Raw genomic sequence first — 72,089 nt, forward strand, 5'->3', positions numbered from 1 at the left:
GGCTACTTTCTCGTCAAGAGCGGAGCGATACGAAGTACTATTTTCAAAACCTACTAGTTTAGTAAGCTGGAAGCACACTGCTTCTCCCGGGTTGCTAACACTTCACGAGAGAGGGACCCGGCTTGTTCAGGCGCATTCCAAACCTTGATTTCTCTCCCTCGCCTCCCATAAGGGGTCAGGGTTTGAGGGCCCTGGCCCGTATTCTTCTGCTGTCTTAGTCTTAGAGATGTGGTAGGGCGTCCCTTATTATTGACTTGGAAGGTTCAGCTTGAAACTGGTGTCACGCTTCTTAACCATTGGCACTACATTCATTGGACATCCATTCACAGTACGTGGTTGTACATAGAAATCCGGCCTTTAGTAGCCGTTCCATTTCTTCCTTTACCTTCAAGATCACTTCAGTAGACATTGTTCGAGGAGGTTGTTTGAACGGTTAGGCTTAATGGAGGTACGCCTTTGTTTGGTTCAAAAGTTCAATCTTGGGTTCTCATATACTAGTAATAAGAAGAAAGAATGTTCTAATAGGAAGAGTGGAGTATCTCTGTAGGAAGTAGATGGAAGGTAAATGGCTTAGAAATAAGAGTATGAAGAAGCAAAGCAAGCAAGTGAACAACTCCAGTCGATTGTCAGAATAATTTCTTTGAATTTCATGTGATTCTCGCATTTCTTAACCCCTGGTAATGAGGCAGTTGGAGATACTTGAATAGAGTGCTACGCTATACTCCTAATTTCGCATAGAAGATGTCAACAATGGATAGACTTGCCTTCTTTAAAAGGATTCCAATTGACCAGATGTTCTAAGAAATAGAACTCAATCGTTCACAAGAAACGAAAGGAAGACCTTTCTTTGTATGAGATTAATAGCGGTGTGCGTCAATCTTTCCATAATATAGGCAATTCGGGGTTTCCGTAAGGTGCTCACAATCAAGGGTCTTATTTGAAGCCTCTTTCTTTAAACGAATAGCAGTCAGTCGTTCCACCAAAAGTGAAGCCAGCCGAAGGGGAGATGCGCAAAAAGACTCCTTTGGTCACACACATCCTGCCTTTCGCATCAAAATACGCTTTTGACCCAACAAAACTTGTCCAAGGCTTTTTTGTTAGATTTGTTAGAAAGGTAACCCCTTAGGAGAAGGAGTCGTTACCCTTCTTAGTATAAGGTTCAGGACTAGAAAACAAGACAGGCATCAAACTATTCACCGCTCAGTAAAGAAAGATCAACCTACGGAACTAGCTAGCGTGTTGCTTCGCTTCTTGTTCATCATCCTGTTCTAGCAATGTTGTGAGGGTTTTACCCATCTTTTGTGTGACTTCCATTCCTGACTGGCTGGATATATTCATAGGGAGGGTGGTACAGCACAAGTTAAGACAGGGATGTTGTGGCTCAGGGGTAGACCTTGCTTTCCCGCATTCCCTGAATTCTATTCCTCTATCCTGTGATAGGAGCTAAGTGTTTTCTTTCTGCAACATGGAATTCATAAATCAAATTCTGACTGGACCCTACCATTACCTTTTAGTAAGCCAGCTGTCTCGCACACGTCCGCAGAACCAAAAGAGGACATGGATGTCCCATCCTGAATCCCTGCACCTTCTCCGACCGCTAACCAGCCCCGGCTGTTAAGCAGCTTCTGACTTCTATGGGCTGATGACGGAATCTTCCTTAGCTTCGTTCAGCTCACTCGTGCCATTGACTATGGTGAGGATCCCATTCCGTTACAGATCCATTATTGCGATCTCAACTAGCCTAAAGCTAGGAACCGGAACCTCCATCGACCCGGGAGTTGATCCGCTTCAAAGGAAATGGAAATTTCAAAGAAATCCTTTGGCCAAGAAAGAAAGATTGGATTTCAATTTCATCACTGACAACAGCCGATCAAGTGGAAGACACTCTTTAGAAGTTCCACTTTCTAAGAAATCTAAGACCAGCTGCTCAATACAAGCCGATTTAGTAGAAAATATTACAATTTTAGTAGGATTAGTGATGAAAACGGACGAATCCACCCTAGGAACTGCGGCTGCATAAGTAAGACACGTCTCTCGAGCCCCACCTTATCTCGGCATCAATCGTCTTTGTTTTGAAGCCTTTCAAAGGCCACTCAATTAGTTCGTTGTGAGGGTCAGTCAAGAAAGAGTACTTCCATATCAAGTGATGTGGAAACTGAGCTGATTGAAGTGATTTGGATTGGGTTAAGGCAAAGAATGAATAGATTTCTCTTCTACGCGAAATAAGAGAAAAACCGTTTGCGTCCCATGATATAGATAGGATCAAGTCCATTACTCACCAACTCTGTCAATTGTTGAAGATCTTTTTTCAACAAAAGAAACGACAAGAAGGTAGGCTAACTGAGTCTTTTTCAGGCTCTTTCATGAATGAATGAGAATGAGATCCGTATAAAGACTTTAAGTAAAGGAGGTTCGAAGTTGGATATCTAAGATGCCTATCTTGGACCATACATCATCAAGCATGGTCTTGCCGATTCCTTTTGTAATAATGTTAGTGACAAATGAAGTGCAAATCTGACTGGAGCTCTATATTCTTTTCCCCAATGAAGTATTCTTTTCCCCAATGAAGTACCGATCAACCTCTATATTCTTAATCCTGTCATGTTGAATGAGGTTTGCTGCAAAGCTAATGGCAAACTTCTTGTCACAATAAAGTGAGAATGGAAGTGACACTGGAAGACACAAGTCTGTCATCAACGTTTTTAGCTATAGACTCATGCACTCCAAGAGCCATATCCTATACTCTGCCTTTGCACTAAATCGAGAGACAACACTTGAACATTGTTGTTGAAAATAAAAAATTATGCTTTTGGAACTATGATTGAAGGACGACCATCAAAAAACTTCTCCTAATTGATGACAAGATTGTTATAGACAAAGTGAATATATTGAGTTAGAAGAGGCTAAAGCAGGAAGCAAAGAATTACATATTATTTATGCTGCAGTGACTGGAATGTGAGGATCAGCTGCTGGTGATGAATCTAACATGCCTTCGAAGGTTATTAAGTTGTTTTCCAAGTGCTTCAACATAGTACCAAGAGAGATGTCTAATGGGCTTCCTTCAATGCATAGTGGCCAACACGTATGATGAAATCCAAGTCTCAATTGTGTAAATCTCATGATATAGGATTTCTGATTAGAATGGGAAACACCACCTACTTTTGGTATTTTACAATAGAAGGTTGAAGTTGAGTTAGAAGATAATGAAATGAAAGAAAGGGTAAAAGAAAGGGCCACAATTCGTCCTACAATAGGTACTCGAAACTGTAGGAATGCTAATTTGGACAGGGTTGTTGAACACATTCAGCTGAACTTCACTCGAACTTAATCCAAATTTCTAGTGATTCAAGCTTCATCATCGCAATCTGCCCACTTGGATGGAAACAGAAAACAGCTCGTTACTTGTCTTAGCTCAACTTGCTTGCAGCCTTAATTTTATCTTATAAAATCCATGGTTTTGGGAAACTGAATCTTGGTTGTCTTAGTTACTGATTTGAACAAAGAAAATGGTAAATAAATAATTATATAAATAATAGAGGTAAAGTGGTATCTTTCTTCTCTCTATACCGGTCTTGAAACCTTGACCTAGGACAAAGGTACACTAGAAGGTAAAAGTGGTATCTTCCTCTGTGCATGAAGGTCTTTTCTCTTATCTCACATCCACCATCTCTTCCCTTTTATTTTAGTTTATTTAGAAGGATTTTGGCTTTTTACATGTTTCCTAATTGTTGTTGATTACCACAACTTTTGTTTAGGTTTTTTCAAAGAAAAGGCGCTGTAAATGTGTATTTATAGGAGTTAATAAAAGCTCTTACGATTGGGATGTGTTGATGTGTTACTTTGTTGATATTTCAATTGTTATCACATTTATTCTTTCAGTAGGATTCCGGCTATGTTACCAGGGTACAAGCTGTATAAAATTTCTACAAATTTTGCTTCGACAGAAAGATCGTGGTGTTTACTGCCATTGCAACCTGTAGGAGCTTCAACGGAAAGATCATGCTGTTTACTGCCATTGCAACCTGTAGGACCTGCTGGCTGAGAATCATTTGCTAGAGCTGGTAGGTTAATGACACATATACAGTGGTAACTAGTCTCCCTCTATGGTGTAACCCTGTAGTTACCACGTCAGTAGTTGAAAATAGATCCCCTCTTCTTTAGTTCATTTTCTTAGTATTCTGTTAGTTGGGTTGATTGGTTCAATATAGTTAGTAAAAATGGTGATTCATGGGTTTTCGGCCTGGTTGTATGCATCACTTGTAAGTAATTTTTTTTTTTTTTTTTTTTTGGTAACCTGTTACAATTTACTTGCAAACCTTTTGGATGAATATCGATGACAAGAACATAGTTGGTGAAAATCCATACTGAGTTTCTTATTGCAGCACATCGAATTTTTCCATTGCGTGTATTCTATGATACATGGTACAAGGGATGGTGCACCCTGCAGCAGAGGTTTAGTCTTGGAACACCATTTACAACACTATTCAAAATCATTGATAGAGTAAGGTTGTCCTTCTGGAGTGCTTTTGAGTAAGACAACTATTTGAGAACACCAACTCTTGTAAGTAATGAAAAAGTCCTAAAAATTAATTAAGAATATTGTTTTAATTAAACACGAAAAATCGTGTTATATTTTTTAATTACAAAATTTAAATAATTGTTTTAAGATGCATATAAATATTATAAATACTACACACTTTTATAGGGGTTATATTACACGCGCGCGGAGGGGAGTAATGATATAAATGATGCAGAATAATAATATAAAAAACTGAAATATGTAAAAGAGCCCCCAAAATGAGTGTCGAGGTTTGGGGGAGGAAACCAGAGGAAAACGTGCTACAAGTTCTTTTAATCAATTTTAGCTCAGCTTTTGAATGAGGATGATTTGGTAGCGAAAGGTGACAAAGGCGGTGGCAACAATGATGGCAACGACGGCGGTGGAAGGCGTGTCAACGATGGAGTCGGCAAAAAGGTTGTGGTGGCGGTGGTAATGGCCAACAATTTCATTCCACAGAATGAATTTTCATTCCACTGGTTTAGAAGTAGAATAGATTTTTATTCCGTTGAAATGGATTTAATTTCTAAGAGAATGATCATTCTCACTTTAAATGTCATACCAAGTAAGAGAATGGTTGGAATGGAATGCCCATTCCATACCATTCATGCGTACCAAACTCTAGGCCTTATAATTTCTACTTTATTACACAAGTAGTAACATAATTAGGGGTGCAACTTGGGTTTGGCAATCCAAACCCAACCCGAGTGATTTTTGGTGAACTTGGCCAAATATTTTTTAAATTAGGATTGAACTTGGGTTGAAAAATCTCAACCCGAACTTAATTAAAGATGGATTTGGGTTGAAAAATCTCAACCCAAATTTAATTAAGGTTGGGCTTGAGTTTAGGTGTGTGCAACCCGAACCAACCTAAACCAACCCAAATTCAAATATTATCTTCATATATACAATATTCACATTATGCCCGCACCGGTTAGCTCCAATGGTTCAAGAATGATCTCTACACATAAGAGGGCCTCTCTCTGAGACAGCAAGTCCAAACTTCATCGATAAGTGTAACTTGCGAGCAATTGCACATATTTAGGGGTTTACATGTCAGCCACAAGTCCAAAGCCCCGTGGTTGTGAGGATTTTTTTTAAAAAAAAAATACTATAAAATATAAATTAAGAGGAGGTGCATTTCCATATACCAAAAAAATCCAACTGATACTTGAGAGAGAGATTGATAATCAGAGCATAAACCATCCACTACAATGTAATCAAATGGGTGCAACTATGTCACAGAAAAACCACACCCAAATGACTTCTCAATCAAGTTCAAGCATAAACACCATCATTGACAGATTGATTACTTTTAAGACCAAATTTAGAAGTTAAAGTCTAACCTAGCAAATAACTGAACTAAATGCAACAACAATAATTCATAAATGAAAGAAACAAATACAATATTCCTCAAGAACACCATCCGTGCTGCTACCCAAATAAAAAACAACCATAAATCAATCCAACTGAACTACTGACAACATCAATGGCACATAAATGCTGCTACCCAAAGAAAAAATAACCGTTGACTGACAAACATTGATTCATGAAGCCATCCACAAGCAGTTGGGATAGAAAGATTTAATGAACTGGTGTACATATCTGATGCATTGAGCACAATAAATAACAAGTACCAAATGCAAACAACATAAAAGGAACTATTTGTATATGTTAAATAAAAGGTATTGCTATATATATATATACACACATACATATATATGTATATGTATATGAATATTTTTTTCCCAGTATCGTATAGCAAGAGTAAATTTTTTTTTTGGATCAAAATGGCTTGCATTTTCTTCTCAATATAAGATACAGCAATGATGCTGCATTGATCTCTTCAAATTGCTATTACCCTAATCCCTTTAAATTCCTGAAAGTTATAGGTGTTTACAGGTAAAGGTTACTGAGATTGTGGGGATCCACTGTATACGCTATCTAAGAAGCTACAACTTATTAAAATTCAGATTAAGGAATGGAATTCTAAAGTTTTCAGGCATATTAATGTTCAACTTGCTGAGTCCAGAAGTAAGTCGGACACAATTCAAATGGCTTTGATGCAAAGACCCTGAAAATGTTGATCTTACAGAAAAGCAGAAAACTTGGCCAGAATGAAGCTGGGTACTGTTTTGAATAATGAGGAGACAATTGCTGCTCAGGAAGCTAGAGTGAGTTGGTTAAGAGGTAATTACATGAGAACGGAGTTTTTCTACCAAAAGAATAGCTCAGCACAGAGCTATTAATGCAATCTCTACACTTTGGAAGGGGAATGGGGATGGACTACTGATATGAAGACAATCAGTAAGTGGTTTGTTCAATATTTTCAAAATTTGTTTAGGATAATAATCAGGGTCAGACTTCTCAACCCTTGAATGCTTCTCAAAGTCCCAGAAAGTGATCGTCTCAAGATGATCTCCACTACTTGGAAGAATCGGTCACAGCTGAAGAAATTAAAGCTTCCTAATTTCATCTTGGTCCAGCAGGACTTTCATCGAAGGCAAAAAAATCCAAGATAAAGTGATCCTTATCAATGAACTAGTGAGGGGTTTTAGTTCTAAAAGAAATTGGCCAACTATGTTAATCAAAATTGACTAAAAAAAGGCATACGACACTGTCTCTTGGCCTTGTTTGTTTGCTGTTATGCAGTCTTTTGGATTCAGCAGTAGATGGATTGGTTGGGTTTAAGGAATATCTCATTACATCCTGGCATTCTGTTTTGATTAAAGGATCTCCAGCTGGTTCACTTTTCAACCAAAGAAGGGCAAGCAAGGATGTCCTCTTTCTCCTCTGTTATTCCCTCTCACAATGGAATTCTTTTCTGCTATGATGCATAAAGAAGTTAGCAATGGCAGATTTGATTGTTTTCAAGCTGTGTTGAAAGCAGAACTTCAATTTTCCACCCGTTTTTTATGCTGATGATTTGTTTTTCATAGCCAAAGCTAATCTTAGATATGCAAGAGTTATCTCCAACATTCTAACCCAATTCCAGTGGTTCTCTGGCCTAGCTGTTAATCTGGAGTCTGGAACAGGGTCAAATATTCTTTTCCTAACCTGCTAGAAGACACAGAAGTATTGCAGATATGCTGGGAATGAAGAATGGTAAGCTTCCTATCACTTATTTGGGCCCTTCATACAGTGGACAAAGGGTTGAAGCAAGTTGACTGTAAATCTCTCATATTTATAAAATCACTACTAAAATTATTGGTTGGGTGTCTTTAAATCTTTCCCTAGCTGGCAGGACTGAATTAGTCAAACTGTGTTGCAATCTTACCTTTACTACTGGTGCTCAGTGTTCAAACTTCCTAAATCCACTACTAATGCCACTGATGTTCAAAAAATTTATTTGGGGCAGCAGGAATGGAACAAAAAAATTACATTTGCTTAGATGGAATCAGATCGCCAGAACTAAGGCTGAAGGGGATTTTGCATTAGAAGTTTTGTGGACATTGATAGGGCTGCTAAATGCTCTTGGCTGTGGGATGTAATTCAGAGAAATGATAGAAGTTGGATTATTTGGTGTGTGGCTACTTATGACATCCAACCCTCTATCTGGAGCTGTAAAGCAAAATCTACATCATCTTAGGTTTGGAAAAATCTTCTAGACATTAGAGAAATATTGGATGCAAATGGAGTTCCGAAGTTGGTGATGGGAGAACTTTGAAATTATTCCTGGATCCATGGTGCAGTAGGGATACTTTGATTCTAAACAATTGTTAGACAGTTAGACTTGAGGAAAACATCGACTATTGGTTAATTGATAGAAAATGGAACATGGAAAAGACCTAACTTCATCAAAGAGGAGGCAAATGAAGTGTGGAACTAAATCTCTTCAATTAACATTCATGGAGGTTCTGATTCTATTTTCTGGAAACATGGTGCTGCTCCTTCAAAGCCTTCTGGAATGCTTGCGGAGTACACTATCCTAAGAAGAACTGGATTGAGGTTGGATTGCTAGACCTGCTACTTGTTATACCACTTGTTTAGCCATCCAGACAAGCTCCCATCTCTACCCAACATTCAAAAAACAGGTTTGACTGTAGTTTCTATCAGTCAAAATTGTTTGAAAGGTGCTGATTCTATGGAGGACTTATTCTTTCAGTGTGACTTTGGCAGAAATATCTGGTTTTGGTTTGCTGATTTGTTCAGATGGAGTTTGGGCAGTATAATATATTTTCAACATCTAGTTGAGTGGTTTGGTCTCCATTTCTCCAAGAAATCTAGGAGGAATAAAATATGTCAGCGGGTGTTTGTGCTGACTATTTGGAGGTTGTGGCTGAACAGAAATCAAGTTTTGCATGATTGAAGTTCTCTTCATAACTATCAAATTGCTATTTCTATTTTGTGGGAAATGTCTGACTCTATGGGACTGCCCCAGCAGGACTTTCTTGAGCAGATAGGGATTAGTATTTGAGTTTGAGCAGTTTGATCCTCATTATGGCATGGCATAGTTGAGGATATTGAGATTTGGTGGTATGATTTGTATTGTTAGGTATTTGTTTCTTTGTATTCTGTTTTTGTTTTTGAGAACTGGATTCTGGAAGTGGTTTTTATTCTTTCTTTTGTTTGTATTGTTGTTCATAGAGCTTGCCCTCTTTGTTGTAATTTTGTTATGTTTGTTGGTATAAATTTTATACCAAGTATAAAATTGACTTTACTAAGGGGAAAAAACAAGATGCTACACCGAGGATCCTCAAAAGGTTATTACCCTACAAAATTATAACAAGTAAAACCATTTCTCAATGCATATACGAAAATACAACCAACAACAATAAATAAATAAACAAATATATATATATATAAGCCAAAATCATGTAAAGGAACAAGTAGTGAGTTATGGTGCACAATAAAAAGTGACATTGCAAAAAATGGCCATCTCACAGTGCACTCATACATCAAATAGAACTAAGAAGTAAATTGATACTCAAATTCAACAAGCTAAACACATACAAGATGCAAGCATGAAAAATTCACCACAATGTGAATGGGTAAAGGGGCCATCTTGCCAATGGTAATACTCCAATAGTAAGAATAACAGACGGAGAAAGTTAGTCGAGGTGGAACATACAGAAATTCATTCTCCGATTGAAAAATTGCAGATAAACATAAAATCAAGATTACCTTAATTTTTATGAATAACCTCAGGTTGTTGATCTGTTCCTTTATCCATATATTGTTTTTATTTCTACATCTCAGGAAGTCACACTAGACCGAAGTAGAAAAAAAGGTAATGAGAAATAAGATACTGGTTGTGGAACCATGAAAAGCGTACCGTTGCTCTTATGAAAAGTGTAAATGACATAATCAAGAAGAACCAACCATCCCAATTGATTGGTTTCTTTTGGATAGAGGTTCAAGTGATAGATATCACCGCCACATCAAGTCACCTAGAGAAGTAGCTTTTCTGGAAGTAGTGAAAGTGAAATTGCAAGCATTTCAAAATGCGAAATGAAGTTGTAAATAAAGCATGTTAATTCAACTTAATATAAAGCCTCCCTGTCAACTTGTTATTCAAGAAAAAATCACAAATAAAAAAGCTTTTCATGAGTGCAAAACATAAACATAACCATAAGAAAAAAATAAAGAATCATTTCGGAAGTAGCTGCTCATAGAACCCAGACACAGTTCTTTTTCCAAATTCCCTGAAGCAGCATAGACCAGAAGAAAAATAAAAAAGAGAGAGAGAGATGCGAAACAACACTAGGTTCAAAAAAAAAAAATTTGATGTGTATAACCAAAAATGTGAATAGGCTAAAGGGCCAGCTTGCCAATGGTAGTACTCCAATAGTAAAAAATAAATAGATCAAGAAAGTTAGTCATGGTGGAACATACAGAAATTCATTCTGTGATTGAAAAATTGCAGATAAGCATTAAAATAAAAATTACCTTAAGTTTTATGAATATCCTTAGGTTGTTGATCTGTGCTTTTTTCCATATATTGTTTTTATTTCTACATCGCAGGGAGTCACATTAGACTGAAGTCTGGGATAAGAAAACTATGGAGTGCAAGGAGAAGGAAGACGCTGGTTATGAAAGGTGTAATCACACAATCAAGAAGAACCAATCATCGCAATTGATTGGTTTCTTTTGGATAGAGGTTCAAGTGATAGATATCACCGCCACATCAAGTCACCAAGAGAAGTAGCTTTTCTGGAAGTAGTGAAAGTGAAATTGCGAGCATTTCAAAATGCAAAATGAAGTTGTAACGGTACACTTAACTGTATAAAATAAAGCATGGTAATTCAACTTAACATAAAGCCTCCCTGTCAACTTGTCATTCAAGAAAAAATCACTAATACAAAAGCTTTTCATGAGTGCAAAACATAAACATAACCATAAGAAAAAAATAAAGAATAATTTCGGAAGTACCTGCTCAAAGAACCCAGACACCAGTTTTTTTTCCAAATTCCCTGAAGCAGCATAGACCAGAAAAAAAATAAATAAATAAAATAAATAAATAAATAAAAATAAGAAGAAGAAAAGAAGAGAGATGCAAAACAACACTAGGTTCAAAAAAAAAGAGATGATGTGTATTATAATCTTAGTTCAAAACAACCTCCATCCCTGAAATATCATTCAGATTACATGTGTTACCAGAGAAAAGGTCTGATCTAAGATCATTAACCTTCAATCATGACACAGAGTAAGCTACATATCCAAAAGTCAAATATATAAACTTAATATTCAAGTTAACTTATCAAAAAATATATATATTCAAGTAAAAAGGTCCATAATGCCAGCAGAAAAGCAAACAGACAACAAGAGGGAGAAAGTGACAGATACAAGACCAGCAACATCTACACTGTGAAGAAATCTAAAATTGAGCCCAAATCCGCATTGATTCCCTGGACTTTGCAGGGCCTTGATTGATTGATAGGCCAACAGATATCTCCGCTGCAAGTTCGTTCTTTGACAATTTGAAACACTACAAAGTAAACTTCAGAAGCCTCGTGAGGGTCCTCATCATCTTGTTCAGTATACTTGATTTCTGGAGTCTCCCGAAAAACTGAACAGAAGTTATCATTTCCTAAATAAAAGAAACCAGCCTGCGGCACAAATAAGCCTGATAAAGAATCCCTTTTCAATAGGTATGAATCTGTCAATTTGAGTGAAGCACGAGATATAAATGCATCTCCAAGGCTATCAGGGATATGATATGCACAAAAGGTACAGACCCCCTTTTTACTTGGTGAAAAGCCATATAAGGTATCATTGAGAACGAGGCCACATCCAGTCAGGGGATTATCCACCAACGAACATGCAAAGGCATCGTCACAAGTCTGTGCCTGTGTCTTTGCAATGGTTTTGGCATCGAAGAACTTCCATTTATGAGTTTTCAAATCAAAAGTAGAAATGATGTCACCCCAGTTGAAGAAGATCTTGTCATGGATGACGGCATGCCCAGAACAATAAGCGGGAAGAATATGATTTGGAGAAGAATATGAAGTGGGCAGAGGAAGTATGGTCCATTCATCCATCATGGGATCATAGACTTCGAATGCACAACTTTCCCATTCATGACCATAAAAAGAAATCAAAGTCCAGTCAGTGACATTAAAATCAGGAGGGGAACCCAAAGTTCTGGTATTTAAATCCCCACTAATGATGCCAGATAAGACATAATTTACCATTCGCAGTCATAACAACCGGATTACACTTACCCCCATTCATATTGGGGCATTCTGATAATTCATCACAATGGATTAGACTACCACTACTACTAGTAGTAGAGGTCAGTTTATTTCTAAAGGTGTTGAAATCCAAGTAATAAACCTTCTTAGAGGCATAATATCCATCCTCCAACCGGCGGCACTGACCTCCAACAAAGTAAATTCGAGAACCCAATTCAACGCAGGCCATCCCGATAGGGAATTTTTCATGACGGGGCATCTCTAGTATTGTCGCGGCAGGAGAAGGTGGTGGTGGATTAGGAACATTGATAAAATCGCTTGCCGCAATAACATAGGCATACAAAGAATAAAGAAGAGGACCATCCTTGAATTTAAAAAACACGCAAAGAAACTTTTTTCTCTCCACTGACTTCAATACTGACAACTCTGATAGTCCCTCTAACGTCCCTGTCTCAACCTTCTTCAACCTCTTCACCTCTATTCTTCCCATGTTTAACAACAAATCCTACACCTTCCGCTTCTTCTCCTCTCTTATTTCCAATTCCGATTCCAATTCCAATTTCCGGGGTGATTCGGTTAATAAATTATCACTAGTTCAACAGAAATATATACATAAAGAAAAAAGCAACAACAGTATTATTTATATAAAATTTACTCACAAGTTGAAGAAATAAGGGACAAAATTCAGGTTAGCAAACCAAAACGAAACAATGAAATTAGGGTTTCTTTTTTTGTTAGACAAACCTTTTCTCCGAATTGCTCTTCATCATTCGTCCTCCTCTATCCGCCCACCAAAAATTAGCTACTCCGGAAAATCACAGACGCGAGTGATCGACCGAGCGAGCGATCCAGAAAGAAAATCGATGAATTCTACGACTTGACTTGCAGACACACGCACATATATATACCCGCCTATATATAAACTCAACACCCCTCTGTAAAGTTCCCTTTAGCGTGGATATGCAACTTAGAAGGGCCGTTGGATGATATCCAATGGTTGATAATAATCTAAGGAAACAAGTATGCGAGAATCAGAACTGAAATTGGCTTCTGTTTTTCAGATTTTAAATCTGCTTAATTAAGAAAATTTATATTATATTTTTAAAGTAAAAATTCATAAAACAGCTTACTTGCATTTATTAAAAATAATTTTTTAAACTAAGAAAATAAATAAAAATATTATTGTACCTCACTTTTTTATTTCTTTAATTTTTTATATTAACTATTAATGTAATTTTTATATTTTTTCTAAATAAGTGTTGGAAGTGAATTCATTGTTGTTAGTATTCTTAACTTAATAAAAGTTGCACAAATACAATATATCAAGTTTAATTAAAATTTGACTAAATTTAAATATAATAAAAGAGTTACATGAATTACTTCAAGTGTCATATGCACTTTTAGTTGTATATAAACATTAAGTTTAATGATACATAACCAAAATAAAATATTAGAGAATCACAAAAATAGTTAATCAAGACAAAATAAAAGTAATTTCATCTAGCATTGCCTTCGAATAATGTCCACATTTGATTCGTCAAATGAGTTCTAAAGGCTCCCATTTGTGCTGCACCATCATCAAATAAATTAAATACATTCAATAATGCTGCACCACTAGCATTACTATTGCTACCATTCCCACCATCAATTACATTAACATCTTCTTCCCCATACTCCATAAAAAAGCGATCATTTAATATATTTTTATGAATGAAATTGTGAATCGTGCAACAAGTATTTATTATGAGTCATTGTCGATCTAACCAACTTATAACATGGCATAGTGTCACGGGCTTAGAGTTTCAGCACCACTCTAGCTACTCCCGTGCGGCACTAAGACGTTACTTTTACTCCTACAAGTACTTGGTCAGCCTAACTCTCGTACCCACCTTAGCCAACACATTCCCCTCGTGCGCTTACTAGTGTTGTAGTGGCCTTCGTCTTCTCCTCACTTGGCTTGCACATTCACACACACTAAGGCACTTAAGTTGACAAGAAAAGAACACTTCTATTACTTCAAAGAATGCTTTGTACAAGGCTAACTCTTAAACTCTCTACAAGGCTCTCAAGACTTACTCTATGACTTGTTGCCTACAAAATGAAGTCATACTCCTATTTATAGGCATCCCCATCCTTAATGGATGGCTAGGATGCATTCTAACCGATGGTGGAGATTGATTCTCTAGAATTTTCTCCCACCTTTTTCACACTTCTATACTTATCCACAAGTATCTACAACATTCTAGAACTCTCCATACTATTCTACACAATTTTGGAGAACTCTAGAACCTTCCACACACTTATACAATATTCTACACATATCTACACACATCTAGAATATTTCGTACAACTCTAGATTACTCCGGAAGACTCTAGAAACTCCATTCGCCATGCAGTTACCATGTAGCGTCCTCCTCAGCATATGCGTGTCGCTTGCGTGGCACAACCTCCATAGGCGGGGCGTGACATTCTCCCCCACCCATTTCCGTGACGCCCTCGTCACGGTTTCTTCAGTTGACCCAGCCTCTTGCAGGTCATTAGCACTTGCGCATATGTCCTTGACCCAAACGTACGAGCGCCCTTCAGGAGATGTGAGGTCCTCATAAGCTCCATCGTGTTGACTGCCACCTCTGGACTCTCTTTCCTGCCTACGAGTGGCACCATGCAAGCAGCCTTGCCTTCCTCGCCTCCAAGTATCATCAACGCACCAAGGCATGGTAGTAGGGCGGCGTTGTTCCTGTCCATGAACTCCAGCCCCAACACCATGTCATGGTCGTCCATCTCCGCAACATGGAAGTCGGCCTTGCCATTCTACCCTTGCATGCATAGCTCCACCTCCTTGCACACTCTACTTACGCGTGCCTCCTCGGAGTTGACGGCCTTAATCCAGCCCTCTGTTTTGCACATCTCCAAGCCAAGTCGTTGCGCCTCCTCCGGGGTAATGAAGTTATATGTGGCGCCCATGTCCACCAATGCTTGCACGACTTTGCCACCAACCTGCGCATCCACATAGCGCACCCCAGCTACCTTTTTTGCCTTGCCCTTCCTTTTGGTGTCATGTGCTATGCTACTCAGCATCTGCATAGCCCCCATGCACCTGTCTTCATTGCTGTCCGCATCGTCCACCTTGCCCTTACCCTTATCCTTCACAAGGGCGCTCATGGTCTTCTTATTGGGGTAGTGTCGTAATATGTGCGGCCCATCGCACAAGTAAAACTTCAGCTCCCCCTTGCCCTTGTCACGGCGTTCCCCTTTGCCACTGGCCTTGGACCTCTCTCCATAGTCCTTGCCCTTGTCATGGCGTGGGCGTCTCTCCTCATCGTTGTGCTCATCATCACTGGACTTGGGTGAGCTCCCTTTCTTGAAGCGCCGGTCTCCCCCACCTTTGCCGTGGTCTCTCCTGGGAGCGTGGCCCTCTTGTCATCTCGCCTAAAGTCTTCAAGGCACTCCGCTATAGCCATTGCGGATGCCAAGTCTCTAGGCTCCCTCCTCCTCAGCTTCGTGGCCACCCAAGACTGCAGCCCATCTATGAACAAGCATACGTGTTGCCGCTCCCGCATCTCTAGGATCTCTAGCATCAAGTTGGAGTACTCCTTTACATACTCCCTTATGCTGCCCTTCTGCTTCAGGCACCTTCGGTTGATCATGGCGAGGTCCTCGACACACTCAAGGTAGAACTGCCTCTTGAGCTGCCTCTTGAACTCCTCACATGTGTCAACCGCTCTTGCGCCCCTACCGGTGAAGCGCTGCCTTCACCATAGAGCGGCGGTGTCTATGAGGTACATGGTGCCTGTCTGCACCTTCTCCTCATCATCCTCGATCTCCATGCACTCGAAGTACCGCTCCATGTGCCAGAAGAAGTTGTCAATCTGGCACGCATTCCTTGCCCCATCATACTCCTTGGGCTCTGGCGCCTTCTTCTTCCTTGGCTTCACCATGACCTCGCGCGCCTGGGAGAACTCCTTCTTGCACTCGGCAATCTCCACGAGCAAGTCGTCTACCCGATCATGCAAGTCCCTTTCCTTCTCTTTCGCTTTGTTGGCGATGCCGTCAATCAGCTCATAGAGCTTCGCCATCCTTCTCTCGAGCCTATTAAACTTGGTTTCCGTGTAGACCAAGTGTGTGGCAAGCTTCTCCTCCAAGCTCTGCTCCAAGACGTGGACTTGGCGGTCTTCTCCTCCGCTCGCCATGTCTACTCCAACAAAGCTCCCTTGACGAACCTGCTCTGATACCAACTGTCACGGGCTTAGAGTTTTAGCACCACTCTAGCTACTCCCGTGCGGCACCAAGACGTTGCTTCTACTCCCGCAAGTACTTGGTTAGCCTAACTCTCGTGCCCACCTTAGCCAACACACTCCCCTCGTGCGCTTATTAGTGTTGTAGTGGCCCTCGTCCTCTCCTCACTTGGCTTGCACACTCACACATAGTAAGGCACTTAAGTTGACAAGGAAAGAACACTTCCATTACTTCAAAGAATGCTTTGTACAAGACTAGCTCTCAAACTCTCTACAAGGCTCTCAAAACTCACTCTAGGACTTGTTGCCTACAAAATGAAGTCCTACTCCTATTTATAGGCATCCCCATCCCTAATGGACGGCTAGGATGCATTCTAACCGATGGTGGAGATTGATTCTCTAGAATTTTCTCCCATCTTCTTCATACTTCTATACTTATCCACAAGTATCTACAACATTCTAGAACTCTTCATACTACTCTACACAATTTTGGAGAACTCTAGAACCTTCCACACACTTTTACAATATTTTACACATATCTACACACATCTAGAATCTTCCACACAACTCTATATTACTCCGGAAGACTCTAGAAACTCCATTTACCATGCAGTTGCCATGCAGCGTCCTCCTCAGCATCTGCGTGTCGCCTGCATGGCACAACCTCCATAGGCAGGGCGTGACAATAGGATTTAAAATGGGAAAACGAGGCTTTAGTATTCCAAAACAACATTAAATAACATTGCGAAGTGATGAATGCCGATAGTTAACCAATTCATTTGCACTATGCGGTTGCTGACTGTTACCCTATAATCTTGTAGATGATATATTTGACCACGATATGGAAGCAGAAATCCTTTTGCGCATGGGTAACCAGAATCAACTAAATAGTATTTCCCTACAAATATTATTTAAATTTTATTAGGGTTAGTGGCATGCTATTATTAATATTAAAAAGACAAAAATAATACCATCAAATTGTATCAGGAATCGTACAGCAGCTCTAGTAATTGCATCAATAAAAACTCTTGAATCATTTACCGTACCCTCCCAACCCACATAAACAAAAGTAAATAGCACATCAAATGAGTAAGCACACATAACATTTTGTGTCACTATAGACTTTCTTCCTCTATAAGGAGTTTGTCTGTTGGCAGGTGCAAAATCACTTATATGTGTTCCATCAATTGCTCCAATGAAATTCTTAAACCAAGGATAGTATTTGGGATTATGAAGTACGTAGTATATGAGAAGGCATATCACTGCTTTATGGTGGACGTATGGGGAATTTCCCAAGGCAACATATTGCTCTCAATACGAGCTTAAAATATCTAGAAACTGTTTCACCAGAATGTTGAAATCATTTAGCTACCACTGTATGACAAATATTATGTCCTATAATGAACAAAAATATTACCACTGACTCTTCAATTGAAATTGTATGTGTGTCTTCCAACAATTTACGTTTTCTCAATATTCGACATAATTTCAGAAAAATTTCTCTATCTATTTTTAATAAATCAAAACATCGACCGGCATGGTCATTCAACAATTCCTGAACATACTCATAACCTATTAACCCTGAAGTTCTCTTTGGTACCTTCAATTTAAATGAATCTTCATCTAAATCACTATAAGATGAAAACGATGTGTCACTCCAATCTATGTTTTCCTTCTTGATTTTCCAAGAATCTAGACAAATTTTTAATAAACCTTATAAATTAAACATAGTAAAAGGTATACCAAAACAAAGTTTTCATAACATAAAACATAGTAAATTGTCCCCCACACGAATATAACATAAAGTCACATGGATAGGAAAAAAAAAAAAAAAAAAGGCATAAGGAAATTGTTCAATAACATATCAAACCAAATATGTGTTTCAAGTCACAAGCATCCAAAAACTAAACCCTGCATTCAGTAACCACCCAACTCAGTCCAAGTTCTTCAACTAAGCAAACTTCTTGGAAATACTCATCTTAATGAACAATTCTCTATGGTGCAATTCCTTAAACTTTTCGGTTGCCTTCAAATATGTGTCGTCATCTATCTCATCAAGACCTTCAAGGCATTCAATACAATTACTTAGAGAATATGAATCATGTGATGGGCTAGTTGTCTCTTGAGTATGTTTCATTTTCTTATACCTCTCCACCATAGTTAATAGAGCTTCAATCCTTGCTTTGGAAGCTTCGGTCCTTGCTTTAAAAGCCTCGACAATGCAAGCAAGAGTATCACTAATGGAATCTTTTTTAGTCTCCTTTTTTGCACGACAATTAGAGGATGTGGATTTACGATGACGAGGAATATTGTCTTCAAATAGAATATTATCTGAATCATCTTGACCCTCAATGGTTGAACTAACATGGACACATGTATTCATAAATTGATCCTCCTACTTTCATTTTTCGTTTGTATTAGGTGGATCTTGAATGGATGCATATTAAAGTTGCCCAGTAGCAGTCGACGTATTGAAAAGAATTCCCAAAAGTTTGTAATTTTCACAATCTTTTTTTGCGAAAACACTTAGCATTGGGATGAGCGTGTTAAAAAAAAAAAAAAAAAAAAAAAAAAAAAAAAAAAAAAAAAAAAAAAAGATTGTTAGGAATAACCATGTTTAAAAAGTAAATTAACTATTGTAAAATAATTAATTAAATACATGTTTTACCCGCAAATATTTTTGCCAAGTTTCTTCATCAGCAATCGCAGTGTTTGTTTCCGCATCCCAACTAAACCCAGTTGTCTCGTTTAGAAGACTTGAAAACTCATGGTGCTTTATACGTAATCGATTAAAATTTTGCTTCAGTTGTTTCACATTATAAGTGTGGTTAGTCTTTTTTGGAACTCCTGTCCAATCTTTTTCCAATACTTAGAAGTAAATATCCCAGATGACATGTACCCCTTATTAACCTCGTTGTTATAATATATTCTAACCATGTATAGGTTTACTATATAGGGTTTAGGTTCTTGCTCTCCACACATCTCGTCACCTATATAAACCCCTATGTATCTTCATATCTAACACATCAATACAATATACAGTTTCTCTCTTTTATATTTAACACTAGTCAACCATTATATCAACAAAACATTTTTCTAAATGTGTAGACCATAGAGCTGACTTCTCAACATCAGCAATTGGAGATGACATCCTTTATTTGTGCATTAGGCAAAGAATTACAAGCAATAAAGTAGATTTTCACACAACTCAAATATATATCACACTCATAAAGTATTAAATAACAAGCCAATATGATATGAGGAGAAAAACAAAATAGATGAACATCCTTTGCATCACAAAATTCTAAAAAAATAAAAAATAAAAAAATCAATCTACTATCATTTGTTTTTAACTCAATCAGATTTAAGCTGAAAATTGTATCATACAAACTTCAGGGTTTTGTGAATAGTGCGGTTCAATTCACATTCTTATCTTTTGTTAGCAATCTTGGTTGGTTTTACATTCATGTATGGTGGATCTTTAACTGAACCAATGATCATGTACTAAGTTGAGCTGCTCAATTTTACATTAGACTACTTAAAACAATTAAAAAAAAAAAAAATTGAATTTGATCGAATTCAATCAAAAAGATTATGAAGCCATGGGATCGCCCCAAAGATGAATCCTATAATCTGATAATAGGTGTAGTTAAAGCACCCATTGTTCCACTTTTTGTTATTGATTCAGTTTACATTGCCACTTGCAATGGCTATTGGTAAGAAATTTTTGGAACATTTGATATGGTTCTAATTATATCTTCGTGGTCTTTATAATTGGGAAAAAATGAACCTACTTCTAGCAAGACTTTTGTTGCTTTTGCTCTGTCCTTACATTTTCTTGACTGACCATAATCCTGATGGTATTGAGAATATAACCAATTGTCCATTTAATATTATGCTTATTTATTACTTGTAATGTTTGAACTTTATATCATCACCAATACAATGTGTTTAACTTTAATTACCTTATACAAACTAATTATGATGAGAATGAATGACAACACAGGCACCATTTCACAACTGTTCGATGTGGCGTAAGACGAGTGTTTGATCCTCATTTTGTGGACTTAGCTGGTAGTTTTTCTGGCTCTCACTGTTTGGTCAACAGTCTATATGTGGATCTTATCCTGAAGACCTTACGCTCAAAACAACAGGGCAACTGCACTGATCATCTTACCCAAAGGGTCCTCTCTCTCTCTCTCTCTATATATATATATATATATATTACATATTTAGGGAAGGAAAAGTTTCCCCACGTTAAGCGAGGGAGCCACAGAATTGGGCTTTCTTTCTAGTCCAATTTTATTTTTCTAATTATGATCTTGTTTAAGTTTGTATATTTTACATAGCTTGAATAAGGAGATAGATGATGATGGATAGTTTATTGGTTTCTTCCTTCTACAGATCATTTAATTTCGACTTTGGAAGACCCTTCCCAATTAAAACCTAGTAAGGGCCATGGTGTTTTTCAGTCAAATTTGATCAAATCACAATTTTTTTTTTAATCTTATACAAAGATGGTAAAAAAAAAAAATTTGAGAAACAAAATCCAGAACAGTTAATATCAATTAAAGTACACAATTAACACAATCAAAATATTTTCCTTTGTTTTTTCCAGTAACCAATGAAAAATAAGTTTGAAACCACAAATCCACAAAATAACATTGCAGCAACTAACCGAAAGCATTTATCATATATTGTTTTAGATGTTCTAATGAACAAATTACCAAAACTGTGCAATTTCTTCCGTCAATATATCCCAAAACAAATTAGAAATAAAATTAAACCACAAACTTCTTAATAATCACAAGAGCAATTAATATAGTGGATCAAAACTAAAGGTTTTAGAAGTTTTAATCCACAAAATATCATTACAAATGCAAAGAAAGACTGATAGAGAGTTTGAAGGATTATCTGAACAAAAAATATTTTTGAAAGTAGTAAATCTTCAAGTCACATATATAAGTAAAAAATCTGAAGAAAATCAACCAAATCAAACACCATCAACCCCTAACCCAAATCAGAAGTGTGAGAAACCTCATAAAACCATATGAATCGTAAGGAAGGGAGAGTCAGTGTGTTGTACTTGAATAGAGAGTGTTATTGTGTTTTACCCGAAGAAAGAGAATTTGAAGAACCAGATCCACCTTCTCTTTGTGTAAATAATGATCTTTAAGAACCAGATCTACCTTCTCTTAGTTGCAGAGAGGTTGAAGAAAGGGAATATGCGTTGCAGAGAGGCTGAAGAGAGAGAGAATAGATGATGTGCCGCTTGTGTTATAAACGAGATAAGGTTAGTGTCATTTTTTAACTCCCAAAATTGTTCTCCGTGTTTTCAAAAGAGTCTGTTATCATTTCTGAAAATTCTAAAAACATGTTTAAATTGTTTTTTGAAAACTCACACTATGGTAACTAATGAGCGCTGAAAAGTGCGCATTTAAACTCTTTAAGCTCGAGTATTCTAGGACCTTTATCTATCTTATTTTTTCATTTTAGACTAATTTCATATTATTGCCCTTTTCAGGCACTTATCCCCAAAATAAGTCAATTCAGCTGAATTAGAGCATAAAAGACGCAATCTCCAGCTTAATGGAAGAAGGGAGAAAAGTGGAAGTCAAGTAGTGGAAAACAGCACTCTTCGATCGATCATACCAAGCTTCGATCGATCACACAGTGATCGTTCCAACAATACCAAGATGGATCGAGCCTTTTGTCATTTTCCTCACCAAAATACTTTCTTCGATCGATCCAACATTTCTATGATCGATCGAACATCTTTGATCTTATCTCCACCTACCACTTTTGTCTTTTTCCTAAAATATCCCAAAAATATCTCAGATTTGTCTTTATTCAAAAAAGTGCTGATGAGCACTGAAAAGTGCACTTTTAAACCCCTTAAACTTGAGTATTCTAGGACTTTATCTATCTTATTTTTCCGTTTTAAACTAATTTTGTATTATTTTCCTTTTTAGGTCAATAAAGCTAAAATGGGCTAAAAATGGTTTCTTAAGGCCTTTTTGGAGTCAAACTAAGTTTTGGTGAGAATCCAGAGCAAAAGGAGGCTGATTTGGAGCAAAAAGAGGCTGATGCTGAAAAGTTGCCAAGTGAGATCGATCGTGAGATCGATCAGAAAAGTGAGATCAATCAAAGTTGGATCGATCGAACTTTTGCTGAAAGTTGGATTGATCGAACTTTTGCTGAAAGTTGGATCGATCGAAAATCAAAGTTGGATCGATCGAACATTGCTGGCAGTGAGCTGTCTTATTCCGTGCGCGCCCAAAAGTCCACTTATCACATAGTACGGGGATTAGATATTTTTGGGGCTATATTCCTGACTTAGTGACTAAGAAAAGGACCTTCTATATAAAGGGAAGTGACCCATTTGTAAAGAAGTTTTTTATTATTTTACTTTTACATTGTAATTTTAATTTCTCTCTCTAGAAAAGTTAGAGATTAGGGTTAGAAGAAAAGAGGGAAGTGGAGGCACATCTCAAGATCCATCTCTAAACCACACACTCTCTCTATCTCTAGAGCTTCAAAGAAGAAGAAGAAGAAGAGGAAGAAGAAGATGGAGCCATATTTGGAGCTTGATTCCATAACCATATCCACCTCCTTCATAATTGGCTAGATCTACACTTAGGGCTTGAATGAGCCCTAAGTCTTGTGTAATCTAACCCTTGTATTTCTATTTTTGGGGATTTATATATATTGTTGTGATTATTGTTCCAGCCTTTTGAATTTCATGAATCTTGGTATATTTCTATGATTTTTATGGTTTAATTCTTCCTATTAATTCTCTAGTTTATTTACATGTCTATGTGTGATTAAATTATGAATTATTTCTTACATGATTCATATAGATTAATTCTTTCTATTGATTCTCTATTTTAATTACATGTTGTCTTATGTGTGATTATTTGGGGAATTAATCTCTACACTAGTTTTTCTATATTAATTGCATGTCTATGTGTGGTTGATTGAAAATCTAGTGATGGCTAGACATGGGTTTTCATTTAATGGGTTTGTCAATTAATTTGATGGTTTATACTTATGCTTGATGGGTTATTCTACAATTTAATTCATGCTTGTAGATAGGTAAACAATCTATACTTGTTTAGATATTCCATGGCTTATTATTGCAAATTTCATGATTCTCTAGATTGATGAGTGCTACAATTGTTGCTACTTAGATGGGTCATGCTTAAAATTGATGGGTTGTGCTACACTTAGTTTAGGTAGACAATTCATGCATAAATTAGATGGTCCATGCTTAATATTGCAATTGGTAGTCGCATTTTGTTCACAATAATGTATTCCCCATTAATGGAAAGCAAGTGGTTAATTACATGAGCTTAGTGGTGATTCCAACACCCTAAGACCTCTCTTCATATCTCTTAAATCCCTATCTCTAATTAGTTTTATTTCACTTTCATTTTAATTAATTGTTTTTTAGTTTAATCAACCAATCTCTATCTTTTGCAATCTTGTGATACACTAGAATTGAAGTTAAATTCCAACACGTATAATCCCTTGGAACAATCCCTACTCACTCTTGCTACTTTAGTAGTAGTGTTGGTAGTGGTTTTTATAAATTTAAACTTGACCGAAAAGGCTCTTCTTGAACCGCACATTCACTACAATATTTTGGCGTATATCAAGTGGCCTCATCAAATTTTGGTGCCGTTGCCGGGGATTGACTGTTTTGTTGGAATTAAACTAGATAATAGTGTTCATTCGATTGCTTCTATTTTTATTTTATTTTTCATTGTATATTCTTTTCTCTTGTTCTTATTATTATTTGTTCAATTAGGTACTTGACTATAAGGAAGGCAAACTTTGGAACTTGAAGCAATAATTGGAGCTTAAAGCTAATATTAAAATTTGAAGTTGCTTGAGGACCGTTGTGAGCAATTCTTGGAACTCTTGTATTTTAATTGTTTCACTTCTTTGCATGATTGTGATAGCCCTTGTTGAGGTTTATTATATTGCTTTTTCTTTGTCCAAGCATAGGCCCTTGTTAAGGCCATTATTTGTTCCATTTGGGTTTTAATTGTGAATGGAGGAATTGTTTGATCCAAGTTTAGGAGGAAATTATATCCCTTCACCTTATGTCCCTCCACCATATTTTGATCCTTATGAGGTTGAGTCTAATTCATTTCAACATGGATTATCTTATCATGGACTTGATCACTCATTTAATCCTTCTTATGACTATTGCCCTCCACCACCATTTTATAATGAGCCAATTCCACCACCTTCTAGGTAATCACCCGGATTTGAAGAAAAAGTGTTAACTTTACTTGATGTCCATATTTCACATACTTCACTTATTAATTCTCATTCTCAAATGTTAGCCAAGTTAGAAGCTCAAGTTGAGCAAATTGCAAGTACTCTTTCTCATCAAGAAAAGGAGGAAGATGCAAATGAAAAAATGACAAGAACTTCAATGTATATAGATGAGGATGATGAGAGTGAAGAGGAGGATGAGACAAGTGAGCTAATGCCTAGCACTCTATCTTGTATAGAGGAGGAAGTGGCAAGTGAGTTAGTGGCCAATCCAATAGAGCATAACATGATTAATGAGGACTTTCCTTGTTTTGATTATAATTTTATCTATAACCTTGCTACTCTAGAGAGTGAGGATATGTTGACCACACTTGAGGTAGGAGAGAATGAGGAGGAACTTGTTGAAGAGGGCCTGCCATCTATTATCTCCAAAGATCCTCTTGAGGAATCCCTTTTTGAAATGTATAAAAATTGTGGTTTTGACCTTGAAAGCTCCAAAAATGAAGTGAACTCTCTAATGGACTCCTTAGCTAACTTGGAAGGTGAGGAGATGGTAATTTTTGAGGAAGAGAAGAGGGATGAAGAGAATGTGTTTCTTGATATTCCAAATGAGTCTTTGAAAGACTTTCCCTTGCCAAGTGCAAGGCCGCTCATTATTGATTTTATTTTCAATACCGTAGATGAAAGGAACAATATCATCTCTTTCATTTCTTTTCAAGTCATTCTTTTGGAGGATGATTTCATTGTTGTAAGTGGGACATTAAATGAGAAAAGTGAAAAGAGGGTCAACAAGGATGTTTCATATCCAGTTTTTAATTCGTTTGATTAGTGAGTTGACCTAATGTCTTGCCAGAGACATTAAACACTAGTATTCGTAGAGTTTCAAAACTTTATTCCTCCCTCATTTCTATTTTAAATTTCATTTCTTGCGACGTCTAGATATTTGTTTTGGGTTCATATGCATTGCTAGGAACTGTGGTTAGGATTGCATGAGCTTTCATGTTGAAATTGAGCATTTTGCATAAGTTCGATCGATCTCAAATGAGAGTTCGATCGATCGAACTTCATTCATGTAGCAAACCTGCATCCAAATCACTCTCTATCTCATCAATCCAAGAAAATCTTCAGATCTCAGTTCTCTGTTAGATCGATCAGAAGACCTTCGATCGATCTAAACTCCAAGTTCGATTGATCTTGAGTTCCCACGCTTAGAAAAATTTTGAGCCTGCATAAACCTGCATATTTCAGCTCTATGTCCCATCGATCAAAAATATTTCAAGATTGATATGAAGTTCTTCAATCGATCCAACTTCATCATTGGATCTATCTAACTTCATCATTGGATCGATCTTAAGTTCCAACACTTAGTAAAATTTTGAACACAGAAAACCTGCATATTTCACCTCTCTATCAAATTGATCGAGCATTTTGTCAAATTGATCGAACATGTCTGCAGGTTTTGAAAATTTATTTTTACTTTTACTTTTATTTTTATTTTTGTTTATATTTCAAAAATCCCAAAAATATTTCTTTTATTTTATTTAGTTTATTTTAGTTATTTTATTTTTCAAAAACAAAAAAAAAATTAAAATAATAATAATAATAATAATAAATTTATATATATATATATATAACTCCAAAAATATTTTCTTTTCTTTATTTTGTTTTATCTTTTAAAAATTCAAAAATATTTTCAATTTTTCATTTTTAATTTAAAAAAGAAGAAGAGAAAGACGGTTTTTCAATGTAGCATTCCGTCTTGCTAGAGACGTTAAATTTAGCACCCACATGACACATTGTGTCTTTTATTTCTTGTATAGTTTATGTTCGTTTGCATTTTTATTTCTTTATTTTTCTTCTATTTTGTTTTATTATATATACTTTCAAAAAAATAAAAATAAAAAAATTTTAATAAAAATTTTTTGTATCTCTTATTTCCTTGCATTTTCATTCCTTCCATGTTTATTTGTTTTATTTTTGTGTGTGTGTACATACTTGTTATGTCATAAAAAAAAAAAAAAATGAATGAAAAACAAAAAGTAAGGAAATTTTGAATATGTTTGCATTGTACATATTGTTTTTCATTTCTTGCATTGTACATATTCTTTCATTACATTTTAACTTCTTTATTTTTCTTTTTGTATTTTGTTCATGCATTTTATTTTTTGTTTTTTTTTGCATTTTATATATACTTGTTTTCATTAAATGAAAATATTAAAAAAAAAAAAAAAGTTTCACCATTGTGCCCTTGTGTGTATTCATGCTTTAATTAGGGCTTGATCCCATATCTCTCTTTCGTCTTGTGCTATATTGTCTTAGATTATATGATTTGATTATTCTTATCCCATTTGATATTTGATGTGAGTTTGCTAGTGTGATTATTCAAGTAGGTGGTTGATTCCAAGTTTGGGGGAGACGTCTTTCGAATTGGATCATTGCCAGGCTTCATGCTTTTGCCACCATGGTATATTCTTTCCATCTTTTCCATTGTTCTCATTGCACATTGAGAACAGTGTGCAGTTTAAGTTTGGGGGTAAGGTGTCTTGTTGCATTCTACTTAAAGTTGAGCTTTAAATGTATAATTGAGATTTGAGATCCATGTTAGCTATGATTTTAATCTTTTGAGGACTATATTGCTTAAAATTTAAAAATTGCTTGACTTGAGAGTCCAATACTCCTTGTATGCCTTATGGATGCCATTTAGGAGTAAATTTTTCGAAAGATTGATATCTTGCTTGTCTTTGTGGTCCACATCATTTTGATTTTGTGATTGTTTTGAGATTCACTCTAGGATTCTACACTAGCACAGGCGCACACTAGCATTCATTTGTGGGGTACATGCTTTGTTGATTATTGAATTGGTTATATCCCAATTGGCCTAGTAGTGCATTGAAAACTTTCATTCTTGATAAAAGTGGATAACAACCCCTTTTCACTAAGTAGCCGGGATTCGCGCCGAAAGGTGGATGGCCCAAACTCTAGGTTAATAATTGAACTTGCTTACAAAAAAAAAAAAAAAGTGAGGACTTCTCCCAAATGGTGAGAAGTAGGAAATGATTAGATGGAGGTTGTCTTGATTTGTAGCCTAGTTGATTTGAGCTTGTAAGTCCGTAGGGGTATTTGAACGCCTATTGCCCTAAAGCCGTCTGGTTTGGGAGTCATTGACCTAACGCTCGACCTCATGAATCGCTAGAAAGCTTCATAGATCAATACATTGCACCATGCTTCCATCTTTGATCCTAAAAAAAAAAAAAAAAATCGAGTGAAAAGAATAAGTACACCTAGAACAATAAAGCTTTAATAAAAGGTCAACTTTTTGTCTTGATGATTGGTACTAGATTTGTGTGCTAGTTTGAGGGTAAGGATGCGATTAATTCTTTAGTTGGCTTAGATAGCAACATATTTGATACCGGTCCACTCAAAAGGATTCTAAAGTTGTTTTGATTTGCATGATCATTTTCTTGATGTGTGGAGGACCATATTTACTTACTTGATGTTGAGATTTTGGGAGAATTGCTTGGAAATGTTTGAAAAATTGCATACTTGAGGTAGTTTTCTCCCAATGCTTGTTTAAAATATTGGTATCTCTTTTGTGAGAATGAGCTTAATGTTTGTGGGTATCATTTCTGGAAACCCTCACGAGACTTCACTTGTCCATTAGGGGTAACCTAGGGGTTTAAAAGGCTTGTTGCATGTGCTACGTGCAATCGTGTTCTCTACGAAAGTGGCGGTATCCTTTTATTGCTTTCTAGTTTGTAGTTGTTTAGTTGTTCATTTCATTTATTTACTTTGTAGTTTATTGTTAGGGACTAGCAATATTTAAGTTTGGGGGTGTGATGAGCGCTGAAAAGTGCACTTTTAAATCCCTTAAACTTGAGTATTCTAGGACCTTTATCTATCTTATTTTCCCGTTTTAGACTAATTTTTTATTATTTTCCTTTTTAGGTCAATAAAGCTAAAATGGGCTAAAAATGGTTTCTTAAGGCCTTTTTGGAGTCAAACTAAGTCTTGGTGAGAATCCGGAGCAAAAGGAGGCTGATTTGGAGCAAAAAGAGGGTGATGCTGAAAAGCTGCCAAGTGAGATTGATCGTGAGATCGATCAGAAAAGTGAGATCGATCAAAGTTAGATCGATCGAAAATCAAAGTTGGATCGATCAAACTTTTGCTGAAAGTTGGATCGATCGAAAATCAAAGTTGGATCGATCGAACATTGCTGGCAGAGAGCTGTCTTATTCCGTGCGCGCCCAAAAGTCCACCTATCACATAGTACGGGATTAGATATTTTTGGGGCTATATTCTTGACTTAGTGACTAAGAAAAGGACCTTCTATATAAAGGGAAGTGACCCATTTGTAAAGAAGTTTTTTATTATTTTACTTTTACATTGTAATTTTAATTTCTCTCTCTAGAAAAGTTAGAAATTAGGATTAGAAGAAAAGAGGGAAGTGGAGGCACATCTCAAGATCCATCTCTAGACCACTCTCTCTCTCTATCTCTAGAGCTTCAAAGAAGAAGAAGAAGAAGAAGAAGAAGAAGATGGAGCCATATTTGGAGCTTGATTCCATGACCATATCCACCTCCTCCACGATTGGCTAGATCTACACTTGGGGTTTAGATGAGTCCTAAGTCTTGTGTAATCTAAACCCTTGTATTTCTATTTTTGGGGATTTATATATATTGTTGTGATTAGTGTTCTAACCTTGTGAATTTCATGAATCTTGGTATATTTTTATGATTTCCATGGTTTATTTATTCCTATTAATTCTCTAGTTTATTTACATGTCTATGTGTGATTAAATTAGGAATTATTTCTTACATGATTCATATGGATTAATTCTTTCTATTGATTCTCTATTTTAATTACATGTTGTCTTATGTGTGATTATTTGGGGAATTAATCTCTACACTAGTTTTTCTATATTAATTGCATGTCTATGTATGGTTGGTTGAAAATCTAGTGATGGCTAGATATGGGTTTTCATTTAATAGGTTTGTCAATTAATTTGATGGTTTATACTTATACTTGATGGGTTATTCTACAATTTAATTCATGCTTGTAGGTAGGTAAACAATCTATGCTTGCTTAGATATTCCATGGCTTATTATTGCAAATTCCATGATTCTCTAGATTGATGTGTGCTACAATTGTTGCTACTTAGATGGATCATGCTTAAAATTGATGGGTTGAGCTACACTTAGTTTCGGTAGATAATTCAAGTCGATCTGCATATTCTATAGTTTTCCTAGTGGAATTGGGAAACTCGGGACTTTCAGCAAAAGAACACAAATTATTAAATCCAGGATAGTTGTCACCAACTCGCAAGCTTGTAGCTCATTAAAACACATTGTAATGTCATGATATGTACTCTAAGGGGGTGGTCAGCTGCATGGAATTGTAGCATTGGAATTTGAGAAAATTTTGGTTCAATTTTCTGAGTCGCTTTTCTCCATTTCCACCAATTCTAATTCCAAGGCTTCAATTCTATGTAGCCGAATACAGCCTAAATGGAAAGATCAACTATATATCACCAATTTATAACAAGACATGGCAAAGCTTTGTAGTAGTGAGGGAAATTTTGGTTATTTTTATTATTGGTTGGTGTAGAAACTGAAGAGGAAGAGAGAGAACGATGGAGGCTACAAATTCATTTTCTTATTTTCTGTCTAAAGCCCTAATACATAAGGTGCTTATATAAGAGGAAGAATCCTCTATTTACACACTGGCCTCACATATTATAGAGAATTACAGAATACCCCTGAATATACATAATTACATTCTAACACTACCCCTTAAGCTCGAGAATAGATATCATATAATCCTAGCTTGGAACAAATAATCTTCAACCTGTGATGACCTAGAGCTTTATTAAACATATCAGCTAGTTGGTCTTCAGACTTCACAAATGGAGTAGTGATATTCCCAATCAGTATCTTCTCTCGAATGAAGTGACAATCAACTTCAATATGCTTGGTCCTCTCATGGAACACAAGATTAGATGCAATGTGAATGGCTGCTTGATTATCACAGAACAATGGAATAGGGGATTTGACTGTCAACCCAAGTTCCTCCAAAAAATGTTGTATTCCTGTTAACTCACTAGTGGTATGAGCCATTACCCTATATTCTGAGTCGACATTAGATTGAGCTACCACTGTTTGTTTCTTACTTCTCCATGTAACAGGATTCCTCCTACAAATGTGCAAAAACCTGTAGTAGACCTCCTATCTGAGGAGGATCCAGCCTAGTTAGCATCTGTAAAACCTTCGACACTGAGATGACCATTCGATTTATATATTAACCCAAACCTTGGAGCTTGCTTGAGCTATCAAATAATTCGTAGGACAACATTCCAATGTGGTACTCTAGGAGCTTCCATGAACTGACTTACGACACTAACTGCATATAAAATGTCAGGTTGGGTAATAGTGAAATAAATTAATTTCCCAACTAAACATTGATATCTACCAGGCTCATCAAATATATCACCCTTATCAGACAAGAGTTTTATATTTGGATCCATGGGAGCATCAGCGGGATGACCACCTAACATACCTGTTTCTTCTAATAAGTCCAGCACATATTTCCTTTGAGACAAACTTATACCTTTCTTAGATCTAGCAACTTCAATACCCAATAAATATCTAAGTTTACCCAAGTCCTTAGTGTGAAACCGATTTTGCAGAAACAATTTCAACTTAGCAATGCCTTCAGAGTCATTGCCTGTAATCACAATATCATCCACATACACCACAAGAAGAATGAAACCAGCTTTGGTGTGCTGGTGAAATACTAAGTGATCTGTCTGGCATCTGTTAAGACCAAATGCTAATGCTGCCTCAGAGAATTTTCCAAACCAAGCTCTTGGAGATTGTTTCAATCCATTCAAGGCCTTCCTAAGGCGACAAACGGTATAACAATACTCCCCCTGAGCAACAAACCTAGGTGGTTGCTCTATATAAACTTCTTCAGTTAAGTCACCATGTAAGAAGGTATTTTTCACATCTAATTGAAACAACGGCCAGTTACAATTGGCAGCAATGGAGATGAGGACTCGGATAGAAGAGATCTTAACAACAGGAGAAAAGCTCTGATACCATGTGGAAACTGAAGAGGAAGAGACAGAACGATGTAGGCTACAAATTCATTTTCTTATTTTTTGTCTCAAGCCCTAATACATAAGGTGATTATATAAGAGGAAGAATCCTCTATTTACACTTTGGCCTCACATATTATAGAGAATTATAGAATACCCATAAATATACATAATTACATTCTAACAGTTGGAAAAGGATGTGTGGATGGGAGATGATTGGGGGGTGGGAGGGGTGGATGGGAGATCGTAATGCATAACTGCATGAGCCCATCAAGACTTGTAATGAAGCAAATAAAGTATTTATACTAACTATTGATAAAATCAGCAATTTTTTTAAGCAATATTTTGAAATTAGTGAATTCACTACAAGGTTCAAGAAATAAAAAACAATAAGGGTTTAACTACAAAAGGCATCATTAGTTCGACAGTTCAACACTAGTTCATCCAACATCAGCATAAATATTTCCAATTTTTCCTTTGTTTTCCAGCTTATATATAATATTTTAAGTACAAGTAAAATTATAATTGTCAAACCATATTCTGACTTATGGATTTGCTTGATCAATCAATATATGATCCATCAAAGTTTTTAATTATTTTTTCAATCAAAATATACAGATTTGAGTCCTTATCAAGTAAGCATGATAAGTTATACAATCCTACCAAAATATATGCCTAGGGAAATGTTTATTTAAGATCAGAAAATAGTCTACACACCAAAGCAACCATCAAATGGACTAACATAATAACATAACCACCTAGTGATTTACACAAAGGTAACATGGCGATCTACCAAGTGAATACTATAACGAGGCCTCAAGTCTAGGAACAAGGCAGCTATTCTGGCCCAAGTAAAGGCATGCCAACTGTAACTCACGCCTTTAAAGTCCCTACAAATCCATATATCCCTGCTTGTTTAATCCTTACATCAAGAAAATCAGAGGCAGCTAGCTTATGGAGCGAGTAAACAAGTATAGTGGAAGAAACTAATTACCTGCTGAGGGAACATGATAGTTTATGGTCCACAGACCAGACTTTAAAGCCAAAACTTAGTTTAATGTCTTATGAGTTGACATTTTCACAAGGGAATTCCAATTGTGGGATATTACCTATGTTTTCCAACTAGTTTTGTTTTATTTTTTTCCCTGAAAATTGTATGTCAGTTATCAAAGACAAAATCCTAATCTGTTCAGACTTCGTATTTGGATTATATTTGTTATTACACCATGATCTGGTAACTCATTCTCTCACTTTCAGTTATTACACTTATGGAACTGTCAACATTTTCCACACAATAAAAGATGACTTAAAGCATTGTTAACTCAAATGATCTAATAAGTTTAAGATGGGTCTGAGCAGATAAGTTATCTAGTTCAGCAGGAATTACCGTAATTAATCCAACAGACAAGCAATGACAGGTTAAAAAAAATAAAAGGCGCCAAACACCATTTTAACTTAACAGATTCATGATAGTTCACCCAAAGAGAATGGAAGTCGAAGAATTTGAAGTCGAAGAATTCCCAGCAACTGTGTTGAAATGCAGCTCATCTGATACATAATAACCCAATGTCCCACTGCCATCTCCAAACTGGAATGAGTAATTGCACCGATCCTTTTTCTTAGAACAGCCAGCGTCTGAGGATTGAGCTCCAAGAGCACATCTTTTGTCAAAACAGGAGATTACTGATGCTGTAGACGAGCTTGAAGGGTTGAAGGAATTGATTGGAATCTGACCAAAAAAAAAAAAAAAAAAGACACAAGAAATGAAAATTGTAACACTTCCATTCTACGAGCCTGACAATATTGAAAGAAAGCACAGGACTATAATAGCTAAGGAGAAGTTGTTTTACTTTGAGTCCACTAGATATGGGGCAACTGTTGCAGGCATTGCAGTTGACCCACAAGGCATCACTTCCAGTGTCAATCTGAACATGGAATTCTTTTGGAGGAGATCCCAATTGAACTTTTGTGTAATAAAGCCTAAAGCAAAACCATTAGTTCTAATTTGAAAAATATGATCAAAGAGCATTATGTATTGAACATCAAGAGGATAGATACCCTTTCTAAAAATAAATAAATATAACATAATCTAAAAAGGAGCAAAACACCATTCATAGAAGCTCATTAATTCATCTTAAAAAAATAAAAAATAAATAAATTAACAAAACACTATATCTAGCATTATATATAGACTCTTGAAGTAACAAAGAGGGGTAAAACAAGTATCTCATTTACCTCTCAAAGTAAAAAGTGAAGGTTTGAATCCGGTAGGAATAAACAAGTGTGTGAGTTTTAGCCTCCTATCGAGATTACTTTCAAAGTGTATATATACAAGTTTACATTCAATTGAATTGAGCAACAATTCAGAGATTATGATTCCAAATATCAAGGGAATCTTTAGATTATTCATTAAATATGAGAAATCATAATCATAGGCGACCGGATTTGATATATCTCCTCCAATAACAATTAGCCTATTCATTTTCTCCTTTTTCTAGTGTTTCATTCTGAGATCTAGGTGGCTTTTTTTTTTTTTTTTTTTTTTTTTTTTTTTTTTTTTTTTTTGAAATGCGATCTAGGTGGCTTTTGTTTTCTCTGTTTTCTATGGATTATGTTTTTGCCTTTTCTTCTTCGTTTTTTTTTTTTTTTTTTTTTTTTTTTTTGGCGTCTTTTGCTTGTATTCCATATAATGTGCCCCTTATAATTTTGCTACATGAATAATTGGGCAAAAAAATTATTAAAAAATAATAATAAAAGGAAAGAAAAAGAAAGCAAACGGACCTTACCAAAAAAAAAAAAAAAAAGGAAAAAAGTGAAGACCTATAACATTAGGCAAAAAGAGAACATGATACGAGTGGCTAATTTATTATTATTATTATTATTATTATTTATTTATTTATTTTGCAGAAGAGTAGTTAATTTGAAAAGGACACAAAACGTGAAGAAAAATTAGAATAATATAACATAAAATTAAAACATATTGATAACAGAATAAAACAGGTAAAATTATCAACCATTTCCTGATTGCATGGAACAATGAATAAGAAGAAGATTAGATACCCTGATACCCATAATTCAATGTATATATATATATGTGTGTGTCTATATATACATATATATGTAAAACGGAAATTGATAGGATTACCCAACAAGGAAGGGACTGTAGGTGCCCAGGAGGGAGAATTCCGCGATACGACCTGAAGACTGCAAAATTCGACCGTGCCTTAACATGTCACGAGCTCTGAGTTGACTCAGTTCTTCGACTCTCTGATTAGCCGGAAAAGCTCTTGAGAGAGTCAGAGTCGCCGGAAATTCACAGAGCACCACCGCCTTGGGCAGCACCAAGGCGGAAAACGCCAAGAAAATAAAAATTCCGGCGAAGGGATGCGAACCAGCCATTTCTTTGGCTTTATTTTCGCTCTCCCTTTTCTGACTCTGTCTCTCTCTCCCCCCCTCCCCCCCCTCTTCCCTTTTCTTTCACCAACAACCGAAACAAACAACGGTCGGAATAATATTATATACAACATTATATTATACACACATTGAATTTAAAATTATTGGAGAATGAAAGCGTGTTACTCTGCATCTTTCCGAAGAGAAAGAGAGGAGAGAGATACAACACCTGTAACAGAAGCTTCCAAAATTGGATTTCGTTTTAAGTCTATTTATATTCCTAATAACGTGTACTTGTACCTTCTTTCTTTTTTTTTTTTTTTTTTTTTTTTTTTTTTTTTTTTGTGTGTACTTGTACCTCCTCTTCCTCCTTCTTTTCTCTTTTTTTTTTTTTTTTTAACCTTACGTACGATGTGTTATTGCACGTGCCTTTTTTTTTAAATCAGAAGTTGCACGTGTCCTTTATCTTCTTTTATCTTGTTCAATATTAATTTATTTTTTATTTTATTTTCAAAAAAATAAATAAAAATTTGTAACACCTCGGTACCAATTTTTTATTTTTTTATTTTTTTAACCACTAAAATTTAAACCCACTAGCATATTCTCTCCAAGTCCTTTATAGAAAATATTTGGTGTGTGTACGTGCAAAAATTTGTTCAAAACTTAAAATATAATGAATAATACACAATATCGTAAAAATTACTCTCTTATTGGAAGATCTGTGCCTCTATTATACAAATATTGAATTAGGCTAGAACTCGTATTGTTTGTCCTCCAAATTCTTATTATATAGTATTTATTTCTCGTACTACGAGTTTATATAATCAAGACTAATCAATTGCACTCAACTTTGTATCTAATCAAGACTAAGAGCATGTGGACTGTGAATGGTTAATGGTCTCATATGATAATTTGTACTACTCACTAGAATGATTAGACAATCTATACTTATTTATCATCCATGCTTAGTTTTTAATTAGTGGCACACACATACAAGTTACAACTTAAATTTTCCCATTAATTTACAATTGCTAGTGTTTGGTGAAGTGAAGCTTAGTGGTGAATTCTAAGCCCCAAAACCTCTCTCTCCTATATCTTTCTCTAATTTCTAAATTGTTACTTACTTGCATTGTTTGAATTGAATCTTAATTTAATTAATCAATCAAACCATCTTTTGATCATTCGACCTACTAATCCAACATTGATTTCCAAACAAAAATACACTCTATTTCCCTTGGGACGATCTCTACTTACTCTAACTACATTAATAGTTAGTAGTGGTAGTGGCATTATATAAATTCAAACTTGGCCACATTATTTCACCACTTTTGTGCAACTAGGTATTGACCACACCAAGTTTTGGCATCATTGCTGGGGATTTGGTAACGTCGTATTTTGGAAATCAATTAAGAATTAGTACTCTTTTGATCTTGTTTTTATTTTTATTTTTATTTTATTTTGGTTACTTATTGTGTTTCTGGATTGGCTAGGTGCATTGAGCCAAGGGAGTGAAGTAAAGGGAAATTCTAAAGCAAAAGAAGCAGGCTAAGCTAAGCAAAAACATAAAAAGCTAAAAATAAAAAATTTGCAAAGCAAAGCAAGGCAAAGGAAAAATTGAAAAATAACTTGAAGTTGCTTAAGGACCCTTTGTGAGCTTTTCTAACTCTCTCCTTAGTTAAATTGTTAGCCCGCATGGTGGCAATTTTTTATTTTTCTTAGATAGATCGTCGGCCCGTGTGGAGGCAATATATTTTTCTTGCATATTGTTGAAAGTATGGGAGTATGGGATCAATGTATGTGGAGGTTTGTTGATTGATTTGTTGCAGAGGAGAAGTGCTTGTTATGTGCTATTTGCTAGTTATTATTGTTTTAATTGTGCATGCATGGCCGTAGGTTTTTAAATCCTACTTTTGTCCCATTAAATTTGAATCTTGAATCCATTGTTCATAATCCTAGGGGAAAGGGTAATTCTTGTTACTCCATTTCATCAATGGAGGAACATAATGAGGACCACATGGAGGACCTTGGTCACATCGACCAACAAGGTATTTTTCACCCTAATGTGCATCATGATAATATTCAAGTATCATTAGGCATGCCAAAACCCTTTATTCCACAACAACAAGGCCACGTTCCATTGGGAATGCCTCGGCCAATTTTTGTTCCACCCCAACCTCCTATTGTTCAAGGCAATCATGGTGCTCATGTGGCACCACCGGTTGTGAATCCTCCTCTTGCTTTGAGAGATCATTATGTGCTAAATGAGTACAATGCACCTACATGCATTCAATTACCTCTATTTAGAGCACACCATTATGAAATTAAACCACAAACTATTCAAATGCTTCCCAATTACCATAGGCTTCCAAGTGAAGAACCTTACAAGCATTTGGATGAGTTTCTTGAAGTGTGTTCCACTGTGAAATACACGGACATACCGAAAGAGGTTTTGGGGTTAAAACTCTTTCCTTTTACCCTTAAAGATAAAGCAAAATATTGGTTCAACAATCTAACGCCTTTTTTGATAACTTCTTAGACGGAGATGCAATAAGAGTTCTTGAAAAAGTACTATTTGGTTTCAAAGACCAATGAATTGAGAACTTCAATTCGGGAAATTTCTTAATGGGAAGGGGAATTGTTTCATGAGGCATGAGAGTGCCTAAATGACTTGCTTAGGAAGTGTCCACCTCATAATGATGAGCGCTGAATATTGCATATTCGAGCCCCTAAATACGCATATGTTAAGACCTAAAGTGGTATATCTATCCTGTTTTATACTGATTTATGTTTATTTCATATTTTTAGGTGTTTTCCCAAAGAAATGGTTAAAACTGGGCTTTTATGATGAAAAGAATGATAAAGAAGTTTATCGAGTCATTGTCGATCATTCAAAACAAGTTGAGAGCTTAAATGGTGAAGTTTAGAAGAATTCAGGATCCAAAGCTCGAGCCCAAGCATTGAAGCTCGAGCCTTGAACTTTCAGGCTCGAGCCTGAATAAAAGGTACTCGAGCCTGACCATAGGGTGCTCGAGCCTTGACCCTTAAGCTTAAGCACAAAGCGTCGGAATTTGAAGGAATTAATTTCCAAGCTCCCAAACCTCAAGGATCGAGCACTAATACCTAAAGCTCGGGCTCATAGCCCCAAAGCTCGAGCCCAACACCTTAGGATCGAGCACCATGAAGAAAGGATCGAGCACCACCAATAAAAAGATGTTCCAGACAAATTTTGCTCCCAGAGCTTGATCGGTCTCGTCGACTATCAATAATAATCAATTCTTTGCAATAAAACAAATCATTATAAAATAGGGCTATTGGACAGGTAAGTCGAACCACTAGGATTGCTAGTTTATGGTAGCCAAGATTGTAAAATCACTCTTAGTTTGACAAAAGAGGGGTATAAGAGTTGGTTTTGTTTGTCACTGCGAAATAGGGATTAAAGAATGCATAAAACAATAATTACAAGGAAATTAAGAGAGAAAAACTTAGGTAGAGAGGACTAGGGAAATGAATCCACTACCTACCCTATTAACATGCTAGATGGTGATTAACATGGGGAAACAATATATATAGTGGTCATGATATGTAGCAACACATTGTTGCTATATTATCTTCAAGAAATTCATTAAATCAAAAGGCAAGAATAACCTATCAAAGTTTCACATACTTGAACTACCTAAACTAGGGTATAGCCTTAGACATGCTCACTAAGCTAGAGATTATCAAGCCCTTAATCAAATGATAAAAGCATATGAAGTTAGAAATCAAGCATAGACCATCAAAGGAAGGACCTAAGCCATGGACTATCAAGGTTCTCTAACAACATGCCATTAAAACCATTCCACAATCTCATTTCCATTGTCACTATGAAAATATAAGCAATATGATCAAAAGAGGAAACAATCTAAGACAAGATAATCAACTCAAAATGATCATTTATAGACATTAAAATCCATTACAAAAAACATGGTGTTCTAAATCATGAAACTACCATATATACATTATATTCCCCAAATTAAAATCAAAACTAGAGCATGCTTACAAAGTAGGGCTTCATCACCTCCCTAGAAAGGGAGTTAGTTACCCATGGATGCAAATGAGGAAGGAAAAGAGAGGATGAAGCCTTCCATTTTCACACCTAAAGGTCAAGAACAACCCACACACTCAAGAACTCAATATTTCTCTCTCTAGAACCTTACAAAAATGTTAGATCCCCTTATACCAAGCTCAAGCCTTCTATTTAACACAAAATGACCTCTCAACCACTCTAAATTCGTGGCCCAAAATCCTTGAGAGAGTGCAGACCTATCCCCTCAAACAAAGGGATAACATTGGGAGAAACAAATGAACCCACGAGCTGTTGTCTGCAGAACGGCGGGTGCCCGCAGGCGTAGGGCGGGCGGCCGCGCATACACGAACTTGTTAGCCATTTTGGTAGGCTCCCACGGGTTCTTGGCTGGTGCCCGTGGCTTCACGAGGGCACTACCCTTTTTGGTGGGCGCCCGCGAGTTTATAGCTGGCACCTGCAGTTTCACAATCTTGCTTCATTATGCTTGGATTGCTTTTGGCTTGGTTCGTTGATGTGGTCCTCCTCCTAGGCATGATATAGCGAAACTCATGAGTTCAATGGATCGCTGGCCAAGCCAAAATGACGGTCCCTGGCAACGGCGTACTTTGGTCTTCAAAAACTTATCAAAGCGTCACTTTTAACTTTCTTTGGGGAACCAACCTGAAAATAGACAAAAGCATGCAAATAAAGCTAATATATACAGTATAATCAACTAATGGACTTAACTAATGCAAATAAAGATGCTTGAATATGCAATATTTTGGCACTTATCACACCTCCAAACTTACATTTTGCTAATCCCATAGCAAAACCAAAAATGAAACTCTTAACAAAATGACAACATTTGAAATGCTATCAACATGCAGCAACCATGGTGCAAAAAAATACATAAATAGCTCAAATGTAACTCGGAAAGACGGAATGGTAGAGACGGAATCATTTTACAGACTATTCTACATATATGAAGCCTTGATATAACAAAATGGCTAAACATATTTCAATTCTCATGCATCAACATCATAGTCTATATAAGTACTTCAATTATCATATCTTTAATAGAAATCAACTCTACTTCAATGAAAGTGAACCGGATTCCCAATATGTGGCTTTTACCTTTTTTTCCAATTTCAAAACACAAGTTTCAAATCATTGAATTTCCCTTTTGAATGAGGTCTCTAAGGCATGAATTATTCAAAATACACATTTTTATTGCTTTTTATTTTTTTATTTTTTAACATACATATTATGGTCATGCAATGCCGAAGTCCCTTAAGCTTTCTAACCAACTCATGTAACAAGTGTTAGGCCAGCACCTCCCAAACTGGACGACTTTAGGGTGCTAAGTGTAAAGACACTCCAAGGGCTTAATAACTCGAGTTGGCAAGGCTACGAACTCCAACAAACCATATTTATTTATTTTTATTTTTGTGAATACCGTGCAATGCCTAAGTCCCTTAAGCTTTCTAACCAACCCATGTAACAAGTGTTAGGCCAGCAACTCCCAAACCGGAAGGCTTTAGGGTGCTAAATGTAAGGACGCTCCAAAGACTTAATAACTCGAGTTAGCAAGGTTACAAACTTAAACTAGTCATTATCCTTATTCATTCAATTTTTTTTTTATTATTATTTTTTTTTATTTATTATTTTTAACATACCAAAGATATTCATTCATTAGGGTCATCAATTAAAATCGACTGAATTATGGTTAAGGTCAATTAGGTTGCATGCCTCACAATTAAGTTTCCAGTGTGCATCTGTGAAGTGTGAAACATTGAAGAGTGTGAAATTTGACAAAAATCTAATTGAAGCATTTATACAAACCAATTGAATCAACATGATCATTTCAGATTTTTATTTATTTTCAAAACTATCATTTACCTCTATACACAAAGCATTAAACACATGCTCCATTCTCCAATAAGTTCCAAGATTATATTATCATTGCTTTTCAAAAATGATTTTATTAATTTACATGAATAATTTAGCACATGTAATAAAAAATTTAATACCAAAAATGCAATAATGTACCCCCAAACTTGAATGTCACATTGTCCTCAATGTGAGAAGACAAAGAATGAAAATGGAAATGAAAAGAGGGTACAAAGAACAATAATACCAAGTGGAGGAGGAAATTCAGTGGTGGTGCAAAAATAAGCCACCTTGTGAATTCCAAAAGCACGCCCCCAAACTTGATTCCAAAAATTTGGCAAAATACATCTATACCCAACAAGCATTAAATGAATCCAGACAAAGATTAATAAACAACTACAATTTATTTAACTAAAAACGAAGTGTTCATGCAAGATAGCAAAAATAAGCAGTTAAGAGTTCAAAATAAGAATTGAAAAGCATGCCAAAAGTGTAACGACCCGGTCTTTTTCCTCCTTTTCCTTTTTCGGCAATTTTCTTTTTTCTTCTTTTTTCTATTTTGTCTTTTCCTTATTTCGTCTTTTTCCCGTTTATCGTTTTTCCTTGCATAACCTCACTTGTTGTGCTCGGATTTGATTCTGGTTTTGCATGCATCCATGATATTTGATTTCCATGATAGTGGCATTTTTACTTTTGTAGAAAAGCATGTTAGTTGCTTACTTTTTTTCATAAAGGGCATGGATGCATACTTTATTGTAATTATTCTTTATTTTTGGAGTTTTTGTGTAATTACTTAAAGTAATTATTTTTCGTCTTAGGGACCATTGTGCAATTTAAATTGTAAGATATTTTGAAAAAGGTTTTTTTGAAATTTTTAAAAAATGTGACAAGTGTCACATTCTCATAGAGCCACTTGTTGGCATTGGGGTGGAGTGACTTGGGAGCACAATCTATTGACATTTGGAGAGTGGAGATTCACCTACTTGTTGGCCTAGGATTGGTGCACTTGTTGGCTTAGATGGTTGACAAGTGTAGGCATAAGATTAAGCCTAGGAAGGAGCAATTGATTTGTGACAAGTGTAAGATCATAATTTAGTCTTACATTGTGTGTGTGTGAGAGGTAGTGTAAGAACACATAGTGAGTGAAGGAATACTAGATCATCCACTCACCATTTTCACTTGATCCTTTTCATTTCACATGTTCTTCAAAAACTCTAGCCTAGCCACCATTGGACTTCATTTTTGTCTTCCTTCCATTCACCCTAGACTTAAAACCTTGGAACACAAAAGTTTCCCCTTACTCTCCTCTTTATTAACCCTAAACTTGTTTTCCATTTTGAGCTTGGTAGCTTGGATTATAGAGATTCAATTCTCTATTGAGGTAGAGGTGGTAGTATATTTATATTTTAAGTGTTTTATAATCCTTGGGGTTTAATATATATTGTGTACATACTTTTAATATGATAGTCTTGCATATTATAAGAAACCCTCACTTCTTGACATAGGGTTTATTGATTTAAGCATGTATGATATGTATAAACCATGTGTAAAAGGATTATATAATTTAGTAGTATACTAAATTCTAGTATTTTTCACATGTGGTAGTGATATAGAGCTCTTGTAGAAGTATTAATGTTATATACAATTCCTATTATCTTGAATTGCTATATTTATGGTGGTGATAATTCTATAATCTTGTTGATGATAATTGTGATTATTTTAGAAGCTTATTACTAAAATGTTAAGATTTAGTATATAAAGTTTGTTGTTGAGGCATGATTTAAATTGATAAGTTAGTGGTATTATTTTGCACATTATATCATGTTAAAGACTTGCAATTTATTATGCCATTCTAGACTTGGAACCTTAAGACATGGTTTGTGTGGTTTCAAAAATGCTTGTGCATGGAAGGTGGTATATATATGCCTAAATATTGTGTATAAGTTTTGAACTTAATATATTTTGAATTCTCTTAGGACATTGTTACAAGTGACATGGCTAGAGTTTGGCTTTAGTGCGGGAGGTATGAGTTCTCCCCAATTGAGATATTGCGCACTAGGGTAATCGTCCCAGTGGGTTAATGCCCGAAATAACTATTTGAGGTCTCGGCAGAATTCCGAGCTTAGGTGTCTAAGGATTCCACTTTTTGATTTCTCCTTCAATTCCAAGTTGATAATCAATGTATAAATTGTAACTTGTAATTTTGGTGTCATGCAATTTGATGTTGTTAAGTACATCCATTTTGATATTGTGTTGCTAGATTCATTTAAGTTAGCTTAAGATGATCCCTTAGAACATCTTGAACATAGACGTTAAGTATAATGCTCCCTTGTATTCGTCTATATTGATCTTGCAATGATATTGAAACTTTAAAGTATACGCATATGCTTCTTCCTACGAGTAACTTGATTACTCACCCTAGTGGTTTGGGTTATTTTACAAGTAAGAAGATTATGTTCTTGGATGCTTATCATCCTTAGTGGCGTATGGGCAATTTGGAACATTTTTGTTTATTGACATGTAAGTGTTTAACATGCTTTACTTTCGAAGTTATACTTTTGCATACCATGGATGTATGGTATTTTTGAGGTTAATGTAACTACCTTGATGTGTAATGATACCCAAGTACTTACTTTGATATTAGAAGAACGTATGTATGGAGGCCAAGGGCCAAGCATGTTTATATTAGTACTTGTATCCGTTTGGTACCAACTTTTGTTTAAAAAATGTATTTTTAACTACTTTAGAGGTTTGGCATGTGAAAATCTTGTAAAGGACATGTATGAGGTCATGGGCTATTGTTTTGTATTCATTTATCCATTTAAAGGTTGTTGATATGCTCACATACTTATATCTCATTGAAAATCAGTATTAAACTTTCATTTTTGAACCAAATCATAATGGGATTCAAAGCTTGGGTCGAACCTTAACACCTTCGATATATAGCAGGTCATATAACAGCATTTTGAGGTGTTTCGGTTGACCAGAACTTTATTTTGGTCGACCGATAGCTTTTGGTAGCTTCATTGTACAGTAATTCATCAATTCCAGTAGCCATTTTCAGCTTTCAGGGCCATTTCAGTTGACCGATGGCCTATTTCGGTCGACCGATGGTTCAATTCCGTCTACCGAACCAAAGACTCCTTAAAATCATGATTTTAGAAAAGTTTCTGTCTAGTTTGGTCGACCGAAACTCTATTTTGGTCGACCGAAATAGCTTGAACATGCATAGCTTCTCTATTGGGTTTCAGCACTGAAGTTCTAACTTCAAAAGGGCATAACTCCTTCATTTTTAACCCAAATAGGGTTATTCTTGAGCTTAAATTCATGGATTTTGAGTCAGATTTCCAATGGTACCAATTTGATTCTCAGATTCCAATCAAAGTGAGAGTTATTCATGTTTTAATGAGGTAGTGTCAGTTTTCGCTTAAACTGGGAAATGACATTTTGTGGGATTATTGTCCAAAGTTATTAGAACCTCTTGGAATGTTGTAAAATGATTAGATTAGGTTGTATTTACCTTGTTTGACTTGTTTAGAGTCAATTATCTCTTCTCAATTGTGAATTGACCTTTTTGCCCTTAATTGACGGATCTAGGCCGATTTGACTCTCATTTGCCCATTCGCTTTTCTTTAACTTCTGTGCCCTCATGGAATGTTACATTAATGTCTTAAAGATGATTTATATCTCAAAGGACTATGGTTTCATCTTTTGCTTCCGCATTTTGAATCCGTTATTGGGTTAATTTCGGGTCATCACTGACGCACCGAGTTGAAAAACTTGGGCAGTCACAAAAAGCGGCCCAAAATAAATCCAAATAGTACTACTAAAAAGCAAAATAGATACTGAAAGCATACAGTCACTCCATCGGAGTGGAGCATGAGCCACCGGTGCTGCCGGATGGGTGGTCAATCAAGGATTGCAGCATGGCCTGCAATGTCTTCTAGCCCTCCTAAGTCTCCTTATGGATGTTCGTAAAGATGCCCTTGACGTCCCCGACTCACAGGTAAAGTGCATCAATGCGAGCACTAAGAGAGACATAATCGGCCCAAGATATAGCAGGCGGTAGTGGCGCAACAGGTGTGGGAGCAACCGGCGTAGGGGCAACAGGTGTAGGGGCAACAGGGACAGCCGGACCTCCCCAATCCAACACATCGCCAATGCATGCCTGTCGAGACGTCTTAAGCTGGACTGAACTTGACTTCTATGCCCCAAGGTTGAAAAGATACATATCCGTCTTCTTCTCATCATTATGGGGTGGCCTGAACCCTTTGTTTTTGAGCAGCCTGGTGATCAAGTATGGAAAAGGCAACGCCCAAGTGATGGCATTGCTCGATTGTAGCACAATTAGGTCATTGTAGACCTTGAGAAATTAGTCCCAGACAAGCTACGGGACAGAAAACCAATGCCCCTTCTCAGCCGTATAGAAGGAGCTTAGAAGGGCCCCTTTTCGTTCAGAATGCTTAGGGACGGGGAGGACATTTTTGGCCAAGACGGAGTCCATGAACCAGAGCCGGCATAGGAGGAATGACTTATTGGTGCTCGTCCTGCGATTCCCAGTGTATTGGTTGTGGCAAATTTCCTCCACAATGTCTGCCAAATTCAGATTAATTAGAGGCTCAACGTACAGAGGCAGGCTCACCTTATCCACCGGGGATTCCAATGGATATGCCAAAGTCGTGGTAAGGTCATGAATGTTGAATTCAAAAGCTGCACCATCAATGGTGGTCTTAATGACCTCCAGCTCTGTACATGTGTACTGGTGTGTTGTCATCAACCTAAACAAAGTTTATGCACCAAAAGATAATGGTGTAGAGCTATGATGAATGTGGCCAAGTTTTACATTTAGAAATTGCCACTACTACCTTTCACTAAAAATATAGTTAGAGCAAGTAGGGATCGTCCCAAGGGATTGGTGGGTCATACTAGGTTGAGGAATCAAGGTTAGGGTTAGTAGGTCGAGTGATCAAAAGATTGGTTGGTGGTTGAATTACACTAGGATGCAATTTAAACTAAAGTAGGCAATTAAATGTAATGGAGAGAAAATAAGAGAGAGATCTTGGGGTTTAGAGATCACCACTAAGCATAGCTTTTCTACACCCTTAATAAATGATTAATGAGGGAAAAAACATGTATTGTAACATAGTGTATGTGTGTGGTTGTTTCAACAAGCATGGATGACAAATTAAGCATATATTGTCTAAGCAACACGATGGATAACACAATATATCAAATTAAGCCATTAATCCTTCTTTAAGCTCACAATCCAAATACATCACAAGGTTAGAAATATATACTACTTGCTTTCATAAGTGTGGAACATCAAACAACAAGCATGGATTGTCCTCCCATTTAAGATCTAAACTACAACTACACTACAATTAAGCTAATGACATGAAATTAAACTAATTAAACTTAGGGAGAGGTACAATCCATCGAGAAATGAGTATGAACCATCAAATAAACCACAAGAATATTCCATTAAGCACTATGTCTTGACAATCTCTAGATCTATAGCATTAATACACATAGACATGCATCAACAACACAAGAAATAGAGACAAACACATGAACATCTATTCTAACATACATAGACATGTGGATAGAATGAAATGATCAATTGGAAGCATTTAACCATACAAATCATTAAATAAACAAGATCTATATATATAAAAGTGTCAAAACATGTATCACAATACAAATCCTCTAAAAAATACATAAATTAAGATGTAGAAAGCATGCTTAGGGCTAACTCGAGCCTCAAGAGGTCTAACCACTCATGGATGGTGTCCTCCAACCCTCAAGCGCTAACTCCATGGTAGAGATTGCTCCTCTTCTTGGTTGATGGAAGAACTCCAAGCTTATGTATCTAAACTCCTCCTTTCTTTACTTCCTTACTAAGAATATGGAAATTGTGCCTCTCAAGTATATCAAATCTATCTCAAAAAGTAGCTCATATTCTTTATATAGGTATGTCAAATATCACCCCAAATGAGCTGGGCTCGTACACTAATATTCCTTCCAATGATTGGATATGAGACAACTTTTAATGAGCTAGAATTTAGATTTTCTCGGGATTTGGGGAGTTCGATCAATCAAACTTGTGGTGAGATCGATCGAACATGGCTGAGATCTATCGAATTTAAGCTGGATCGATCCTCTATGATGGCGCCTTTTTGGATAAAAACAAATCTAAGATATTTTAAAGATATTTTTAGGAAAACGACAAATGTGGTAGGTAGGGTGGTACAAGTGGATAAGATGGAATCTTTTCTATCGATCGGAAGAAAGTTGGATCGATCGAACTTTGTGGGATCTTTGGATAAGGACAAAAGAGCTTGGATCCATCTTGGAATACTAAGATCGATGAACTTTTGATCAATCGAATATTTTTTGAGATCGATCGAACTTGCTGAATTTTCACTACTTGCTTCCTTTTGCTCCCACTTTGCTCTTTTTTTGATTATTCTCAAGATTGCTTCAATTATGCTCTTATTTAGCTGAGTTAGCTTATTTTGGGGATAAGCACCTGAAAATAGAAATAATACAAAATCAATCTAAAGTGAAAAAATAAGATAGATAAAGGTTCTAGAATACCTAAGCTTAAGGGGATTAAAAGCGCACTTTTCAGCGCTCATCACACCCCCAAACTTAAATATTGCTAGTCCCTAGTAATGAACTAGAAAGTAAAGGAATGAAATGAACAACTATACAGCTATGAACTAGAAAGCAATAAATGGATAACGCCACTTTCGTAGGGAACACGATTACATTTAGCACATGCAACAAGCCTTTTAAACCCTTAGGTTACCCCTAGTGGACGAGTGAAGTCTCGTGAGGGTTTCCAGAAATGATACCCACAAACATTAAGCTCATTCTTTCAAAAGAGGCACCAATATTGCGAATAAGTATTGGGAGAAAACTACCTCAAGTATGCAATTTTTCAAACATTTCCAAGCAATCTCCCAAAATTTCAACATCAAGCAAGCAAGTATAGTCCTTCACACATCAAGAAAATGATCATGCAAATCAAAACAACTCTAGAATCCTTTTTGAGTGGACCGGCATCAAGTATGTTGCTATCTTAACTAACTAAAGAAATGGTCAATCCTTACCCTCAAACTAGCACACAAATCTAGTACCGATCATCAAGACAAAGAGTGGACCTTTTATTAAAGCTTTATTGTTCTAGTTGCACTTATTCTTTTCACTCGATTTATTTATTTATTTATTTTTTAGGATCAAAGATGGAAGCATGGTGCAATGTGTTGATCTATTAAGCTTTCTAGCGATCCATGAGGTCTAGCGTTAGGTCAATGACTCCTAAACCAGACGGCTTTAGGGTACTAGGTATTTAAACACCCCTAAGGACTTACAAGCTCAAATCAACTAGGCTACAAATCAAGACAACCTCCATCTAATCATTTTCCACTTCTCACCTTTTGGGAGAAGTCCTCACTTTTTATTGCTTTTGCAAATTTTTTATTTTTTTATTTTTTTTTTGGATAAGTTCAATTATTAACTTAGAGTTTGGGCCCTCCACCTTTCGGCGTGAGAAGTTCAGTGCTTGATGAGGCTAAAATCCCAGCTACTTAGTGAAAAGGGGTTGTTATCCACCTTTATCAAGAATGAAAGCTTTCAATGCACTACTCGCTTAATTGGGATATAACTAATTCAATAATCAACAAAGCATGTACCCCACAAATGAATGCTAGTGTGTGCCTATGCTAGTGTAGAATACTAGAGTAAATCTCAAAACAATCACAAAATCAGGATGATGTGGACCACAAGTGCAAGCATGATGTCAATCTTTCGAAAAATTTACCCCTAAATGGCATCCACAAGGCATATAAGGAGTATTGGACTCTCAAGTCAAGCAATTTTTAAATTTTAAGCAATATAGTCCTCAAAATATCGAAATCATTGCGAGTTATGGACCAATTATAGAAAATTCTTCAAATACACAAGTCATGCTCAAAATTTTGAATTTAAAGTAAGCACTGCAAATCACACTATTACCCCCAAACTTAAATGACACTGTGTCCTCAATGTGCACAGAGAACAAAAGGAAAGAGTATACCAGTGCAACTATAGCAAAGAATAGTTAGAACAGAAATATCCAAAGTAGGTGGCATAGCTCCCCCAAACTTGGGATTAACTGTGGTCCTGAAAATTTGGCACTTGGATAAAACTTATCAGATAACAAAAGGGATAATAACAGTGTATAATGGACATGCAAGTGTAAATGTGATAGCAACTAAAAATAGAGAGAGGTATAAGGGTGGTCCTGAAAATTTTGGGCAGTACTCTCTCTCACTGAAGTCACTGGGATGTACCTGATGGAGTCAATTACAAACAGATATATCAATACAAGGTATGACATCTAAAATATAGCATGTATAAATAGAAATAATATACATCATAACACAGTATCAGGGCTAAACAGACTGGCCGCAAAAATAGAGTAACAGTAATAATGTATTACAAATATATAAAATGACAGGAGTAAAGGGATAGAGAGATCAGGAAGAGGAGGTAGGACGGGCAGGGCGTGCTCCGCGTATGTCTTTGGATAGGTCTCGCAATGCAGCCATGACATCAGTATGGAGAGATGAAATGTTAGCTCGAATGGAGATAGCATCCTCTCAGATAGAGACCGTGTCGGCGTGGATAGATACTACAGCATCCTCTAAAGCCTGAAGTCACTCTCCAAAGCCGAGTGTCTGTGCTGGAGCCTCAGGTACCGCTAGAGCTAGAGAATGATGATCCTGAGTCTGCTCCTCAGCTTGAATGGGTAACCCAGCCAGAGAGTGATGCTCCTGGTCCTCTGTGGGCTGCTATAAGTCAATATCCATGTGCATGGCAGGCGGATCAACTGGTATATCGTCCGCTGCCTGCGCTACTGCTACTGCTGCTGCCACTGCCTGCTCCATCTCCTCTCTCTTTAACTCCTCAGTTGCCTCGACAACGTCGTCTTGTAGGCTCTTGATAAGAGCGTGGTAGCTCTTATCCCTATCCTTCTTCTTGAATGAACAGGCCTCGGACTCAGTACGCTCCCGTGGCTCAGAACGGAAGGGATAGCGCTGGTTTCTCAGAATCTATGTGATAAGATGCCAAATGGGAGAAACTTAGCCCTTTTGGGCTTGGCCTTGTTGATATGGTCAACACACAGCTTCATCATAATGCTCCAGATGAGCACAGGAATGGATATCCAGTGCCCTATATAGAAGGTATATAAAGCTGTAAGAAAATTGCCGCGCCTTTGTATCTTGTGGCCGGCCATGAAAACATTTCAGTATAACACCGAATCAAAAAATCACAGGTCGTCTGGTAGATAAGTCTGGGTGGCGAAGGTTTCGCCACCGGCATAGTGACCAATGAGTGCAACGGCTATGTCTGCATATGTGGGCCTCCATAGAGTAGGATAGGTATCTTGGAGATCGGGAGGGCAGACGTGTGGACAACGACAGGATTTGGAAAGAGTGTCCACCGTGATACTGATAGGGTGGCCGTCAATGGTAGTCCGCAGCTCCGCCAGGTTACTTAGGGCAGGTCGGAGGTTCTGGAAGAACATCCGGACCAACCTCGGGGTACACTTGGTATGTGACAGGGGCTAGTATGGCTGAGATGCCCCTCTGATCTATATCGTCATATGCTGTTCTAGTAAGAATAGACTGGGAGAAGTATTCTATGTCAAAGACCGACTTGTGCGCCACCCGAAGGCGTGGGTATCTTGGCAATGGCTAGTCTAAGTGCTGGGCTGGCTAAGCTGGCGGTGGTGATAGAGATGGTATGTACTCAGCCTCAGTGTCAGCTTGTGAAGAAGATGCCTCCGCTGAAGACTGTAGTCGACTGTTGGATGGAGACTGAGGTGGAATGGGCTCTACTGGCTCCTCCTGAATGGGGTCTTGGGCGTGAGATGGACCTGCCTCATCGTCCAAACTCTGTCTGGCCCTGCGGTGATAATATCTGTGAGCAATAGTCTTTACCCTAGCCATGGCCTGCAAAATAAAAGGAAAACTTGCAAAATAGAAGTCAGTGACAGTATAAAGAATTAAACTACAATTTATAGAATCATATATGTCAAAATTGGATAGACAAAACAGATAAGAAACATGAATCTATAAAAGTGACAAGGAATGAATAACATGATGTGAAACATGCTAGACAGTATAAGTATGGAATGCATCTAATGTGGAAAACACAGGCATTGGGCATGTATGAGATAGCATGAAATACAAGAGATGGTATGTGAAATGTGTGAAGTACATCTGTGAAGTTTGATTGATCACAAAAATGTGAGATCGATGCAAGTTCGATCGATCGGGAATAAGTGAGATCAATCTGTTACAGATCGATCGGAGAAAAAGTTCGATCAATCGAACTGTGAGGTGAAACTTGAAAAGTCACAGATCTGTGACGAGGATGGCACGGGGCCTTCACGAACATAGTCGTGGGCCTATCTACACAACAAAGCATTAACATTGGTCACTTGATTCAGCCCGTGACCCCTATAATCAAATCAAAAATAAAAAACATATAAAACCGTATATACATATATATATATATATATATATATATATATATATATATATATATATATATATATAAAGCTTCAAAACGTCATCAATGGCAAGATTCATCTTTAAGACACCTTAGATCTAACATTTAAAGCATGGATTCATGAAATTAAAGCTTGAAATCAACAGGGATTGGGATCTCACCTATAAATCGAGAGGGAAGTTGAGATGCGAAAGGGTGAGATGCGAATGAGATCTACGATGGAAGAGAGAGAGAATCAACGCTTGGGATTGTCGCCGGAGTCTCGTCGGAGATAGGGAAGATGGGCTGTGTAGCGGTGAAGGGAACGTGGGTTAGGGTCTTAGATCGATCTGTGAATCGATCTACAAATCCTTGACTTGATTTTTAAAAACATTCCTGAACCAGTTCGATCAATCGAACTGAAATCTTAGATCGATCGAACTATGATCGATCTCTCCTTACTAAAAGACATATTGTTTTTGAAGCTTTTGAAATTTTATTTTATTTTATTTTTAAGTTTAAAATTTAAAAGTCAAAACAAAGTCAAAAGAATGAATTCCAGAATTGAGATCGATCTGAACTAAATGTTTGATCAATTTGACAGAGAGCAAAAATATGCAGGTTTTTGGGTTCAAATTTTTTTCTAAGTGTTGGATAATGCAGATCGATCCAATGGTTAAGTTGGATTGATCAAAGAACTTCAGATCGATCTAGGAAAGTCTTCGATAAATGGGACAGAGAGCTGAAATATGCAGGTTTTTCTCGATCGATGGGACAGATAGTGATTTGGATACAGGTATGGAGTTCGATCGATCGAACTCATTTTGAGATCGAGCGAACTTATGCAAAATGCTCATTTTCAACATAAAAGTGCATGCAATCCTAATCACAGTTCCTAGCAATGCATATGAACCCAAAGCCAATATCTAGACTTCGCAAGAAATGAAATTAAAGATAGAAATAAGGGAGGAATAAGGTTTTGACATCCTACGAAATGCCTTTCTAGTCTTTAACGTCTCTAGCAAGACGTTGGGCTCTTTTATCCCGGATTAAACATCTTATAATGCATCCCCTTCTTAACGGGGTAATAGATGCCTTGAACTCCACCCAACAAATGGTTCCCTAGAGAACTTATTGGATTAAGCTCAAAAGAAGTTTTCGGTCCTTGGTCAAAACAATCTTTGGGCTTCCATGCCCTTTCAAAGTAAGAATTTGAAACAATTTTCTTAGAATGTAGGGTTGAAGATGAACTTTTTGAAACTTCGGTCTCACACAAAAACTCAATTCCTTCACATTTAAGGTCATGACATTTCTCCATAACATTAACTTCTTCATGCTTGTCAAATGAATTGGGGGTTGGATTGAAGATATTCAACTTCACCTTCATGTGGCCAAATGAGATCTTCATTATCCCCATCCTACAATTAATGTTGGCATTCACGGTTGCCAAGAAAGGACGGCCAAGGATAACGGGAATTTGGCTCTTAGGATTCAGGACCGGTTCCGTGTCAATGACAACGAAATCAACGGGGAAGAAGAATTTATCAATCTTAATTAATATGTCCTCAATGATACCCCTAGGCTTTTTTATGGATTGGTCGGCAAGTTGCAAAACCACCGACGTTGGTTTCAAGTCTCCTAAGCCTAATTTGACATATACCGAGTATGGAAGAAGATTAACACTTGCTCCTAAGTCAAGAAGAGCCCGATTAATGATATGATCTCCAATGATACATGAAGTGGTAGGTGAACCGGGGTCCTTAAACTTCGGAAGAGTGTTATGCTGCAAAATTGAGCATACTTGCTCGGTTAAGACCACTTTCCTAGGTGCTTGGCTTTTAATCTTCCTCTTTTGGGTGCATAAGTCTTTCAGAAACTTCGCATAAGCCAGAATTTGCTTGATTGCATCCAAAAGCGGAAGATTGACTTTCACTTCCCTAAACACATCCATAATTTCATTTGTTTTGGCCTTTTGCTTGTCAATTGAAATGGATCTTTTTAAGGCATCCGGGAATGGAGCTCTTGGCTCAAAAACCTTTTCAGACATTTTCTTTGAAGTCTCTTCAACACAAGAAGTTTTGAAATCATGTTTCAAATTTTTCTTTTCAAAATCACTTTCCAAGATATTCTCATTTGAAAGATCATGCATATGCAATGAAGGAGGAATAGGATGTGAAACGGGACGGGTGTTAACTTACGGTTGCACCGATTCACTCTCTTCATTGGACATACCCACTTGGTTGTCCACAATCTTCCCACTTTTCAAGGTAGTCGGTTCTCATGACATTGGTCTTAGAAACCGGATAGTACTTCTTCAAGAACTCTTGTTGCATTTCTGCCCAAGAAGTTATTAAAAAAGGCCTAAGATTGTTAAACCAATATTTTGCCTTGTCTTTAAGGGTGAATAGAAAAAGTTTAAGCCTTAATACCTCTTCTGGCATGTCCGTGTATCTCACGGTAGAACATACTTTAAGAAACTCATCCAAATGTATGTAGGGTTCTTCACTTGGAAGTCCATGATAGTTAGCAAGCATTTGAATGGTTTGTGGTTTGATCTCATAGTGGTGTGCTCTAAATGGTGGCAATTGAATGCATGTGGGTGCATTGTATTCATTAGGCACATAGTGATCTCTTAAAGCAAGGGGAGGATTAGCATTTGAAGGTGCAACATGGGCACCTTGATTGCCTTGAATGATGGGAGGTGGTGGAGCATAAATTGGCCTTGGCATTCCCAATGGAACTTGGCCTTGTTGTTGTGGTGGGTGAACGAATGGCCTCGGCATGCCTGTAATACCCCTAATTTCAAAAGGATAGTCCTGGTATTTACTTTATTATTTAAATTGCATTTTTAATTGTTGAAGTGTTTATGTGTTAATTTAATTGATTTAATTGTTGTTTTAATTAATTATTTGATTAATTGTGTTATTAGTTGTTTTAATTATTGGTTTTAGTTGTATTAATTACAAACTTGTTTAAATTGAATTTAGTTAATTAAATTGAATTAGTTTATATCTTAACGTGACTGTATGGAAGGTGGCACTCATATAGTTTATTAGGTTTTTAGTTCAGTTGACGTTGGAATAAAACATAGGTTGTTCTATGGGCCGAGTTTCAGTTTAGGGTTTAGTTGGACTTAGGTTTAAGGATGGCCTATAAATACATGTACTAAGTTCTGTTTAGGGTTTTAGAACCCTATTCACGGCATACAGAGAGTGGAGAGACGTGTAGAGGAATCTGGGATAGAACAGAGAGGGAAAAACCAAAGGATCACCGGAAAAGCTTAGGAGAAAGACGTTGAGATTTTTGAACCAAATCTCACAGGCAAGTTCTATAACTAACTCTATCTCTTTGGCTTGTGTTCTTTGTATCCATAATTTAGTTCCAGGATGGAATAAAGTTAAATTAATTTGGTTGCACAATTATTTGTTTCAAAACAGTATGGGTTCTTGTATGTGTTTTCTATTCGCTTTGAAACTGTTTTTGCTTGATACTTGTTTTAATTGAATTTGATTAACAAGTAATGAATTTAGTTAACTCTAGAACATACTAGGGTTTAGTTCTAGTCAGTAAGAAACTTGGTTTGGAGGAATAAAGTTGCCGAAAATCGCCGGAGTTGAAGGAGACGAGGGAACAGGGGAAGAACCTGCTCTATTTTGAAAAGAGCAGGCTCACCAAAAAGTAGAGCAAGCTCCACCATGTGTGGAGCCGGCTCCATCATTATTGGAGGCGGTTCCCTCTTTGAGGGAGCCGGCTCCTTCGAGGGTTTTCAGTTTTTTGGTTTTTTGCGAGACTATTAACTACTGTGCTTGGGTTAATGGGTTTCCAGGGTCAACTGAGGGTTTAATTAGAGGTTCTCAGTGATGTTTAAATTCCTATTAAAATTTCAGAAGTCGTAGAAATACATATTATACCATAGGAGGTTAGTATAAGGGACTGTATAAAACATTTAAGAAAGTTTACATGGTTGCTTTGTTGCGGATGATTCAAGTTGTTTAATTTTAAATTAGCAATTGAATTAGGAGTTTGATATTTAAATCATGTAGCAGGGGTAAGAGATTAAGCATGTCAACTTATGATCGACAGATCGATTACAATTATAAATCAACCCTTTTGCAATAGCACAAATCATTATAAAATAGGGCTATTGGTCGGGTGAGTCGAACCATTGGGACTACTAGTTTATGGCAACCTAGGTGTTTAGAATCATTTTTAGAATGATGAAGGGGGTATAGAGATTTGTTGGTTTGTCACTAAAATTATAAATTGAAGAATGCAATAAACACTAATTTGCAATTGGTTTAAAAGAAGGAGATCTAGGTAGAGAGGACTAGGGAAGTGAATTCACCACCTATAATATAATCATGCTAGAATATGATTCAGTTGGGGAAGAACAACATAAATAGATGGCTATGAGAAGTACTTACTCATGGTTACTACATTGTCTTCAAGAAGCTCTGAAATCAATGGGCAAGAATGATCTATCAAAGATGTACATGCTTAGCTACCTAAACTAAAGTGTAGTTTCATGCATGCTCACTAAGCTAGAGATCATCAAGCTCTTAATCACATGGTAAGAGCACATAGAGCTGAAAATCAAGAATAAACCATAAAAAGGGGGAACCTAAGCTATGGCCTATCAAATTTCTCAACAACATGCCATTAAAACCATTCCATAATCTCATCTTCATTGTCACCATGAAAATGTAAACCATACAACCATGAGAATATACATTGTAAGACAAGAAAATAAATTCAACATGGTTATTTATATCAATATCAGTTCATTACATCAAGTGTAAGTTCTAGACTATAGAATAACCACAAAAATACATTGTTTTCCCCAAAATAGAATCAAAATTAGAACATGCTTACAATAAGGGGTTTCATCACCTCCCTAGATAGGGAGTTAGTTGCTCATAGATGCAAGGAATGAAGGAGAAGAGATGAAAACCCCCTCCATTTTCGTGCTTAGAGGACCCAAAATACCCAACACCTCAAAAACTCTCTTTTTTCTCTCTAGAACTTTATAAGAATGAGATGTGTGTAAAAATAATGCATCAAGGATCTTATCTAGCCAAAAACCCCTCTCCTCACCCTCCATCATGAGCTCTAACCACTCTAAGGAAGTAGAACCACACAAGAAATGCAGAGGGGACAAGTTCAGCATAAAACAAGAGTAGGTGGGCTGCTCTCTGTAGATCGGCGGGCGCCCGCGGTGCACCGGCGTGTGCCCGCAAACTTTCAACCTCGAAGATGGCTATTGGCATGTTTGGCTGGCGCCCGCGGTGGCGTGACGGGCACTCGAGGGAGCTCAGCGGGGGCCCGCGAGCAAGTGGCGGGGCCCCACGAAACTAGGCAGAGAGTTGAGGAGTTGGCGGGCGCCCGCGAGGCCTTGTGGCTGCAACTTCATCAAGGCTTCTTGTAAGCATCTTCAAGCTGGATCGTTGATGCGGTCTCCACTTTGAACACTAAGCCATGAACTCCATGCATACGAGGACTCAAGAGGCCTGGCCAAAAGACGGTCCTCAGCAACGGCGCACCTACTTCAACAAGAATGATGTCAAAACCGCTTCTTTAATCGTAATCAGGGAAACTGACCTGAAACAAGACAAAAGTACACAAGTAAAGTAAAACTATACATTATACTTCATTAATGGACCTAACTCAAGCAAGAAAGGGCGCTTGAATATGCAATATTCGGCGCTTATCACACCCCCAAACTTACATTTTGCTAGTCCCTTAGCAAAACAAAATATAGAACCTAACCAAGATGATAACATATGAAATGCCATCAACACGCATCAATCATGGAGCAAGAAATTACCTAAGAAGCTCAAATGCAACTTGGAACAACAAAAATTTGGAAATAGACTCATTAAGCAAACTACCTTACATATATAAAGCCTTGATGCTCAAAATGGCAAAATAAGTTTCAACTTCTACACACTGCTCATTAAGACCTATATAAACACTTCAATTGTCATCTCTAAAATGGAATTTAACTCTAACTTCAGTGAAAGTGAACCGGATTCCCAATATGCGACTTTTATCCTCTTTTTCCAATCCAAAAACACAAGCTTTCAAATCCTTAAATCTCCTTCTAAATGAGGTCCCCAAGGCTTAACTTTATTCACAAAAAAACTTTTGTTGCTTAATGACGATTTTATTAATCAACTCAAAAGATCACTTACTATGGTCGTGCAATGTCAAAATTCTTTAAGCTTTCTAACCAACCCCTGTAGCGAGTATTAAGCCAACAACTCCCAAACTAGATAGCTTTAGGGTGTTGAGTATAGAGACACTCCTAGGGCTTAATAACTCAAATTGGAAAGGCTACGAACTTCGACGAACTATATTTATTTATTTTTGAATGACAGTGCAATGTCTAAATCCTTTAAGCTTTCTAACCAACCCATGTAGCAAGTACTAGGTCAACAACTCCCAAACTAGATGGCTTTAGGGTGCTAAGTGTAGAAACACTCCTAGGGCTTAATAACTCGAGTTGGAAAGGCAACGAACTCAAACTGGTCATCATTTTTTTTTTTTTTTAAATTAAATTGTGCTAAGGGTATCCATTCATTAGGGTCATTAATTCAGATCAACTGAGTCCTAGTCAAGGTCAATTGGGTTACATACCTCACAATTAGGTTTCCTGTGTGCAAATGTGCAAAGTGAAGCATAAAAGAGTATGAAGTCTTGCGAAAATCTAATTGAAGTACTTATACAGACCGATGTGAATCAACATGCTTATTTTGAAATTTTTCTTTATTTTCAAAAATCTTTTGGCTTCTATATGCAAAGTATTAAACACATGCTTCGATTCCAAAAGTTCCAAATTACACTATCTTCGCTCCCAATTAGCATGATTTTATTAATTAACATGCATAAAAAATGAACAAAAACCATAAGAATGTAAGCACATGCACCCCTAAACTTAAATGTCACATTGTCCTCAATGTGAAAAGACAAAGGAAAAGAAAAATAAAAATAAAAATAGAGAGTGCCAAGAACAATAGTACCAAGTTGAGGAGGAATGGAGTGGCGGTGCAAAAATAGGCCACTACATGAATTCCATGAGCATACCCCCAAACTTAAATTCAAAAACCTGTCAAAAGCATCTATACAGAGCAAGAATCATATGAATCCAAAAATCACTAACGATAACTGCAATTTATTTCAAAGCGAATATCCATGCAAAGAAGCAAAATGGAATGCAGTTATAAGTTCAAAAGAAAGTGGAAAATAAATGCCAAACACGGCCAAAAAGAAGTCTAAAATAGTACTACAGGAAAAAGGGAAATAAAACTGAAAGCATAAAATCACTCCACCATCGGAGTGGAGGAGGAAGCACCAGGTGCGCTAGGCGCACGGTCAATCAATGACTGGAGCATAGCCTGTAAAATTTCTTGATTCTCCTGAGTCTTCTGGACGGCGCCCTCTATGGCATCAAAGCACATGCTAAATGCATCAAGACGAGCATTCAGGGCGAGATAGTCAGCTCGGGTCATGACATCTAACGGTGGAGGTGCAGGGGCATCATGAACAGGCAAAACAGGAGCCACAGGGGGTGCTGGAGCACCCCAATCCAACTTGCCCCCGATGCGGGCCTGACGGGATGTCTGAAGCTGAGCTGTGCTTGACTTCCAGACCCCAAGAGAAAAATCAAGAATCGTCTTTTCTTTAGTTTCACCCTGGGGTGCTTTGAATCTGGCATCTTTAAGCATCCTTATGATAAGGTAAGGAAAAGGGAATGCCCATGCGGTGGTAATGCGCGACCTAACCAAGAGTAATTCATTGTAGATTTTTAGCATTTAGTCCCAGACAAGCTATGGGACGCAAAACCAATACCCCTTTTCAGCATTGTAGAGGGTTTTCAGAAATCCCCCTTACGCTCGGAATGGCCTGGCATGGGAAGGACATTCTTAGTAAGGACCGAATCAAGAAACCACAACCGGCATGGTAAAAATGACTTGTTGGTGCTTGTGGTTCGAGTGCCGGTGAATTTGCCATGGCAAATCTCCCCCACAATGTCGAACAAGGTGGCGTCAGGAGGAGCAACATAGAGAGGCAAGCCCGCCCCATCCATGGGAGATCCCAATGGGTAGTCCATAGCCATAGCAAGGTTATCAAGGGTGAATTCATACTCATAGTCATCAATGGTGGTTTTGATTCTGTCCGATTCCACACATGAATAAAACATGTTGGCATAGAAGAGACGGACCACGCGTGGGTAGTAGGAGTGAGCACAGGGTTTGACGAACCAGGCATTGCATGGTGCATTAATCCTCATAGATTAGGTCCGTCAATAGGACTTTTTCAACTTTTCGAATGGGTACTATGCCATCGACGTAAGGCTTAAGCCGTTGGCCGTTAACCTTAAAGAGAGATCCATTGGTAGGATCTTGGAGTTCGACTGCACCATGAGGAAAGACGGCAGTGATGACATATGGACCATCCCACCGTGAACAAAGTTTACCGGGAAAAAGTCTCAATCTGGAATTGAAAAGCTAAACTTTTTGTCCAGGGGCAAAAGACTTTTTGATAATGTGCTTATCATGAAAAGCTTTAGACTTTGCCTTATAGATTTTGGCACTTTCATACGCATCATTGCGAAGTTCCTCAAGTTCATTGAGCTGTAACTTGCTAGTGGAGCCGACTTGTTTGCGGTCAAAGTTTAGCCTTTTATGCCCAATAAGCACGGTGCTCTAGTTCGACGGGAGGATGATAGGCTTTGTCAAAGACAAGTCGATATGGGGACATGTGATACCCCTCAGATCCGAGACATGGGTTGATCAGGCCCAGGCCCAAACCCGAGGGAAATCAAACAATTAAAGTATTTTAAAACGAACATAGATGGAAAAAAAAATGAAATAAGAATAACTATTAAAAGCTTAACAGAATACTAATATAAAATCCTCAATAGCCTGATAAAACTTAATAAAATCCAACTTCCAAAACTTCCATGAATTATAACTCGGGAATCCATCTAGTGGACCCCTAAATAAAAATCTCAACTGAAACGTAAACAACTGACATAAAACCAAATACTAAAATATGGAAGGACATCCTACGTCGTCAGTGGAATGAATGATAATCCCTGCACAACACGATCAAGCCTAAGACTAGAACCGTCTGATACTTGAAAAATAAGAGTGGGTCAGGCCCACGAACAAGTTCTAATCTAACTGCAATCCATACAGTGACCCGATACGCAGATACACCTAAATACTTCACAATATCTACCTAGTCCATAAATAAATATATCCACACTAGAGGACCTTCACTGGACTATAATGGGGTCTCAACCTGAGTAGAAGGCAACATGCAAAAACGCACCCAAAGGTGGGCATGAATACCTAGACCTAACAGGGTACACCTCAACCATCATATCCAGCTATGCATCCCAATGCATATACGCTCCCTAACCAACGACTCTGAGACTCATGCCCATATCGTGGTGCCATAACATATATATAAAGTCCGTCTAACCCAAGGTATGCCATTTTATTGTTTATTGAATTGCCATAAGAATTTTAATCCAGTTTAGTCATTCAACTTAATCAGTCGATCTGACTTAAACACAACCAACATTTAATCCAGGTAGTCATTCAACTTAATCAGTCGATCCGACTACATACAAACACAATTAATCCAGATAGTCTTTCAACTTAATCAGTCGATCTGACTAAACAAGGTTTAGGATTCAATATTTTACAATCCTTCCCTTAAATCCAATAGGTTAGGTTTATACGTTTTGAGCTAAACTATCTCTAGTATGACACCGTCCCATACCGGTTCATACCATCCTCCACAACCATGTAATTGACAGAATCTATTAATTCAGCAATTAAAATTCCACATATATATGTAATCGTTTAATGATTTATAATCCAAAACCAATATCTAAGTATTTGCAATTAAATCCAAGCATTTAAACCATATAGTTGTAAGGAATGATTTCATAATTCAACAACTAACATCCAGACATGCATAGATCAAATCTAATATATCATTGACTCTATCATGCATTTAAAATCCATTCCATAATCATATTATAGTCCAATAAATTGTTAAAATTATTCTAAACAATTTAGTTCCTTCCATCCGGTAACAGCGTACTAAGTTGCGTACTTGTACTCTATTTTATTCCTTTCAACACAGGGCCGTACACTAATCCATAAGTCTGATTTATTAACTAAAAGACTTCTCCATGCATCTAAAACTTAATTTAGAATCATGTTTTAGCATCCTAAATGTTCAAATTAAAACTAGACAATTTATTACCTTCCGGCCGTCAACCGCATAGAAAGTTCACTAATTTTCTACTGTTTGTCCCATAGACTTAGAGGTCAATTTTAATCAATTTATGGTCTTAATGAAACCCAAAATAAACTATCTAATCCCTCTATAAATTCCCAGAGGTTTCAAAACAATTCCAATGCTCCAACAGTAGCAGGTAATTTGTAAATAAATAAAAAAAAAATCAAAAATGAAATTACAAGAGAGCCTGCTCAATTTTTGGAAAGAGCAGGCTCTTTTAGAGCCTTGAGCCGGCTCCATTACTTCATGGAGCCAGCTCTTTACCTAGAAAAGATGAGGGAGCCGGCTCCCTCATTCCATGGAGCCGGCTCTCTCCCCTTCTAAGAGCCGTCTCCAACCTTTGTAATTCCTGCGACTCTCTGCTTTGTTTCCGGTCACTTTCCACCTCTACCAGTCTTTCTGTTTGGCTTTAACACTGATTCTAAGAGTCTTCTTAACCCCCATTAACATCTCCATGGTTGGTTTAAAGTAAATAAAAGCAAGAACAGCAAACCAAGTTACAACAGAACTGATCATGCTTTAAGGAACAAAACTGGAACAGATAAGAACGAATGTATTTCAGACCAATTTCTCAGTCAACAGATAGTGCAAGTTTAGGTTATAATAATCATGCAAGATCAATTTAAGACTCAATTAATTCCCTAGAGTCTAAAATTACAACCGGACTAACAAGCTTTTCCAAGAAAACTGAAAACAGAGATGTACAAATTCTGTAATAGATTTGATTACAACCTAAACAGATTATCAGTATCATACCATTAACATGTAAGTTTTAATTTATAATTTATTTAACCTTAGAGACTATCTAGGTGCACAGAACACAAGTCAACGGGAAGGAGGAAGAAATGAACTTGCCTTTGATTTCAGTTATGAAATCCCGGCGTCGTGTCTACTATTCCGGCAATACGAACCACTGTAAAGCCTCCTCTGGTTCTAGTAAACCCACCACCACACCTCCTTTGTCCTTCCTTCTCCTAGGTCCGACCCTGAAGCCTCAGTCAGAAACCTCACAAACTTGCTCTGTTCTTTCAAAACCTTACTCTGTATCTCTCTGTGTTTTGCAAAACTAACACTTTGTTTTTCCCCCAAACCCTAAACCAACGTGATCATTGTATTTATAGGCATAAACACTAAACCCTAATCCTTGTTTAATTACAGCCCTATCGTATAACTCCAGTCGATCGGCCCATATAGCAGTCTATGTTAAGATACTCACGTAACTTCTTAGGGAACCCTAGTTAAGTAACGGATCATTTAATACTACAATTACTCAATTAATATAAAAACACAATTAATCAAATAATTTAAAACACTTAAAATAATTAATTCAAAAATCATCAGTTAATAAATAAATAAAGAAAACAAATAATCAATTAAATAACAAAATTAACAAATAAACAAGTAAAAATGCAATTTAAACAATACATTAAATACCAGGAATATCCTTTTAAATCTAGGGGTATTACAGGACATGCCAATTGGTGTCTTATAAGCTATCCAGTAAGCCCAAAGCGCATCATTTAGTCTCAATGACCAATCTTTGCAGTCCGGTTGAACCGTTTTTTCTAGGATATGCTTAATCTCCCGATTAGATACTTCCACTTGACCACTCGTTTGAGGATGGTAAGGTATGGCAACCTTATGAATGACAGAGTACTTGGAGAGGACGGATTTAAGGTAATGATTTCAGAAATGAGATCCACCGTCACTGATGATTGCTCGTGGCGTACCGAAATGACTAAAAATATTAGATTGAATGAACTGGATCACGACTTTATGATCATCAGTTTTGGTAGCCTCGGCTTCAACCCATTTGGAAACATAGTCCACCACTACAAGGATATACTCATAGCCATAAGAAGATGGAAATGGTCCCATGAAGTCGATCCCCCACACATCGAAAATTTCAATAATGAGGATGGGAGTAAGGGGCATCATGTCTCTCCTAGACATGGATCTGAGCTTTGAGCAACACTCACAAGATTTACAGAAATTATAAGCATCCTGAAACAAGGATGGCCATTAAAATCCGCTTTGAAGGACTTTGTCAGCGGTCTTTCCGGCACTAAAGTGTCCCCCACAAGCAAGAGTGTGGCAGAAATTTAGGACACTTGTGGTTTCATTGTCGGGAACGCATCTCCGGATGATTTGATTCGGGCAGTACTTGAATAATTCTGGATCTTCCCAAAAGAAATGCTTGACTTGGGAGAAGAACCGGTCTTTCTTTTGTTTGGACCAATTAGGTGTAATTTTGCCTACCGCTAGATAGTTGACAATATCAGTAAACCAAGGGAGACTTGAATGGGAAATCTAAAAAAGTTACTCATCTGGAAAGGAGTCCCGGATTGCAGCAAATTCAGAGGATTTCTCAATGAGTAAGCGAGAAAGATAATCTGCGACAACATTGTCGGTCCCTTTTTTGTCCCGGATTTTGATGTCAAACTCTTGAAGTAAAAGTATACATCGAATTAGGCGGGGTTTGGTCTCTTTTTTAGTGAGCAAATGACTAAGAGTGGCATGATCCGAGAAAACGATGACCTTGGATGCAAGAAGATAAGAACGGAATTTATCCAAGGCATGCACCACAGCTAGCAATTCTTTCTCAGTGGTGGTGTAATTTAACTAGGCATCGGAGAGTGTCTTGCTAGCATAATAGATGACGTATGGAAGTTTATCCACACGTTAGCCCAAAACCGAACCTAATGCATAATCGGATGCATCACACATGATCTCAAATGGAAGAGTCCAATTAGGCGGTTTCATGATTGGGGCGGATGAGAGAAGAGTGCAAAGTTTCACGAAAGCTTCTATACAAGCTTTATCAAAATTGAACGGAACATCCTTGGCAAGAAGATTACACAAGGGCCGAGAAATTTTGCTAAAGTCTTTGATGAAGCGACGATAGAAGCCGGCATGGCCAAGAAAGGAACATATTTGATGGACAGAATTTGGAGGAAGGAGGTTGGAGATTAACTCAACTTTGGCTTTGTCCACCTCAATTCCCTGTTTAGAAATGACATGTCCTAGAACAATGCCTTCTTGGACCATAAAATGGCTTTTCTTCCAACTTAGAATTAGATTTGTCTCCTTGCATCTTTGGAGTACAAGGGATAGATTGTGAAGACATGAGTCAAAGGAGGAGCCAAAGACGGAGAAATCGTCCATGAAAACTTCCAAGAACTTTTCAACCATATCAGAAAATATGGACATCATGCATCTTTGTAATGTGGTCGGAGCATTGCATAGCCCAAAAGGCATGTGTCTATAAGCAAAGGTTCCGAATGGGCATGTGAATGTAGTCTTCTCTTGATTTTGTGGATCAATTGCCACTTGGTTATAGCCGGAATAACCATCAAGGAAGCAATAGAAGCTTTGGCCGGCTAACCTCTCTAGGATTTGATCAATGAATGGGAGTGGAAAATGATCCTTCTTAGTGGTAGAGTTAAGTTTCTGGTAGTCAATGCACACACGTCACCCGGTGGTGGTGCGTTGTGGCACGAGCTCTCCCGCGGAATTTTTAACAACGGTGAGGCCAGATTTCTTGGGGACAACTTGAGTGGGACTCACCCACTTGCTATCAGAGATGGAGTTGATGATTCCCGCATCTAGTAGCTTGGTCACTTCTTTCATGACCACTTCCTTCATGTTGGGATTCAACTGGCGCTGCACCTCTCTAGAAGGTTTAGCGTCCTTCTCTATATGGATGCGATGTATACAAATAGAAGGGTCAATTCCTTTCAAATCAGCCACTGCCCAGCCAATAGCTTCTTTGTGCTGTTGAAGCACCGCTAAAAGGTTAATTTCTTGGTCCTTAAGAAGGTCCGATGCAATAATGACCGGAAGAGTTTGATTGACACCAAGAAACACATACTTGAGGTGGGCCGGGAGCAGCTTTAACTCAAGTTGTGGTGGAGATTTCAGGGAAGGGACCGGAGGAGTAGTAGAGAGTTGAGGAAGTGGTTCTTTTGGCATCTTCCAAGGAGGAAAATTCATGATAGCACCTATATCAAGCAATGAATTTACTTCTTGGATGGCTTGATCAATATCAAAGTTTAAGAAGTCAAAATGAGACATCAAGTTTCAAGAGGATCCTTGCTTAGAATGAAGGGAAGAGATTCTTCAACCACTTCATCAACAACATCAATTAGAAAATAATCATCTTCGTTGGAAGGATGTTAAGTTGTATGGAAAATGTGGAGTTTGACTTGCATGTTTCCAAAAGCAATGTCCATCACCCCAGTTCGGTAATTAATGGAAGCGTTAGCCATAGCTAAGAAGGGCCGACCAAGGATCACGGGAATATGATTCTTTGGGTCATGGACTGGTTCCGTATTAAGAACCACAAAATCTACCAGGAAGTAGAATTTGTCCACTTTGATTATGACATCTTCAAGAATGCCCCGTGGATGCTTGACCGATCTATCGGCAAATTGCAAGACCACGGAAGTCGGCTTAATATCTCCTAACCCAAGTTGTAAGTAAACTGAATATGGAATCAAATTTACACTAGCTCCTAAGTCAAGGAGGGCCCTCTCTATCTTGTTGTCACCAATGACACACGAGATTGTCGGGACTGTGTTGAATGATTGCACTCACATTTTTAGTTAATCTCACCTTCTTTGGCAAATGATTTTTGGAAGTGCGCTTTTGAGTGCACAAATCCTTGAGAAATTTTGCATAGGGAGGGATTTGCTTTATAGAATCCAAGAGAGGAAAGTTGATCTTTACTTGCTTGAAAACTTCCCACATGTCTTGAATTTTGCAATTCTTGTTCCCAAAATGTGTCGACTCTTGGAGACGTTGAAGAAACGGAGCCTTAGGCTCGTAAGTAGTCTTTACATTTGGGTTGACAACCTTGGGATTTTCATGAGTGTTAGAATTTGGATTTCCAGGAGTGACTTTTGGATTAGAGAGAAGATTTGGATTTTCGGAAGGGAAGGTTGTTCCATCTTTCTCTCCATCTACCTTGTTGTCCACAACTCGACCACTCCTTAAGGTGGTGATTGCTTGGACTTGTTCATGAGTAAGCCCACTCAGAGGAGGGGTTTCATCAATCATATGAATCCCTCTAGGACTCTCAAATGGTTGAGCGGGAATCTTCCCTTTATCTCTTTGAAGGAGTTGGTTCATTGAAGTGGCTATTTGCCCTACTTGATTCTCAAGTTTAGCAATAGACTGAGTGTAGGAATGAACCATTTGGAGAGTGGGCTGCAAAGATGACAAGAGTTGCTTGTTGGATTACATCATTTGCTTGTTTAAAGATTCCATCATTTGCTTGTTTGCAGCCAAACTCTCATCAGTTGGGAACGCAGAAGGTTGATTAGAGACATTTGGATTATACGGAGGGTGGTAACTTGACGAGGCCTGAAATGGCCTATTTTGAAATTGAGAAGGGGTTGATTTTGATGCCCTTGATTTTGAAATTGTAAATTTTATGGGGCTTGTTGCCTCCACGAGAAATTCGGATGATCTCTCTATTCCGAATTGTAAGTATTGGAATATGGAATATTTTCGAGCCTTGAGAACATCGCATTTGCTTGCTCTTAATTGGGATTAGGAAATTGTTCTGGTGTGGGACAATCTTCCAAGAGATGGAAAGGACTATTGCATGATACGCACACCGTACTTGCTAAATTTTGAGATAAGGAAGGAGATAGATATGGTGCCATCAATAGATAGAATTTATGAGCTATGGCATCCACTTGAGATGATTCTTCCCTCATTGTTTTCGGTTGACAAGGGTGGTGTTCTTGGCATTGGTTGAGGCTGGAACCCTACGAGAATTGTGTTGCAATGAATTCTCACTCAGATTCTCTAGTAAGGTCCACGCCTCATCCACACTTTTAGACATGAACATCCCTCCACATGATGAGTCAACCATGAATCTATGGGTGTCGGTCAAACCAGCATAGAAAGCTTGTACCAATTGCCATTTTGTAATTAGGTGGTGCGGACATTTCCTAAGGAGGTCTTGTAGTCTTTCCCAAGTCTCATGGAGTTGTTCCCTATTGCTTTGTGAAAAGCTAAGAATAGAACGCCTCATTAGATTGGTCTTACTTACTGGATAATAGTTTTTTAAGAATTCTTGTTGCGATTGAGCCCATGTAATGATGGAATTTGTAGCAAGGGAGTTCAACCAATATTTTGCCCTATCTTTTAAGGAGAATGGGAAGAGATGCAAATGGAGAGCATTGTCAGGGAAGCCCCTCAGCTTGACGGTAGAGCATATTTCAAGGAATTCATCAAGATACTTATAAGGATCCTCATTTTTAAAGCCATGAAAAGATTGAAGCATTTGGATGGTGCTAGATTTGATTTCATATTGAGCGGCCTTAATATTTGGCATCACTATACAAGAGGGAGAAACATAAGTGGTAGGGATGAAATGGTCCTAAGAGTCATGGGAACCACATTTGGAATTTCAGCCCTATCATTATTAATTCCCTCATTTTCGACATTTCCTACATTTTTAGCCATTGTGTTAAATTCAATTTCAAGTTCTCTTATGCTAGTAGATTCCCTAAGGTTTCTTCTAAGAGTTCTTTCAAGTGAATTTATGTCAACTGACGAGTCAAGAGTTGGTAAGAATAGTGACCTACGGCCAAACATCAACAACATATAGCACAATTAAGACAACAATTCATCACCATTAACTCCACATACAATGTTCCCTTTCTCCTCAATTATCAAGACAGAAATGTAAATGGCCATGACAAGGACTGATGCTTGCAATTGATAAGAAAAATAAATAGCCTCAACAAGGGCTTCACAACTTAACTATATCTAAACTAAACACATGCAATATATTCACAACTTTGAAACTAGAGTTTCGAAAACTTACCTGAAGTCGTCTAGACTTACAAATTTGCTAGCTTTCCTCAGCAAGCTTTGAATATCTAGAATCTCACAAACACTTAAAATGCCACAATGATCAAAACAACAGAAGAAAATATTCACAAAACACAATATTGACAATCAAACCAAATGTAATCTTAAAACCTTGGTTGTAAAACCATTTGCAATCCCCGGCAACGGTGCCAAAAATTGATCAACGGATCGATTACAATTATAAATCAACCCTTTTGCAATAGCACAAATCATTGTAAAATAGGGCTATTAGTCAGGTAAGTCGAACCACTGGGACTACTAGTTTATGGCAACCTAGGCGTTTAGAATCATTTTTAGAATGATGAAGGGGGTATAGAGATTTGTTGGTTTGTCACTAAAATTATAAATTGAAGAATGCAATAAATACTAATTTGCAATTGGTTTAAAAGAAGGAGATCTAGGTAGAGAGGACTAGGGAAGTGAATTCACCACCTACAATATAATCATGCTAGAATATGATTCAGTTAGGGAAGAATAATATAAATAGATGGCTATGACAAGTAGTTACTCATGGTTACTACATTATCTTCAAGAAGCTCATGAAATCAATGGGCAAGAATGATTTATCAAAGATGTACATGCTTAGCTACCTAAACTAAAGTGTAGTTTCATGCATGCTCACTAAACTAGAGATCATCAAGCCCTTAATCACATGGTAAGAGCACATGGAGCTGAAAATCAAGAATAAACCATCAAAAGGGGCAACCTAAGCTATGGCCTATCAAATTTCTCAACAACATGTCATTAAAACCATTCCATAATCTCATCTTCATTGTCACCATGAAAATGTAAACCATACAATCATGAGAATATACATTGTAAGACAAGAAAATAAATTCAACATGGTTCTTTATATCAATATCAGTTCATTACATCAAGTATAAGTTCTAGACTACAGAACAACAACAAAAATACATTGTTTTCCCTAAATTAGAATCAAAATTAGAACATGCTTACAATAAGGGGTTTCATCACCTCCCTAGATAGGGAGTTAGTTGCTTATAGATGTAAGGAATGATGGAGAAGAGATGAAAAGCCCCTCCATTTTCATGCTTAGAGGACCCAAAATACCCAACACCTCAAGAACTCTCTTTTCTATCTCTAGAACTTTATAAGAATGAGATGTGTGTAAAAATAATGCATCAAGGCTCTTATCTAGCCAAAAACCCCTCTCCTCACCCTCCATCACGAGCTCCAACCACTCCAAGGAAGTAGAACCACACAAAAATTGCAGAGGGGACAAGTTCAGCACAAAAACTGGAGCAGGTGGGTTGCTTTCTGTAGATCGGCGGGCGCCCGCGGTGCGTTGGCGTGTGCCCACGGGCTTTCAACCTCGAAGATGGCTAATGGCATGTTTGGCGGGTGCCCATAGTGGCGCGGCGGGCTATCCGTAAAATTTCAGAAAAAGGAAAGGAAGGAAAATGACCAGGTCATTACAACCTACCCTCCTTAAAGGAATTTCGTCCCCAAAATTCAGAACATACAGAAAGAGAACAGAACCGGGACCGAATAAAAGGTCAAACCAAAGACAGCTCATAAAGCACCAAAGGACAACTCCTGAAGTCTCAAGATCAACTGAAGGAACGAGAAACCATGAACTGAGATAACACCTCTTGAATCGTCATGTTAACTCAATGTCAACTACCGAGAGAATCCCAAGACAACGAAACGTTGGGTCACAATAAAAGAAGAGAGTAACAAGGCAGTATGAACAGTGACCAGAACCTGCACACATTTACTCGTCAATAAGGTAGCATGGCAGTATAAGGCACTAGTTCATAACCTGCCCCAACTAGGTCAACTCGAAAAAAACCTATCGATAGGAATGACATCAATGTCGAAAATGATCATTACCAAAAGTACTACGGGAACTAAGCATTTGCGAGAGTTGGGGTAGCTAATCCCAAAAATCTAACAACAATATCCTAGGTACCGCTACGCTAAAGGCCTTAGATCTAAAAGCCATGGAAGAAAAGAAAAATAAATGGTGCCTCCCTGGCCCACGTCTCATTCCACCAGATAAGGAAAAGGAATGTATCGCAGTCCTCTACGCTCACATGAGCCTTACTTGCATCAACCATCAGACTAGGGTAACGAAACACCCAACCAAGAAAACAGACAAGAAGGTTCTCGACATGGGTCCTTATGGAATGAATTTCTCCTATCCAAGGAAGAACTCATAAAACAAGAACGCATCCAAGGGATATGACAGATCCTAAGAGACAATGTCAAAACCAGATATGAAAGAAAACAGCTAGCATGCAACCTAGCAACAGACTACCTACTCAAGGTACCACATAAGCAAGCAGACATATTATCAAATAAAAACATGTTATCAAGAAGCACGTAAGTACATGGCACGACAATACACGTGAATGAAAAACGTAAGGTATGCCGACATACGTCATATATGGTCATGCTAACTGTAATACCCCGATATTTTAAAGGAAGTATTAATTGAAATTAATTACTTTTATTTTATTTTAAATGATTTATTTGATTTAATTTGAATTAATTGTGTTTGTTTTTTTTTTTTTTTTTTAATTTTGATTTGTTTTATTGAGTGCTTAGATTAATTGTTTTATTTATTTATATTTCGTGAATTATGGGTAGGATGATTGATTGTTTTTGTATTTAATTATTGATTGAATTGTTGGCGTGTTGATATGATGTGACTTAGTTGTACATTCTTGTTTGTTTATATGTTTCATGTAATTAGTTATTTTAATTTAAGTGTTTATTTAATTATTTTATTTATTTAAATTGATTGGATTGGGCTTAAGGAAAGTTGGACCAAAGGATATGGTCTTGGACTTGGATGAAGCCTAGTTGGGTTAATTAATAAAGGCCCATGGTTATATGATTATTTAAAATTATCATTTTTGTATAATTATAAATGTATATATTTAATGGTATATAAATATAATTAATTAATAAGTGTTACGGAAGGATTTATAATTATGGATATATATATATAGGATTTATGATTTAATTAACCGATGGTTAATTATGGGAGATATATATGTATATGTAATATAATATATATTTATATATATTATATTATTTAAAAAGTATTATTTTATTTGGTAGTCCTACTAGGAATAGGATTTAGGTTTTAATGTGTATAAATATACATATAAGGCTTAGGGTTAAAGAGTTTACACCTTAGTAAAATAAGAAAGACGAAGAGAGAAAGAAGGAGAAG

At 37.1% G+C, this 72,089-nt stretch overlaps 2 protein-coding genes and 1 long non-coding RNA gene across 3 annotated transcripts; all 3 read right to left on the minus strand.

The window, feature by feature from the left end:
- Positions 1 to 9,609: 9,609 nt before the first annotated feature.
- On the minus strand, positions 9,610 to 13,118 carry LOC132303381 (uncharacterized). Its single transcript, XR_009481190.1, has 3 exons — positions 12,937 to 13,118; positions 10,931 to 10,971; positions 9,610 to 9,965 (listed from the first exon to the last, which is right to left on the minus strand). It is a non-coding gene; the product is annotated as an uncharacterized LOC132303381 (long non-coding RNA).
- Positions 13,119 to 18,378: 5,260 nt separating this feature from the next.
- On the minus strand, positions 18,379 to 30,826 carry LOC132305041 (uncharacterized). Its single transcript, XM_059802727.1, has 2 exons — positions 30,558 to 30,826; positions 18,379 to 18,787 (listed from the first exon to the last, which is right to left on the minus strand). Exons 1-2 carry the CDS (start codon positions 30,824 to 30,826, stop codon positions 18,379 to 18,381), a joined length of 678 nt encoding a protein of 225 aa, XP_059658710.1.
- Positions 30,827 to 33,280: 2,454 nt separating this feature from the next.
- LOC132305042 (aspartic proteinase 36-like) lies at positions 33,281 to 35,205 on the minus strand. The gene is made up of 3 exons (XM_059802728.1): positions 34,952 to 35,205; positions 33,657 to 33,786; positions 33,281 to 33,535 (listed from the first exon to the last, which is right to left on the minus strand). Exons 1-3 carry the CDS (start codon positions 35,203 to 35,205, stop codon positions 33,281 to 33,283), a joined length of 639 nt encoding a protein of 212 aa, XP_059658711.1.
- Positions 35,206 to 72,089: the final 36,884 nt, after the last annotated feature.

This window comes from Cornus florida, unplaced genomic scaffold (assembly GCF_030987335.1).
Source record: "Cornus florida cultivar Cherokee Brave unplaced genomic scaffold, ASM3098733v1 CherokeeBrave_3.0.0_Hap2_Chr04, whole genome shotgun sequence".
Taxonomy (NCBI): domain Eukaryota; kingdom Viridiplantae; phylum Streptophyta; class Magnoliopsida; order Cornales; family Cornaceae; genus Cornus; species Cornus florida.

Coding starts and splice junctions, on each gene's coding strand:
- LOC132305041 (XM_059802727.1), bottom strand. CDS start 30,826: ATGGCTCATACCACTAGTGAGTTAACAGGAATACAACATTTTTTGGAG. Junction 18,788..30,557: donor AAAGCTCTAGGTCATCACAG/GTTGAAGATTAT, acceptor TGTCCATGTTAG/TTCAACCATTGAGGGTCAAG.
- LOC132305042 (XM_059802728.1), bottom strand. CDS start 35,205: ATGGCTGGTTCGCATCCCTTCGCCGGAATTTTTATTTTCTTGGCGTTT. Junction 33,787..34,951: donor TACAGTCCCTTCCTTGTTGG/GTAATCCTATCA, acceptor GTTTTGCTTTAG/GCTTTATTACACAAAAGTTC. Junction 33,536..33,656: donor CCATATCTAGTGGACTCAAA/GTAAAACAACTT, acceptor TTTTTTGGTCAG/ATTCCAATCAATTCCTTCAA.